At 36.3% G+C, this 67,997-nt stretch overlaps 5 protein-coding genes across 5 annotated transcripts; 2 read left to right on the top strand and 3 right to left on the bottom strand.

The window, feature by feature from the left end:
- Positions 1-1,017: 1,017 nt before the first annotated feature.
- LOC107832048 (GDP-mannose 4,6 dehydratase 1-like) lies at positions 1,018-2,573 on the bottom strand. The gene has a single exon (XM_016659853.2). The coding sequence runs from the start codon at positions 2,303-2,305 to the stop codon at positions 1,202-1,204; it is 1,104 nt and encodes a 367-aa protein (XP_016515339.1). The 5' UTR covers positions 2,306-2,573; the 3' UTR covers positions 1,018-1,201.
- An 18,144-nt stretch (positions 2,574-20,717) lies between these two features.
- Positions 20,718-27,913, top strand: LOC107782249 (uncharacterized). The gene is made up of 4 exons (XM_016603113.2): positions 20,718-21,180; positions 25,379-25,549; positions 25,639-25,763; positions 25,853-27,913. Exons 1-4 carry the CDS (start codon positions 21,124-21,126, stop codon positions 27,675-27,677), a joined length of 2,178 nt encoding a protein of 725 aa, XP_016458599.1. The 5' UTR covers positions 20,718-21,123; the 3' UTR covers positions 27,678-27,913.
- Positions 27,914-32,110: 4,197 nt separating this feature from the next.
- On the bottom strand, positions 32,111-37,298 carry LOC107782248 (peptide methionine sulfoxide reductase A5). The gene is made up of 4 exons (XM_016603111.2): positions 36,851-37,298; positions 35,043-35,155; positions 34,809-34,953; positions 32,111-32,642 (listed from the first exon to the last, which is right to left on the bottom strand). The coding sequence occupies exons 1-4, from the start codon at positions 37,145-37,147 to the stop codon at positions 32,607-32,609; spliced, it is 591 nt and encodes a 196-aa protein (XP_016458597.2). The 5' UTR covers positions 37,148-37,298; the 3' UTR covers positions 32,111-32,606.
- Positions 37,299-39,115: 1,817 nt separating this feature from the next.
- On the top strand, positions 39,116-45,416 carry LOC107782247 (small nuclear ribonucleoprotein SmD3b). The gene is made up of 5 exons (XM_016603110.2): positions 39,116-39,381; positions 44,308-44,360; positions 44,434-44,500; positions 44,575-44,631; positions 45,112-45,416. Exons 1-5 carry the CDS (start codon positions 39,223-39,225, stop codon positions 45,175-45,177), a joined length of 402 nt encoding a protein of 133 aa, XP_016458596.1. The 5' UTR covers positions 39,116-39,222; the 3' UTR covers positions 45,178-45,416.
- Positions 45,417-57,558: 12,142 nt separating this feature from the next.
- LOC107782246 (transcription initiation factor TFIID subunit 14b) lies at positions 57,559-60,773 on the bottom strand. The gene is made up of 6 exons (XM_016603109.2): positions 60,492-60,773; positions 59,722-59,810; positions 59,413-59,634; positions 59,139-59,323; positions 58,930-59,051; positions 57,559-57,981 (listed from the first exon to the last, which is right to left on the bottom strand). Exons 1-6 carry the CDS (start codon positions 60,606-60,608, stop codon positions 57,898-57,900), a joined length of 819 nt encoding a protein of 272 aa, XP_016458595.1. The 5' UTR covers positions 60,609-60,773; the 3' UTR covers positions 57,559-57,897.
- Positions 60,774-67,997: the final 7,224 nt, after the last annotated feature.

The raw sequence follows: 67,997 nt of genomic DNA, 5'->3' as shown, positions 1-67,997 counted from the left end.
TTTCTTTAGAAAACAAAAATGTATTACATACTACCATTTGTACTCGTCTTCTACCAAAATTTTTATGGATTTGACTTGGTATTTTCAAATTCTAACTAAATCAATTCAACTGTATGTGTCACCCTGCAAGGTACGGACTTGACCTTACACACTGTATTTCGTGTAATTTAGTGCGTAGTGAGTAGTGACTGGTAGCTTTAGTAAAGTCAAGAAATTATTGCACAGCAAGGCAGTCGGGAAATTAGTAGCAAGAGGGAGAAGAATACTAATTAAGCTACAAGCCTACAATGGAAATTTCATATTGTTTCGTCTCTTTTTAATTTTATTTCCACTTGATTATGAGAAATAGCTGATGTATATGAACATTCAGTTTAGAAGTACTTGGAAGAGATACTACAACAACATATCCAGTATTATCTCACCGTGAGATCTGAAGAGGGTAGTGTGTACGCAGACCTTACTCCTACCTTGTGAGGATAGAGAGATTGTTTCAAATAGACTCTCGGAAAGCATAAGCACCCCCATTAATGAAAATATAGACAAGAAGGGACAATACCAAAAAGCCATATAAAAGTAGAATAAAAACAACAAGATAGTAGAGTTATCAACAATGAAAGAAAACAACGGTTAATCATAAAAATCTACTGCCAACAAAAAGCGAGACTGTGTGTCAATACTACTGTTATTAACAAATTTAATAAATTAAGCTACAATGGCTCTACAAATTTAATAAAAAAGTACAAGATCTGAAGAATATCCGTGCAAAATTTATTAAATATTTAACAAAAGCGAAAAAATAAAAAACTAGAAAGCTGTCCTCTAAGACTGTATGATAGAACCAAGACAACAACATTTTTAAAACAGGAAGAATATGAGTACCTGGAGTGGCAAAAAGGCGGAGCTGCTCAAGATATTCAAATCTCTCTTACTATATTATAGGATTAAGAAAAAAACCGTAATCAAATAACAAGTAGTGATAAAATGAAAAAATAAAAGTAATTATCTCATCACCCCAAATTGGAATATAATGAACTTTTTCATTTTTACGTAACAATGAATCTAATCTAATAACAACAATATCATAAAATTAAGGCAAAACTCAAACCAAAAATATTTAACGATTCTAATACAATAAAGGACCGACAACCCAAAACTAGTTCTTTGGTAGATGATTTGATTTGATAAAAAGCATAACACGTGATCAAGGTTGCTGTTGAGCATCAATATAGCCAGCATCAACAAGAACTTTCTCTCTTTTAGCCAACTCTACATCTTCATCTACCATCATCTTCACCAATTTCTCAAATCCCACTTTCGGTTTCCAACCCAAAACTTTCTTCGCTTTACTCGCATCTCCCTTCAAATTATCAACTTCTGAAGGCCTAAAATACCTCTTGTCAATCTCTACATGTTCTTTCCAATTCAATCCAACGTACCCAAATGCAACTTCCAAAAACTCCTCCACTGTATGCGATTCTTCAGTCGCCACAACGTAATCATCTGGCTTCTCTTGCTGCAGCATCATCCACATTGCTTCTACGTAGTCTCCAGCAAAACCCCAATCCCTCGACGCTTGTAAATTTCCTAAAAACACCTTGCTTTGCAACCCGATTTTAATTCTCCCTACAGCCCGCGTGATTTTCCTTGTTACGAAATTCTCACCTCGACGTGGCGACTCGTGATTGAATAAAATCCCGTTGCACGCGAATATCCCGTACGCTTCGCGATAATTCACTGTGTACCAATGCGCAGCGCATTTTGAAACAGCGTAAGGGGATCTAGGATGAAACGGAGTGGATTCGGATTGCGGAGGCGGAGTAGATCCGAACATCTCAGACGACCCGGCTTGGTAATATTTCACGTGGGACCTACCAGTGGCGGAGACGTGGGACCGAACGGCTTCTAGAAGGCGGAGGGTGCCGGTAGCTACCACGTCAGCAGTGTAATCAGGGATCTCAAAAGACACGGCAACATGGGATTGAGCAGCTAGGTTGTAAATCTCGTCGGGGAGAATAATGTCGAGCCAACGGCGAAGAGAACTAGCGTCGGAAAGATCAGCGTAGTGGAGCTTCATTCGGGCTTTGTAGGTGTTATGCGGGTCGATGTAAATGTGATTAATGCGTTGGGTATTGAAACTGGAAGATCTACGAATAAGGCCATGAACTTCGTAGTTTTTGTTAATAAGGAATTCAGTGAGGTAAGAACCGTCTTGGCCTGTGATGCCAGTGATCAGTGCAATTTTGCGAGGTGGTGGTTCAATGGCGGTGGTGGATTCGGATCTGGTGCTGCCATTTTCAGCTGCCATTAATTTGCTCTAATTTGGGATCAGGTGTTGTGAGACAAAATGGGGAGATTTGTTTGACTGTAATGAGGCAAATGAAATTCTGAATATCGCACTATATATAACTGCTGTGGTCTTAGAAGTTGTGACCACGATACACGTATTAGAAAAATGAGGAAAGTTTTAAATATAATTTGAGAATTAACTTCTCTCTAGAAAAGATGGTTGAACGAAGACTAGAAAAATATAAGAGTACGTAAAGATGGCGTTGCAGGTTTGAATGAAATTAAGAAGCTTTTTATTTCACGTTAATACCGTCAGAGAATTCACTTACGGGATTATACCGGATATAGAACAATATTTATCTTATGGATCCAATTATATATTCTCTTTTTATGAAAAATGAAGTTATTGCAATGAACCTGCTTCCAATTTTTTTTCTAGCTTGTTATCTAGATCTGGCTCCTTTTCAGGAATTCTCGCCAGAAGAGAAAAAAATGACAGGACTAAAATAGATAAGATTTCTGAGCACCCGCTTACTTATTTGGATAGTTGTTACCTATTCTAGTGTATCGTATTGTTACTTTAAATATAATTGATGTCTAGAACTGGTCAAAAATCTGATTGGGTCTGCGGTCACTATGCGACCGCAGAACCGTTCTGCGGTGCACTATGCGACCGCAGAACCGTTCTGCGGTGCACTATGCGACCGCAGAACCGTTCTGCTGTGCATTATGCGACCGCATAACAGGTCTGCGGGCCGCATAGTGACCGCAGACCCAGTCAGATTTTTGGCCAGTTCTAGACACCAATTATGCGGCCGATATGCGGTCTGATTAATTATGTGATCGGAGACCTTGTTCCAGAGCTTCATTTTTGAGGGTTTTTAAACCCGACCCTATTTCGTTAAAACATATACCATATCTCATTTTGAGCACATTTCTGATATTCTAGAGTGAGAGTTCTAAAAGTGAGGGGGCAACTTTCAACCTATTATTCATCAATTCTTGCTCAACTATTGAGGATTAACAAAGGAAATCTTCACCCTAAAGGTAAGAATATATGTCCTAACTCTCAATTTCGAAAGTTTACAAAATGGGTTAAATAGAGAGACAAATATTGGGTGTGAGGGTTATTATCTTGCATGCATGTGTTATCAAAGAATGTGGGAAGGTTGTGAGCTAAAAATGGTAGAGAATGGGTTGGGGAAATGATGGAATCCTCCATAAAAGGACCTTGAAACCTTAATGCACACCTAGTGTTCGATAAAATGATCAAATTAGCTAGAACCATGATCCTCCTCCTAATTTTTAGTTCAATTTGTTATATTTCTAAAAATAGATTGAAGTTGCTATGAATTCCGAAACATTTTAGAGTTTAAGGAAGCTCCATTGAGGTATGTTGGCTAAACTTTTCTTTAAGAATTGGAACCTCAATGTCCTTATAAGTTTCAAGATATTTATTACAAGTTGAGTATTCCGAATAAGTTTTGTGATAAAGATATATGTTTAATTCGTGTTTCAAATGCTCTCATGATATTGTATTATAAATTGAAGACGTATTCCAAAGTATGGATTGTGTATCTACGTGTTATGATTCCAAGTCATGATTTATGTGAAAAAATTATTTTGCCAAATTATGTAGAGATTGTGATTGGGGTGTTATTTTTCCCTATTATCAACCTAATATATGAAGGGGATAAGCCTTTAAAAAGTCCTCTTTGAATGACCCGAACTGGCCCATTTTTGGACAACCCGAACCCATTTTTGGATTTTCGTTTAAGCAAATAGGTGACAGTCTGCGCAGTCTCGGAAAAACTCTCATATCTCTCTACTCCGATGTTGTATTGACAAACAGTTTAATGTGTTGGAAAATAGACTCATAGATCTTTAATTTTATGGGTGGAACAACCCATAACTCTACGTATATTGGGAGAAAATGTCAGTTACATTGGACCCAAAGTTTCAGTAAAACTTGTGAACGTAACTTGTGATGACTTTCATCGACTTTTGTTCCACCACTCGCTTGACTTCAAAATATAACACACGACTATCATACGACTAAAATAACTCATAACATAACCTCCTTATCATGTTAAACACCCAGGTCTCACTTCAAAAGTACATGCTATAACATTCCCAATTTGTCGATTTTTTGACGAAACATTATGTTTTTCAATTCCTTTAGCTTTTGAATCTTCCAACCATCTTTGTACTTGTTGTTCATGATCTTCAATATTTATAACATCCGAGGTAATATGATTAACTTACTTTGTAAACTTTTCAAATATGATTTCATTTCTGAGCTTACATCAATTGACTTATGACGACTCGTACGTACGAAAACATGGGTTGTAACATCATTTTCCCCTTTGGAACATTCGTCCTCGAATGTTGACTGGTGCACTTATCAGTCTCATAACCTATAGCTCTCATAAATACTTTATTGTTGGCCTTTCCATCTAGGCAACTGTTCTATGAATAAATCCATAGGCCCGGGCATTCCCCCCTTTAGGCCTCTTTCTGACACCACGACTTATGGTCTGAATCCTTCCAACCTCGTAATTATTGCGACCTTCTGTCATGCATCCTGTACGAATTTGTCCTTGTATGTGTGCCTATGCGACTCTTCTGTTCCTTTTCCTCCAGCTTTTAGCCAATCTCTAGGCCTCACTTTGGGAACATATATAGAACTATGACAAGTTGTTCCTCCCGGTGTATATAGGTGTAGTAAAGTTCTTCGCTCGGTAATTTGTCAAACTTACGACTGTTGCGATATCTTGTTTTGTAGCCTTGTAAATATATCCTTATGGCTTTACTACATCTAGGTAGGTCATACTACACTATCACACTTGCTTCAGTTTATTATTGCCGAGATTTTCTACCCAACTCCATGTTACCTCTCGCTTCTTATCCTATATGTATAAATCTAAGTCCTTTAGTTCTTCCTCATTACTATTCATCTTAAAAATAAAGGCTTGATATCATCTCATACTTTGGAAATTTTTATCTGCCTATTGTTGATTCACCTTAATGTGGATCTATAATCTACCATTGATAACTTGAAACCTCTTACGTAATACATTGTCCTTAGGGATCACGTCTCATCAGGAAACATCTGAAGTTATTTTCTTGATCCATCTAGGGACGATACTATACTTTAATAATTGTATTTCATTGCATCCCAACGTGATTCATCTTATGAGGGGTATTCTAATCTCATGCAATTCATGAGATCCCTTCTCTTTGAATCATTAACCAATCAATGGCCTTAACGTTATCCTCTTATATATCACAATTACACCATTATTCTACTACCAGGAAAACATTTTATCTCTTCAAATTACTCATAGTCTTAGACTCCTCTGAGTTCATTCAGGCAATACTGAGTTTTCTTTTTATAACTTATGGAAACCATCAGCTCTCTTGTTTTGATGGGCTTAATTTTGAGGCCTTACATATTCGCGTCACCTTCTTAATAATCTTGTTGCTCTATTATACTTTAGCTTGCGACCTACACATATCTATTTATAGTACTCATAACCCTCCTTTAACTTTCTAGCACCATACATTTCCTTATGTTATTCAGGAACTTCAAGCGGGACATCAAATTGTCTCTAACTCGTCTTTACTCTCTTAACTAGACCTCTCGGTACTTGGAAACTATAGGCTAGAAGATATGTCCCTGACAACACCACTATCATTTGTGGGTACTGAATCATGGCGCTTCTAGCCCGCTATCTGATGTATGGACTATTCACAACCTTCTACATTTGAGCATTTCGTACCTTCTTAACCTTTACCTTACTTATATTTTAATCTCGCATTGTATCTTTTGTCTCTTTCATAACCTCCCTTCCACATATGTAGAATTCACTTCCACTTCTTAAAGCTCTACTATAAACTTGCACCTCTAGTGCATACACAATCCGGTGGGAGCTTCATACTTATTCCTTATGAGACTGGTACTTTTTTTTTCTAACTTTATTGTAGAGCCGTTATAGAATATGGTTGTTGTACTATCTTTCTTGTACCTCTAATGTTAAGAGTGATTTTGCAATGTTCAGACTCCTAATTCACTTACCTGATGTAACTCGTTAGTTTCCTCTTCTCTCCCAGCCTTTAAGTAGGCTTAAGCTATCTTCCGATCTGTTACTCAGGGTATTATTACTTTCTCCTTTGGTGGACGCCATGGAACATCCATAATATAATCTTCTAATAATTCAATCCTTTGTCTGTGAGGTGGACTCAATTCTTTTTGTTTTAACTTTATACCGGCGTCTCCTATAGTTGTAGGAATGTCAACATATATGCTGCATGGATAATACTCTGAAATGTTAAGTGCGGTCATAACATAACTAACTCTGGGTCATTGATTTAATAATTCCTTTCGTGCCTTCTCATTTTTCATTAAAAGTGCGCAATTACTTCTCCTGGTCGTTCTGCCACTTATTGCATGAATACTTGGCTTATCCTAGTGCCAACACCTATTGGAATTTCGTGCAACTCATATGATCTCAAATATTTCTTTTGATTTTTACTTTCCATTCATTAGCCACGATAGGTGTCACTTTCTTATGGAGTGTATACAATATTGTAGTGAGACTGTTGTTACAAGATCATTTCTTCTTTAGGTCACTATGCTTATGTTGAAGCCTTCTTCCTTATTTCCTCAACTAGTCTTTCGTTGTAGCACTTAGGGAAGACCCTCTGACTCTTGTAGAGCTGGGAGCTTTTTACATTGTATACCCGACGAAAATTTTTATGCACTGACTCGCCAATAATTATCCTTAGTTACTTATCTCTGCGCCCTTATGCTCGTAGGGTTACTTCTGCACTCGAATTTTTTTTTATCTCCTCAGTAGCACTCTCTTTTTTATTTCCATAACACTTATACGGTACCTTTTACTGCCCAACTCCTATCAGAATATTCCTCAAGGATTACGATGTCGTATCTACTAGATCGAATTTCCTATGTTGGGTTTCACTTCATTTATCTTGCATGGTCTACTGATTTATCTAAGATCTCTTGTCTAGCCATGACTAGGCTCTTACTGAATTCTTGAATGAACTTCTAACTACTCATCAGTCCATGCTCATATTTACCTTCTGGGTAACCACTCTTGGGTTATGTCTTCTACCTTAACTTAACTTTTGCACTGGCTCCTAATTCATTCGCTCTTATTTATCAATAACATCTGGTGTGGGAACCCTTGCTGCCTATCCCCGATGTCGTGCTTGCATAATGTTCTGGAGTCGTATCATGTCTGTAGGATCTGAATAAATGAAATATCATTCCTTTTGTCATTTACTGCATTCTTCCTTTACTATTCCATAGTTACCTGAATCACTTAACTCCGACTTAATACCATATTACACCATCTTCCCCCCTTTAGGGGAGTATTAACATGTAATGCTATGAAGACTTACTTATAAATATTTTACCTCTTCATCTTCGACGTCTTTTCACGTCTTTATTGACTCTTACTTGCCTTGCAGTAACCCTTATGTATCAAGGATAATTGAATATCTTACACACGACGGTATCAGATACCTAGTGTAACTGGAACACTTAGTCCCTTAAGATTAACTTTGCTCAAAGTTCTTGCTTTAGGGAAGCGTCTTCCTGAGTGACCTTTAAAGGTTATTCTTCTGTTGTCGATTGTATTATTGCTGGAATGCGATATTTGAAATTCTCTTGATGTCAACTATCATCACCTCATTTGATCCCTAATTGATGTTCAGTTTATCTTGTTCACTAGCCCATGCTAATTTCTATTACTCCGGGGGTCTAAATTGTTTTGTTTTGGTAATCACGTTGGACGCACCAACTCATTTCTTGAAATGAGGATATGACTTTTGGCCTATACTCTTTTATTGTCTCAAGACCTGCCACCTCTTGTTTTATTTTCTTCACTTGAGTATAGACTATGTCATCATATCATATTTTGATTTACCGTTATCACCCATTTGTCACATCTTACTCATAATACTTCATTTCTCTCTTCTTATTCTCCTGCTAATACTTCTGTTTATCGCATTATTCTGAAAACTTCAACAAAACATTGTTTCACTTTTAGCTCCCCTGGCTCAATCCACCATTTCGGGTTACTCTAACCCAAGCTGGATCTTGATATCCCATCCTTCTCTTAAACTATATATGTTAGCTCCCATAGGGCATAACTGAGATGGGTGTGGCCAATTGTACATACCTCTATTTCTGTTGAAGGTAACTTAGAATTCTTTTATTTCTCTGCCTGACGTGGAAATTCGGACAGTCTTCATTAACTAGGTACCTCGTACCCTTCTTCACCTTGCTTCTGTTACATGTTGAAACTTATACTTTTACCTTATGATACTCCCATGGCCTACTATTCACGGGGTATGTTAGATATTCCTGTCTTAGGGTAAATGGGAAATTCGCACATATGGTAAGCACAATCTAATAGGGTCTCAAACAGGGCCACGTAGTCAAGAATTCTCTCTCTACTAATGCTTTTACCTGTTGTTGTATTAGACCTTTAGCTAGCTATAATTATTCTAATTGAAAGCATCGCTATATCATTAGCAAACATAAGCTTTGGCTCGAACTCTTATGACTCAGCTCTATAGCACGATTTGGATTTGAATGAAGGGTAACAGACTCCTAAATGCCTTGTAGCCTCCTGCTTATAAGTGTGGTGCACAACACACCCATAAACAAGACTCTACTAGACACGGCTTGTAGACTCCCTAAGATAGAACTGCTCTGATACCAAGTTTGTCACGCCCCAAACCTGAAGGGACGTGGCCGGCACCCGGTACCATACTCGGCCCGAGCGTACCACTCTGTAACTGTGAACTCTAGAGGAATAACCCTCAACCTAGGCCGATGAGGCCATATTCTGAATCATCTGAAAATATCGTCTGTCTCATCTAAGGGGTAAACATATCCAAATGTACAGACTGACGAGGCCGCCGTGAACATCTACTGTTATACAAACTATACAGGACTTGTCTACAAGCCTCCAGAGATAGTTGAATTGTATCATGGTCGGGACAGGTCCTCGACCTACCCATCAAACCTGTATATATAAAACGGACTCCAAGGTCTAGACCTGGTAACTCCGGGGAAGTGGAGCTTACCAACCAAGCTGATATTTGGCTCTGTCTACTGGGAAAGTCAATCCAGCTGTCTATCAGGACCTGCAGGCATGAAATGCAGCGTCCCCAGCAAAGGGACGTCAGTACAAATAATGTACTGAGTATGTAAGGCAACAGAATAACTGAAAGCTAAAACTGAACTGATGATATAATAACTGAATGTAACTGGGAGTCAAAAATAATCTGAAGACATGCTTACCTGCTGATACTGACTCAACTCTCTCCATATAGTATGTAAAATAGTTGTCCGGCCCTATAAGGCTCGGTATGTGTAACTGCCCTGCCGTAGTAGGCTCGCTCATAGGCGCTCGGCCACAGTAGGCTCGGTATATAACTTACCATCTGATCAGAGGTTGCCCAATAGGGGCCTGCCCACCGATTATAGCTCGATGGTGGTAAAAATACTGTAACACTGTATATATATACACTCTATGCTCTATTTATATATATACTCTCTGCTCTCTTAGCTGAAATAAGACAATACTAAACTGAATATGAAGTCCCGATAAGGGAGAATACTGTAACTTCTGAGACTAGGATAATGTGAATAAATTCAGGAATACGAACTTCTCTTTATGCCTCGTTATCAAACTCATGTAGTTACGGGATCATGCCAAAATGAAGAAAGGTTTAGCCTTAACATACCTTATCACAATCTTTCCAATCACCAACTTGAACTCGCCTCTTCTCACCTTAATCTACAATAACGATAATAATACTATCATTAAGTTACGAAAGGTACAACTAACGCACAACGAACGACAAGCTTATTTTGTATTAAAACGGACAACATCTCCCCTATAATCCTTACTTCCTCCAAATTCAAGATAACACCACAACACCAAAAACAACAATAACAACATATGTACATTAGTTTCCAACCTTATGCATACCACACAATACTACAAAATAGCCCAACACACCCCAATCTCTTCATACACAAAACGACCACCGTAGTAGTGTCAACAACCCGAAATTGTTACGATGAACGACCAGCCCAATATCCTGCATTTATGTGGTGTTTCTCCACACCCTTCCTCCTCCAAAACTCTCACAAAACAGTAGTAAACCACGCTGCCCAACAGCACCACAAAACAGTCCATAAAACAGTCCACAAAACAGTCCGCTACAAGTGAATAACTCAAACTCACGGCTTTCGATCACCGTCCCGTGAGTTCTTACAAATATAGAACGACTTACTATGCATATACAACAGAAACAAATGGATGAAAGAGAGCAGTAAACTTACCTTATTTGTTGGATAACTCGGCTCCTATCTTGGTTCTTCAAACTCTAGGCTTTACCTCCAATTAGAACTTCAAAGGGAGAGAAAATCAATTGGGGTTTGGGGGGAATTTTTGGGAGGAGTTTTGCAGAGATTAAGTCTGGTTATTTTTCCCTATTATCAACCTAATATATGAAGGGGATAAGCCTTTAAAAAGTCCTCTTTGACTGACCCGAACTGGCCCATTTTTGGACGACCCGAAGAGGCCCATTTTTGGATTTTCGTTTAAGCAAGTAGGTGACAGTCTGCGCAGTCTCGGAAAAACTCCCATATCTCTCTACTCCGATGTCGTATTGACAAACGGTTTAATTTGTTGGAAAATAGACTCATAGATCTTTAATTTTATGTATGGAACAACCCATAACTCTACGTATATTGGGAGAAAATGTCAGTTACATTGGACCCAAAGTTTCAGTAAAACTTGTGAACGTAACTTGTGATGACTTTCATCGACTTTTGTTCCACCACTCGCTTGACTTCAAAATATAACACACGACTATCATACGACTAAAATAACTCATAACATAACCTCCTTATCATGTTAAAAACCCTGGTCTCACTTCAAAAGTACATGCTATAACATTCCCAATTTGTCGATTTTTCGACGAAACATTATGTTTTTTAACTCCTTTAGCTTTTGAATCTTCCAACCATCTTTGTACTTGTTGTTCATGATCTTTAATATTTATAACATCCGAGGTAATATGATTAACTTACTTTGTAAACTTTTCAAATATGATTTCATTTTTGAGCTTACATCAATTGACTTACGACACTATGTGGGTTGTATATGGGTGTTAGAAAGGTCAACGGATCATGTTGTGTTTTGGGCTCTTGTTCCGCTCAGTCATAAGGATGTATGTATTTTGAAACTTAACAATGATGTAACAAAATGAAACGACTTAGTAATGTATATATGTATGAACTTTCTACTGTCTAACTAATGAGAGCATGCCCATGCTGGATCATAGGTGAGTCGGGTAGATAGTGTCTAACAGGCTTGTTCGACCGGGTCCACTCGGTTGAGCGCTGGTCGTGCTCCTCGATTTTGGGGCGTGACAAACTTGGTATTAGATCTTAAGATTTTAAAGTATCCTAGGATGTCTCGGAGCCGTATCTAGTAGAGTCCTTCTTATCAATGTGTTGTCGACCACATCTATAAGTTGACGGCTACTTGGACATTTAGGAATAATACTCTTCTTTGATATTCTGGATCATGCGATGAAACTGACTGTGAAACTGTTCCTCTTCTAACTCGTGCATTCCTTTAACTTTCAGTACATGGCACCAAAAAAGAGAGCAAGAAATGGCCAAGGAGCCAATATCGCCTTAGGAGTGGCGGTTGACCCTTTACTTGGCGAGGCGGGTGAACACTCGAGGGGTGAGGATAATCCCCCGACTGTTACATTGTCTAATTCCACTACACCTGTTCAGACCATGCCAGTTCCTGCACCTACTGAGAGTGCAGCGGTTCCTCAAACTAATATTCAAGTTCCACCTCCAGCTCCAGCTTTCGATTCTGGTGTTTCTGATGTTGATCTTAGGGGAGTCATACAGATATTGGCACAGATAGTGGTTTCTCAGGCCCAGGGATCGAGTGTTGGGCCTACTTCTTCCAGTCAGCTAGGGGAATCTGCTAGTTCCAGGGTGAATAAGTTTCTTCAGTTAGATCCTCAGTGTTTACAGGTACTAATCCCGAGGAGGACCTCCAAGACTTCGTTGATGAGATGCACAAGACTCTCCGGGTTATGCATGCTACAGAGACGGAGGGAGTGGAGTTGGCCTCTTACCGCCTGAAAAGGGTGGCGTATTTTTGGTTTGAGTTGTGGGAGGAATCCCGTGAGGAGGGAAGCCCTCCGGCAAGGTGGGGTGAGTTCACAGATGCCTTTATGGATCATTTCTTGCCTGCCGAAACTAAGATAGCCTGTGTCGCTAAGTTTGAAAGCCTGAAATAGGGTAGTATGAATATGTGGGAGTATCATATGGAGTTTGTGCGCATGTCTAAGTATGCTATTCGCATGTTGCTCACTATGGAGGCTAGAGTGCGCCTATTTGTACAGGGCCTTAGCCCCTTGGTTATCAATGAGGCCTCTATAACTGCCTTGAATTCCGATATGAACTATGGTAAGATGGTGGCATTTGCTCAAGCCACAGAAACCCATAAATTGAAGAATAGAATGGAGAGTCAGAGTAACAGCAAGGCTCGGTCCGCGGGCAACTTTGGTGGTTCTTTCGGTGGTGGTGGTGGTAGGTTGGCATTCAGGGGAGGGTCATCAGGACCATCTCAATCATTCGCCTAGTCTTCGATGAGTGCACAGTCATCTGGACCCAGTCAGGTCAACAGGGGACCCTACTAGCAGGGTCGGCCTGACAGAAGGTTTCAGCAGCGGAGGCTCCCATGCCCTAAGTGTGGGAGGATGCACTTTGGGTCCTGCTTCATGGACCTACTTGTATGCTATGGGTGTGGTATGAGGGGTCACATTCAGAGGGATTGCCGCTCGTCCCGCCGAAATATGGGCAAAGGTGCGGCGTAGCCAGCTAATTCTGCAGCTACTACATCCACAACATCTCCAGCTCGAGGAGCCCCAGCACCCGCAGGGCGTGGTGCAGCTAGGGGTAGTGCGCAAAATTTGGGAGGGCCCAACAGATTTTATGCTATGCGGAGGCGTCGAGATTCAGAGGCTTCTCCAGAAGTTGTCACATGTATACTGACTGTCCAATCTCATGATGTATATGCTCTTATTGATCCCGGTTCTACTTTGTCCTATGTTACCCCTTATGTTGCTATGGAATTTGGGATAGAACTGGAACAGCTTCCTCAGCCGTTCTCTGTATCTACCCATATTGGCGAGTCTATTGTGGTTGCACGGGTTTATAGGGGTTGTGTTGTCACGGTACATGGTCGGGAAACCATGACCGATCTCATTGAATTAGGGATGGTCGATTTTGATATAATTATGGGAATGGATTGGCTTTATTCATGTTTCGCCAAACTCGATTGCCGAACTAGGACTGTGAGGTTTGAATTTCCAAATGAGCTAGTTGTTGAGTGGAATGAGGATAATGTGATGCCGAAGGGTAGGTTTATTTCTTACCTTAAGTCCACGAAGATGATTAATAAGGGGTGTATCTATCATTTGGTCTGGGTTATAGACATTGATGCTAAGGTGCCTACACTCGAGTTTATACCAGTGTTGAGTGAATTTTCGGAGGTCTTTCCTGATGAACTCCCTGGGATTTCGCCAGATAGGGAGATTGATTTTGGGATTGATGTGATGCCAGGCACACAACCTATATTTATTCAACCCTACAGAATGGGATCGGCAGAATTGAATGAGCTAAAGGAACAATTGAGAGATTTGTTAGAAAAAGGTTTTATCTGGCACAGTGTGTCGCCTTGGGGTGCACCGGTCCTTTTTGTAAGAAAGAAAGATGGGTCACTGAAAATGTGTATTGACTATCGGCAGCTCAACAAGGTCACAATCAAAAATAAGTACCCATTACCAAGAATAGATAATTTGTTTGATCAGTTACAGGGTGCTAGGTACTTCTCCAAAATTTATTTACGGTTAGGGTAACACCAATTGAAGATCAAGGAGCAAGATATTCCGAAAATAACTTTTAGGACCCGGTATGGGCACTTTGAATTTCTGGTAATGTCTTTTGGGCTAACAAATGCCCTGACTGCTTTCATGGATCTTATGAATCGGGTTTTCAAGCCTTTTCTCGATTTCTTTGTAATAGTATTCATTAACGATATTCTTCTGTATTCACGAGGTCGAGAAGACTATGCCGAACATCTCAGAGCAGTTTTGCAGACTCTTTATCGGCACCAATTGTATGCAAAATTTTCAAAATATGAATTTTGGCTCGAATCTGTCACATTCTTGGGCCATGTTGTCTCCAGAGCAGGAATTAAGGTTGATCCTCAAAAGATTACAGTGGTGAAGAATTGGCCTAGACCTACAATACCAACCGAGATTCACAGTTTCTTAGGTTTAGCAGGGTATTACAGAAAGTGTGTGGAGCGATTTTCTACTCTTGCCTCTCCGTTGACTAAATTGACTCAAAAAGTGGTTAAGTTCCAATGGTCCGATACTTGTGAAAGGAGCTTCCAGGAGTTGAAATCGAGATTGACTACGGCACCGGTGTTGACCTTACCAGAAGGTGCAAATGGATTTGTGGTATATTGTGATGCTTCAAGAATTGGGCTTGGGTGTGTATTAATGCAACATGGAAAGGTGATAGCTTATGCTTCTAGGCAACTCAAGAATCATGAAAAGAATTATCCAACACATGACTTAGAACTTACAACGATGGTATTTGCGTTGAGGATTTGGCGTCATTACCTTTATGCGGTCCATATGGATGTATTCACGGACTACGAGAGTCTTCAATATATTTTCAAACAAAGGGAGCTGAATCTGAGGCAGAGAAGATGGTTTGAGTTACTCAAAGATTACAACATCGATATCCTGTATCACCCGAAAAAATCCAATATTGTGGCGGATACTCTTAGCCGAAAATCTATGGGTAGTTTGGCTCACTTGGAGGCATGTCAAAGGCCGTTGGCCAAGGAAGTTCATCGATTGGATAGTTTGAGAGTTCGTCTTGCAGACTCTAATGAAGGAGGGGTAATTGTACAAAACAGGGCTGAATCATCGTTTGTTGTAAAAGTCAAAGAGAAGCAATACAATGATATATTTTTGGTGCAATTGAAGGAGGGGATTCAAAACATAAAACTATGGCTTTTACTCTTGGCATGGATGATGGTACACTAAGGTACCAAGGGCGGCTATGTGTTCCAAATGTAGATAATCTCCGAGAAAGAATCATGACCGAGGCTCACACTTCTAGGTATTCCGTGCACCCAGGGTCTACGAAGATGTATCATGATCTCAAGGAAGTCTATTGGTGGAATGACATGAAAAGGAATGTGGCGGACTTTGTGGCAAAGTGTCTGAATTGTCAGCAAGTAAAGGCCGAACAACAACGGCCTGGTGGGTTGGCACAGAACATAGAAATTCCAATGTGGATGTGGAAAATAATTAATGTGGACTTTGTGGTAGGACTATCGCGCACTCTGCGCAAGTTTGACTCAATTTGGGTGGTTGTGGATCGACTCATGAAATCAGCACACTTTTTGCCAGTTAAGTCTACCGACACAGCGGAACAATATGCTTAGTTGTATATCAAAGAAATAGTCAGGTTGCATGGCACTCCAGTTTCCATTATTTCCGATCGAGGGTCTCAATTCACGATAAATTTTTGGAAGAAGTTTCAGCAAGGTTTGGGTACACAGGTGAATCTTAGTACAACCTTCCATCCATAGACCGACGGGCAAGCAGAGCGGACTATTCAGACGCTTGAGGACATGTTGCGTGCTTGTGTTCTCGACTTCAAGGGTAGTTGAGATGATCATTTGTCACTCATAGAGTTTACTTATAACAACAACTTTCATGCTAGTATTCAAATGGCACCATTTGAGGCATTATATGGCAGGAGATGTAGATCTCCCATTGGGTGGCTCGAGATTGGGGAAGCAGAGTTGATAGGGCCAGACCTCGTGCATCAGGCCATAGAAAAAGTTAATATCATTAAGGAGCGGTTGAAGACTACTTGTCAGAAGTCCTATTCGGATGTTCATCGTAGGGATTTGGAGTTTAAAGAAGATGATTGGGTATTCTTAAAAATTTTCCCCATGAAAGGTGTAATGCGATTTGGTAAGAAAGAAAAATTGAGTCCGAGGTATGTCGGACCGTATAAAGTCATCCAGAGGATTAGTGAGGTGGCGTACAAGCTTGAGCTACCACCTGAGATGTCATTAGTGCACCCGGTATTCCATGCGTCTATGTTGAAGAAGGTAGTTGAAGATCTGTCAGCTATTGTGCCGGTTGAGACCATTGAAGTTAATGAAAAACTATCATATGAAGAAATTCCAGTAGCCATTCTTGATCGGCAAGTCCGAAAGTTGAGAAATAAAGAAACTGTCTCTGTGAAAGTGTTATGACGAAACCAACAGGTTGAAGAGGCTACTTGGAAAGCCGAGGAGGAAATGAAGAAAAAATATCATTATTTGTTTGAATAGCCATGTATTTATTAAGTTGTGTTTTATGAAAATTCTAAGGGTTGCCTTCTACGAATTATGTATCTTTTGTACAGTTGATGTTAAGGGTGTTCTGTTTCTGGTAATATATTGCTCATGGGGCCACCGTAGGGGTTGTTATTATGTTATATTGCGTCATTGGATTATATATATGTTTTGATAATGTGTTTCTCGGGCTCTCTGACAGGTGGATAGACTTAGTTACAATGGAGACTCTGGCGAAATTTTTAAAAATTTAGGGAGTTAGTCAAATTTTGGGCTGATGGTGTGTGGTATGAAAACTGAGTTGCATAAGATCCTAATAGTGAACCTTGACCCTCATTCGAGGACGAATGATCTTAAGTGGGGGAGGATGTAAGTCCCCGTGAAATTTTTCCTAAAAACTCGGATTCTGTGGTTCAGACCATTTGGATTGAACAGTGCGTTGGGGAGTTGAAGGAAAATATTGAGCAAAAGTAGGCATTTCTGCGGCGCGTTCTGTGACCGCAGAACCACTTTGCGGACCGCAGAATGGCCACATAGTGGAGCAGTCTTTTGGGCCATTTTTATGTCAATTTCGCGGCTATTATGCGACCGCATAATCACTTCGCAGGCCGCACTCTTGTCGCACATCCTTCTTTGGAATTTTTCGGAGGGAGGTTCTGCGGTGCACTATGCGATCGCAGAATCGTTCTGCGGTGCACTATGCGACCGCGGAACAGGTCTGCGGACCGCATAGTGACCGCAAACCCAATCAGATTTTTGGCCAGTTCTGGACACCAATTATGCAGCCAATATGCGGTCCGCATATCGATTATGCGATCATAGACCTTGTTCCGGAGCTTCATTTTTTGAGTTTTTAAACCCGACCCTATTTCGCTAAAAATATGTACCATAGCTCATTTTGAGCACATTTTTGATATTTTAGAGTTAGAAAGAGAGTTCCTAGAGTGAGAAGCAACTTTCAACCTATTATCCATCAATTCTTGCTTAACCATTGAGGATTAACAAAGGAAATCTTCACCCTAAAGGTAAGAATCTATGTCCTAGCTCTCATTTTTTAATTTTTACAAAAATGGGTTAAATAGAGAGACAAATGTTGGGTGTGGGGGTTGTTATCTTACATGCATGTGTTATCAAAGAATGTGGGAAGGTTGTGAGCTAAAAATTGTAGAGAATGAGTTGGGGAAATGATGAAATCCTCCATAAAAAGACTTTGAAACCTTAATGCACACCTAGTGTTTGATAAAATGCTCGAATGAGCTAGAACCATGATCCTCCTCCTAATTTTCGGTTCAGTTTGTTATATTTCTAAAAATAGATTGAAGTTGCTATGAATTTCGGAATATTTTAGAGTTTAAGGAAGCTCCATTGAGGTGTGTTGACTAAACTTTTCTTTAAGAATTGGAACCCCAATGTCCTTATAAGTTTCAAGATATTTATTACAAGTTGAGTATTCCGAATAAGTTTTGTGGTAAAGATATATGTTTAATTCGTGTTTCAAATGCTCTCATGATATTGTATTATAAATTGAAGACGTGTTCCAAAGTATGGATTGTGTATCTACGTGTTATGATTCCAAGTCGTGATTTATGTGGAAAAATTATTTTACCAAATTGTGTAGAGATTGTGATTGGGATTACACCTCCACCCGCATATATTGGGGTGAGGCGGCTGGGCCGCTTTGTGTATAATTTTGGTATTGTTATTGCACCACCACCCACACATATATATTGGGGTGAGGTGGCATGGCCGCTTTGTGTAGGTATTGGTGCCATTGATGCACTTCCACCCGCATATATATTGGGGTGAGGCGGCGGGGCCGCTTTGTGTTAAAATAGGTATTGTGTTTACACCTCCACCCGCATACATTGGGGTGAGGCGGTAGGGTCGCTTGAGTAGGATTTTGGTATTATGTTTACACCTCCACCCGCATACATTAGGGTGAGGCGGCGAGGCCGCTTTATGTGGAAATGGTTACAGAGGATCTCATCTTAAATCCTATAAATGTTAATGACTACTCTTGACAAGCTTGCTTTGGTTTAAACGACTATCTTTGCTATTCTATTATTGCCTTGATTCATCATATTCATAATGTACTTTCGAGTTCTTAAATTGATGTTTGGTTTTCATATTAGTACTATTTGACATGTACCAATGCCCCTTTTACCGGGGGCGCTGCATCTTTAATGGATGCAAGTGGTTCCATAGTGGAGGATACTGACCAGTGATAGTAGTGCTCATTCTTTCCTGCTGACTTGGTGAGCCCCATCTCATTCCGGGGTTGTGCATCTTTTGTTGCTTATGTGTTTTGAGGTATAGTAGGGGCCCTGTTGCCGACACCTTCTTTACACTCTTTTGTATCTTTAGAGGATCCGTAGACACTATGTGGGTTGTATATGGGTGTTAGAAAGGTCAACGGATCATGTTGTGTTTTGGGCTCTTGTTCCGCTCAGTCATAAGGATGTATGTATTTTGAAACTTAACAATGATGTAACAAAATGAAACGACTTAGTTATGTATATATGTATGAACTTTTAACTGCCTAACTAATGAGAGCGTGCCTTCTCTGGATCATAGGTGAGTCGGGTAGATAGTGTCTAACATGCTTGCTCGACCGCCACTCGGTTGAGCGTCGGTCGCGCTCCTCAGTTTTGGGGCGTGACATAAAAAGTCTTTTGTCATTCATTTAGCATAAATATTGGTTGAATAATTGAATAAATCTTTTTCTCTAAATATTCTTTTAATTTTAAGGATTGATTAATTACAAGGGTAGTAAAGAAGTTGTAAAGCACGAGGTGACATCTAAATGAATTTAAAAAAAGCAGTATGCTAATTCAAGCAATCTTCCTTTTATTATGATTGTGAATAATGTTCATGTTAGTAAGCATTAAAGGAAATGAAATATTCATAGAATCTCAGAGTCACATGCATCTGCCTTAGTTCTTACATCTCTCATTCCAAATTACATTTTGAAAGAATCGTTGGGTGAATGCATATAATAAAGAAGACGGGGAAGATTATATACAGAGTTGGAAAGAATAGAACATACGTTACACTTTCATTTCCCTACATGATAATCCGTCAGCGAAAAAGATTAAGAGCCAAATTACTACCCCAAAAAATGAATAATTACGGCCTATCGTAAAATTAATACTCCCTACTCATGCTTTGGGAAGATCTAACCTTGCTTGATGGGATACTTAATGGAAACCCATGACCTCAAATTTAATATGTGAATGCATTACTTTGTGGTATATATCTTAGTGAAATTGGGTCGCGTTTCCTCAAAAAGGAAACCTAATTATTTTTTTTTAATTTGTTTATTTTTTTCGAGAATCTATCAGAAATAACCTATCTATCTCTATGAGGTAGGGGTAAGGTCTGTATATACATTACCCTCCCCAGACCCCATTTATGAGATAAAACTAGGTTTGTTGTTGTTGTTGTTGTTGTTGTTGTTGTTGTTGTTGTTGTTGTTGTTGTTGTTGTTGTAATTTGTTTATTTTTTATTTTTCTATTGACTTCAAATACAAATTGGATTCATACAATAAATCATAATTATGAACAGACTTTTACATAACAAAACAATTAAACCTATTATTAGTATATGGGCATCAAATGAATCTATTTGTAATGAGTGATGAAATCTAGTAATATTATACCCTATGATTTATTTCTTAATATTTAAGGAAGCTGGAATATAACTATGGAACAAATGCGTTCAAACTCTAGTAATATTGTACAGTATAATTTATTTTTATTTGTCTAAAACTTGATGAATAGAATTACCTTATACAAGTGATGATTAATCAGACACCACATATAAACATAGGAAGATAGAAATAAAATAAAAAGAAAAAACAAATAATTTACTACGTATGCATTCCTAAAGCTATTTGATATAGCAAACAAAATCCACCTGTGGGTAAAGGAGAGGAAAGAAAGGAGTACATTTCACAATCCAAAGAGAAAAAGGACTAAATCCCAAATAAATGTACGTACTCTTTTCTTTTTGAATATAAAACAGACATGATGATGAGCTGTAAGCGCTAAACCTGAAAAGACGTGTAACGATATCTCCAGACTCCAGCAGCAGCAGCCATATAACAAAACTGCATCCCGTGGCGCCTTTCAACTTCTTTTCTAGGGTTTTCGTATTCTGTAGATTACTCTAATCTCAGCTTCCGACTTTTATTCTTAACATTTTTCACGACGCAGCGATAACTTGCATTAATATTCTGGAGGCGGAAATAATTCGTTTTTATCTAAAAGAAATTTGAGTGTTTTCGAATCTAATAATTAGTTCCATCTGATTTAAAGGGATTTCATGGAATTGAAGAAATCAAACAGGGTTTCGTGGGCTACTGGACCTAATCTTTGTCAGGTATACACCACATTACTCCATACACAGCCTTCTAGTGCATGAATTTTATGTCTATTTTTATTGAGTCAATTTCAGGCTAGTCTCTTTTCTTTTCTTTTTTTGATAAGGTAGCCTTATAGATGCTAACTAGTTTCGCTGCGTTGTGTTAACTGTATTAGTTTATTTTAGTTTGGCTGCCTGATGTAGTGATGTTATATATGAGTGGCAGGATTGTAGAAGAATATTGCAATCAGTTTTAGGTGGGGTTTTTTCTAGACTGTAAATCTGGAAAAGGAGATTAAGGGTTTTGATAGGACTAAAGGGTAAAGAAATTGGATGAGATAAAATTTGAAACTTTAGGGAGGTAGCATGTACCCGATGGAATTAATCCAGGTGTACACAAGCTGGCCCAGATACCACCGTTGTCCAATAAAAATAAAATTTAAGGAAACATAGCTTTGAGGGAGAGAGTCAAAGGCCTTGAGTGATTATTTGAGTTGTGTATTAGTGTCTATAGGTTCCTTGAAGTGGACGTAGACAAAAGAAACTTCTGGTTTTCCTCCAAGAAGTAATGTTTTCAGCTGTTAGGTTCGTAAGGCTTAGTGGCCACTGATTTTTCTTTCGAGCTTTGACTTTGCTGTTTATCTTTATGGTTGAAAGGTATTGAGCTTCATCAGTATTTGCTAAAATTCAAATTTTAAGTGCCATTGCGTTTTTATAATTGGATGGCACCAGAGCATGTAGTTAATAAGGCTTCTTGATGTGTGTCTGTCTATTAGTTATCATATTGGTTTATTGCTGTTAATTTGTCTTTATTGCTTTGCACTAGTAATTTCAAACATACATTAGTATTTGATTGAGCATGCATTTTTCTATACAAGTCAAAATGATTTTATTGATATTCATCCTTTTTTATATGATAGTAGTTGATTGGACATGAATTTTTAATATGTCCATTTAACTTGCTTAGTGTATTAGTTATAGTAGAAGAAATATTGTACTAATGTTCGAAAATAAGTTTAAAAGGAAAAACAACACATCAAAGTATAGATTTGAATAGTCTATTGAATTTGAACTTATGAAATTTGTATAAGAAATGAAATGGTTTCAAGCCTTTAGGACGTTCCAAAATGAAAAGAGTCGTGTAAATTGGGACGGAGGGAGTAATATCTGGTGGCAAGATGAAAGACCAACAATATTCAATTAGAGGGAGAAAGTACTATTCGGTTTCAAGATAAAGGCTGAACTTTTTAATGCTATTGTTAAGGTAGACAGTTGCCCGAAGCTCTTATATTACATATGATCGAACAATGTAAAATACAGGTATCTAACTTGTTAAGAGAAACTTAAATTTATCTAAAAGAAGAATGAAATAAAGAAAGTAATATCTAGTGGCAGGACTAAAAGAAGGACAACATAAGGTTCACATATTCAGAATTAGGAAAGAATGTAAATACTTTTGTTTGTAACGCCACAGCACATGCTTAGTGCTGCTATTCTATAGAATATTCTTTTACGGATAAAGAAAAGAACTTATGAAAGGGAACTTACATGTATTCAAATCAACTTAAAATGAGAGAGAAGTACTATCAAGCGTCAAGATGAATGTCGAACTCGTCCATATTATCATTCAGGTAAACAGTTACTAGAAGCTTTTCATTTATAAACTTGATCATACACGATGCTCGTTGACAAAGGCCTCAGCATATTCGCTGCATGTGTGGATGAACAATAAGAAATGAGATCAACACTGGTAGAGGAGCAGGTTTATTTATGTGAGGTGTCTGTGCTGTTTCGTCCAAGAGTTTCTTTAGAATGGGATATATTATATAAAAAGAAAGATGCAGCTTGACGCAGATCCTTCACAATATTCATTAAAAAATCTCCATTTAGAATCATATCAATTCCCAACCCACAAGGTAGTCCTTTGAATTACATTTTGGCCAAGAACTTTGATAAATTTTGTTCTTGGCCTTATATTTATTGAAGATATCAACAAGATACCTAATGAATGGTAATGCAAGGACGAGGAAGTAACTTGATAAATGTTATTACGCTAACAAATTCCTTGTTTAAGTTCATAAGTTGGTATCAACTGAGAAGATTCTTCAACTGGAACTGTATCTTGCAGAGTTGCTTATAAATTACAGCTGCAAGAACTGTAAACATATCATAAATGAAGGAAATTGATGAAATTGATACTTATCACGATTTCCAAAGCCTAATTCCCTCCGCGTGGATACTGTCTTCTCCATTTAAGTCCCAAAAATTTGGTAATTTACATTTTAAAAAAAGCCTGCTGCTCGGATGCTATGTAATAATCTCAAAAGTTTCAAGTACATTGCCCCAACCTCCTTACTGGTAACTAAAGGATTTCTAAGAAATGTTACTCTTTCTACACTATTCATCACATTTTTTCAGTATGTCATTACCTAAAGGATTTCTAAGAAATGTTTATCCTAAAAGTTATTACAGTGGCATAAGATCTATTTTTAGCCCAAATGTCCATACATGTTTCTAGCTTTTAATTGAACTTTTAACTCCTCCTTACTCATGCTAAATCAGAAAGGAAAACAAATCGGGATGAAGACTCTTAGAAGTTATGCCATTTCCATGACAATTTGGTCATTATACTGACTTTAAAAGTTTTAGTTGCTAATTTGCCATGTTTGGAGAACTTCATGACATTTGATGAAAGGAAGAACCATGTAAGATTTTGCCCATCAAAATGATGATGGCTTTGGTGGAAAGAACAAAATCTTGATGTCAATCTTGTGGAAAAATATTTAAAACTCTATTTTCCCCATATAAGACCATACTACAAGGTAAATATGGAATTTATGACCAGTTTTATACATCTTGATTGAAGTATTTTTTGTAATCAGACTGTTAGTGAATTTTTTTCCTTGCAAAAATTTCTGAAACAATTTTATAGCTATATAGAGCAATATAAGTAGATTAAGTTGGTGTTGAATAATCAGAAAATTATTGACTTATGCTCTATTTACTTGTCAACTGAAAAAATCGGGGAATAAATCTGCAAAATAATCTTCTTAAGCATCATTTTGCTACTTAAATATCCAAAAGAAAAAAGAAAGAAACTTTTTTTCTTCTTAAGACAAGGAAACGGAGCTTATTAGAGGAAAGAAGACAAAAAGGGCAGTAATTCATTTATACTAAATCGTGAAAAGAAAATTAAAGACAGCTACCATATGTAGCCTTATAAATGAATTAGACAAAGTAGTGATCCAAAGATGTTATAAATGAATTGCATTCTTTTGTTTCATTTGTGGTGTAAAGAGGATTTTTAGATGATGTAAGCTCACATTTAGATGTTATAGTATCCTTGTACGAAGAACAAGGACTCACTTTTTCTTTCCTTTTTGAACTAGAGATATGGCTGCAGCACTTCCTTTCGTGCTGATACTTATATATATAAGCTGTTACCATTATTAAAAATAAATGATCCAAAGAACAAAATTAGTGGCAGGTTAGGAGAATCAAGTGCACAAAAAAGTATGTCAAGATTCTACTAGTGGGCCAGTCGTAAATCCGGAGATTCAAGACTCGAGCATGAAAAAGTTTGCTGAGAATCTTGCCATTAAATGTATTTGGACAGAAAAAAGGAAAACTGAACAAAAGCACTTATTCAAGTCACTCATACAACAGAGTGCAATTACCAAAATTCTTAAGTTTCTTGTAATTAAAGGCATTTCATGATCAGATGATGCTTAACCAAAATAATGGTGATGGTGTCTGTGATCCATATCAACGTACACCAAATAGTTCTTTTATGATTATCCCTATTATAATCTGTCAATGTCATGGTGACTATTTTTAAACGAGCCCTGACTGGTAAAAGTACATCCCTTTTCAAGAGTCATGCTTATTGGTCGTTGATTGCACCTTGCTATTTAAGCTTTTGAGGACCATAGCAGAACATCATAGCGGCACCTAAATGTTTGAGTTGTTAATTGACAATCGTTTCCCACTTTTTGAAGGCAAAGCAAACATGAAGAAATGGATTTTTGCCGTTACTGTATTTCTTTTTAACCCCCCCCCTTCCCCCTCTTTTTTCCAAGGAGATATTCTAAGTGTAGTATTTTCTTCATGACATGCAAGATTGACATGCTTTCAGTTTTACTTATCAAGCACGTTGATATGCTTTAGCTTTTTCCTAGTTCTCCTTAGCAAGTGTGCATATTTTACCATTCAATAGGTAAAACATTTCCTACAAGAGGATTGCCCATCAAAAGTCGGTAGGGGATCTCAACATCATCTTCAGTTGAAGCCATCACTTAGACCATCATTTGAAGGAAGACATTGTCTGAAGCAATCAAAAGAGAGGCTTCCTTACATACCTCTGGCTAAATGGAAGTGCCCTCCCAAGGTAATCTAAGTTTTTTATGATAGGAGGTTGCCTTTATTTGTCTGGTTTCTGCAGTGTTGTAATAGCCCATTTAATGCTGTTATTGGTAGTTTACTTTGAATGAGAGTTGGTGTGTGGTTGCTGGTGAAGAAAGTAAAGAAGCAGAGGCTCAGAAGCATAGGGAAAAGAGAGTGCTTGAGGCGGTTTATCCTTCTCGGTCTGCAATTCCTCCCAAGTATGTAGTTTTTGGACTCTCTTAGATTTATAGCTTTTTTATCCCAATTTACTTGATTGTGATCCCTTGTTTCTCCTATTGGCTTATAGTCCTTCCACCTCGTCGGATCTGGACCAATTTTATGATGATAACCAAACTCAAGTGATTCCAATAATTCCCATCGAAGAAGCAGCAGCTGTAGAAGTTTCGTCCCATTCAACACCATCCCAAAACATCAGCAGCAAATTGCTAGACCCATGCCTACCTAACAGTTCATCATCATCTATCAGTATAGATACTACTCAAAAGCTACCTGCTAGTGGAAAATCGTTTCCCCAGGCTTTGTCAACCTCCAAAGATCTCAGGATACCTCCGAGTAACTCTCCTTTTTGTGTTAGACTGCCTGTTAACGGTCAATCTGCTCCATATCTTTCAAGATGTCAAAATCTGAACAGAACTGAGCAACGTCAAGTTTCTCCTAAGCCACCTGCTAATCACAACCCTGTCACCCAGTTTCCATCCACATGTGAAAATCCCAAGATTCCTCAGCACCATGCTGAAGTTTTGGCAAAGTCCCTTGCTAACCACAACCCTGCTACCCAGTGTCATTCAGCATTTGAAAACCTGAACGCAGCTCAGTGCAAAAATCAAATTTCTCCAAAGCCACCTGCTAATGGCATCTGTGTGCCCCAATATCAATCAAATACTGAAAATCTGAGTGTCCCTCCGCGCAAAACTCAACCTTGTTCAAATCCACCTGCTAATGAAAAATCTATCCTTGAGAAGATTCCACATGGTTTTAAGGGTGATTTGATGGTTGCTGTAGCCGCAGCTGTAGCTGCACTTGCAAAAAGTCAAGAGCAGGGTAGTCTGATTGATACTGACTTCTTGATTAAGCTTCTTAGCAACCCAGAACAGATACAGAAACTGATGAACAAACACGGCGTGGCTACCAATCCTGAAACTGGTGCTGCATCTGGCTCAAAACCTATTGTTCCTTCTAGTAGCACCCCAAGGTCAACAGCTGATTCTCTGGATAAGCAGATAGCTGGTAATGAAAATCGCAAATCTGTTGCTGATTCAACCGTCTTTTCTCGGTCACTGGAGGTAAGAAATGCTAATGAACAAAGAGGAACTGCTGTCATGTTTAGGCCAGTGGATCTACTGGTTCCCTTGCCTAGGACAAAACCTGATAAGGTAATTAACAAGCCCATTAATGAATACCAAGCTCCCCATGCAGGATCTGGACCAAAGCCAATGGCAAAATCTGTGCCCTTGGCGGTCTCTAAACCTGAAACATCCATGAAAAGTAAATTGGTTAATGAACAAAGGACCTCTGCTCATGTAGGAACTGCAGACATTAGAGGGAGTAAACCATTAGTTCACCCAACTTCAGACCTAAATTTGGAAAAGATTAAGAAACTGATTAATGAATATGGAGCACCTGATAATATAGGAGGGAAGCCCTTCGTCAATTCTGAGTTAGTTCCTTCACTGGTTTCCTCGAGGGCAAAATGTCCTATTGCTATGCAGCCTGAGCTGCAAATAAAGTCGTATTCATCAAATACTGGCCACACATCCTCTTTCTCCTCAATGAGTAGTCCTGCCCCTCTACACAAGGATATCAATTACTACAAATCTCTGATCAAGCAGCATGGAGAAAATCGTGAATATGTGGATCAAGAAATCTTACAAAATATCAATCCTTATGGCAATACGCAAGGACCAGAATCGTTTAACAACCTAAAACAAAACCAGGCCTGCCTGAATTTTCAGAAGCATTGCGTTTTCTTCAACACACCAAAGGGATGCCTAAATGGCACCACTTGTCCCTTCCTACACGATATGTCCAAACAATGGAGGTCTGGGGGGATGTTGGAAGCTCCGGCTCCAAAGAGAATGAAGCTAGGTGGGGAACTTACTGGTAGGACATGATTCAGTGAGAAAGGCAGTTGCACAGTTTAAGCATACGGATCCCGTGTTCCTTTTTTCTTTGGGGAAATTTTGAAAAGCGGCCCTTTTAGACTTAGATTAGACATTTAGAGTGAGTTGGTTTTTATATGAGAAAAATTTTGATTTGAAACTTCCAAGTTGGATGAAGCGCTTTTCTTGCCTCAAGAATTTTTTTCTTCTAACAAGTTTAATGAAGCCTTTTTTTGTTTTAAGAAAAAGTTTCAAAGATTGATGAAACTGGTTTTTGACGCAAGCTTCTGGAGGAAGCCCTAGGTTCATAATTCTGGGTATTGAAAGCTCCCAATTTCAAAGAATACTGCATGCATAGATGAGACTCCGCCTTCCCACTTGATAAAAGTGGCATGCAGAATATACCGACTTAAGAGCACCCTTAATCCTAATTCGCATGTTGATTTACACATTATGTTAGTGGCAATTAACTAAAAAGATTATAAAGCATTTGATAGAGGAAATTTGGTTTAAGATTAAAATTTTAAGAATCAAATAAATTTGAAATTCTTTAAAAGTGGTGAAAATCATATAGAATAATACCAGCAATGTGATCTGATAACCATTTTAGAACTTTATAAGATGAATAGAGTATTACATCACTCGGGGGAAAAAAGAGAGTATTACATCAATGGGGATAAAAGCTGCCAATATAAATTAAGAGAAAGAAATGCTGTGTGGACCACCACGCAATCTTGTCTGTTTGTCGTCTTAAAATAGTACAGAGTTGAGATCCGAGGGAACTTACAATTCGAAACTCGTCTAGATGCTAATTCTTTTCGTTCGTAAAACCTGAGTCAAGAGAGAGAGAGAGAGAGGCGTCGTTCTTATCAACAACTTATACAAATTCACTTGAAAGTCGAAACTTGACATAATCGTTCTTGCAGATAGACAAGTGAACCACCGATAAGATTCACCACAAATATTATCATTCAATTCATATACTCAAACACACTGATAATTGGGAACATAAACAGCGGGGAAATGTGCCGAACTTATTGAATGAATGGGCAGAACTCTTAAGACAGAGAGCTTCGCTATAGCAATACTTTTGACTGGGTGGAGTTCTTCCACTGGTACCTCGCTGCAAGTATACTAATCTTACTTCTTGTAGCCAAGAATGTCCAAATCAGAAGCGCTTTGATTTATCAAAAAGAGGGGGTGATGTTTCTTTAGCCCCTGTTGTCAAGCATCCAGTAGTTTTCTCAACTTTGTGTTAGTTTATGCTTTTCACCATAGTTGGGAGCTGATATTTACTAGCATACGTCCTTCCCAGCAACAGAGAGGATTTCCAAATTGTCAAATAATTAGACGATGTAAGGAGATGGATCAATTGACATAAAAATCAAGAAGACAAATCTTTACATGCGATGAGGCATATACAAATACAACAGCCAGACAATGAGCCCACATAGGGTGAAGGGTACAATCTAGCAGTTAATGAACTAGGACTGCCTATTATTGCGATGCCTATTTTTGCCTTGTCAATGTAAAGTTATCTGATACATGTGCTAGTGTAAAATAACAAGTAATTGATGGAATAATCAATGTGTGTGGTAGCCAATTCGGACAACAGTAACGTTATCAAGAAAAATAATAACAATAAGGTTGAGAGAACTATTTCAATTTTCAAGGATGCAATAGGGGCCTCCTCTGGAAGACTGGAATTGTAGCATTTGCCTCCTTGAAGATAATCTTGTACGTTGTGTCATTTTGAGGCCTTTTAGGTTGTATATGACCAGTCTGTTAATGCTAGTCGCGCTTAGGGATGGCAAGCAGTGTGGTGTAAGTTTGTCTTACCCGCAAAATTTCAAGCCGCCTGCCCGCCTCACATAGCATTTTCATCAGCATTCACCCACCTCGTCCGCCCCGCATTACACCCGTCCCGCCCCACTAATTTTCCTTTTCAAAAAAAAAATGTCTTAGGTTTTGTGTTAACAGGCTAGTTCTATTTACAATCTCATATAACTGAAAGAACTAAATTTTTGAAATGATCACAAGCCACTAAGCTAATATCCAGGGATTTTAAATGTAATCCACACGTATACACACTATATGTAACCTCTCCAAATGAACACAAACATATACTTATATATAGTCCAAAGTGGACATCTGATTTTCAAGAGTGAAACATTGCATATTAAAGTAATGCCAAAAACGTTATCAAAGCTAAGAAATCTTTCCAGTAAGAGACGTTACTAACTTTAAAGGCAATCAAGCCAAAAACGTTATAAACAACAACTTTCTTATAGCCATAATGATAGCCATTCAAGGTCAGTAAAATTATTATATTCAAAGCTATTCAAATTTTCAGTTATAGATATTAAAATATATCCAATTGATTGGTATAATAAAAACATATTGAAAAAATATTAAAGAATGATCCTAGACATTAATTTAAATATTTCTTTTTGAGATATCAAATTATTTTTCTAACACTATATACTAATTAAAGGTACCTTCTAAGAGGCGACCGTGCTGAATTTAAGCAAAGGTATTATAATAGTCCCTTGAGTTTCCCTGTGTTCCTTGCGGTTATTTAGTTTTCACGATTGGTTTAACTATGGTTCAGACTTTCTAGTTATCACGACTGGTTTAACTATGATTCAGACTTTCTAGTTTTCACGATTGGTTTAACTATAATTCAGACCTTAATTTCTAGCAGGCACTCAGCCTTATTTATCTTAAAGCATATCCAAATCAAGAAACGGTTCTGTAACTTATCAGGATTTCATAATTCTCTATTTGCTTCATCTGTATTATTTGAGAAACTGATTTATAATTTGGTAAAATTTGTTATTTGTCCTGACATATTATTGAAGTCATTTAATGCAATCAATAACAATTGCAATATTTGTTTTTTGGTTTACTCTTGCAAGGAGAATGAAGTCGTTAGCAAAAATCAGACGGGGTATATCAGGACCACATTTATAAATTTTAATAAAGTCTCCAGAACCCTTTGTCCACTTCCATTACGATATTCCTCGATAGAGCTTTTATACAAATTACGAAAATGCGGGAAAATAAGAAGCGGAAGAAATATAATTTTTCATTGTTCATTGAGTAGAAAGAAAACGATATTTGATTTTTTCCAAATAAAAAAAGAAAAATAAAAAATATATCCGTCCACGAAAGCTTCCTATGTTGTGATCAAGTAGTAAAATATGGTTTACAAATTGCCTAGAATCTTATATTTCGAGTGTTTCATGGGGTGAAATTTCGTGTAAGAGAGTTAAACTACTTAATTTTTTGTGTAAATACTTAAATTCTTCAATTTTTAAAAATAAATTTAAATATTTAAAAACTACATAAAAAGTCACTATAATTAGTAATTCATAATCTTTAACATTAAAAAGAATTTGGTTAAAGAAAAAAAAATAACTCTGCAAATAATAAAAGCTCTAATTTATATTATAGCTCTATCGGGATTATGAATGAAAATGGATAAAGGATCATGGACATCCATTAAACTTTCTAAAAGTCCTGCCGTAAATTATCGCATCTCATTTTCGCCGATGCCAAAAGAATTACTCTGCAACATTAATTGTTATAATGAAGTGAATAATATCCCAGGCCAATGAATAAGTTTTACCAAATTAAAGGTCGGTTTCTCAAATAACGTGATCATGAAAATAATTAAAAAATATATAATCTGTATAGGTTACACATTCATTTTTTTGTAGGTAGATATACTGTAAGATAACTCTGAATGTTTGCAAGAATTGTCCAAATTATAGTCAACCAAGCGTGAAACTAATAGCTAGGAACGCAAGGTAACTCCAAATGTTTAAATTCAGTAAGGAGAAGGAGGACGACGACATTTCTGACTTCTCCTTATGCTTCACCGCCGGTGATCCTCTTCAGATCAGTAAAACATTTATAGAGGAAGTAGCTGCTCGGCTTTTGAGGTTCTTTTTACAAAGATACACTTCTCAGTGGAATAAACTGGTTACTGCAGGAACACGTATTTGCTTTTGACTTTTGCTTTTTTTTGAATAATACCTTTTACTACTTCTCTTTTATACAGTAAATTTTAACTATTCACTCCATTTCAAAAAAATAAAAATAAAGTGATTAATTTTGACAGAGTGAGTTTCACTTTTACTTGGACTCACTCATTTGAGTATAAAAAAAGAAGCTTTTACTCCCTGCAGTAGGGTAGAAACATTGTTAAACTCTCGCCCTTAAGGTAGTCTCTTGTGCTACTTCCATATACTCTAACTTCCGCACGATTATTTTCACTTGTCCGCAGTTTAATATCGATAACAAGAACATTCAACGTCTGTTCTGTTAATTCTTAAACCCTCTGAAAGCTGGTCAAACTTTTCAATTTTTTTTTTTTTTGAATAAGCTCAATGTGGTGCCTCGTTGTAAAAACTAGTTTATGCATTTGCAACTGCTAAAACTTGATAAGATGGTTCTGAAGCATATATAGGATTCAATAATAGAAAAATGCGTACAACAACCTGATTTTAAGGTCCAACAATCCCATCATGGCAACAATGTGCAGTCTAGTTCAACCAACATATCCTCAACATTCTGATTATACAAACAAATTTGATTAATCTCCGTCAAAACGATCTCTGCTTGCTATTCGCTATCCGTATTCCATAATGTAGGAGAATCTGCATGAGAGGGTATCTGTGATCTACAAGACATTTCCTCGGCAAAGGAAACAATACTCCCTCTTTCTTACATAACAAAGGTCTGCAGGATCTCATATATCTTTGAGATGTATATCTATATTTCTCTGAGAATGGGCCAACCTTTCTTAATAATATCATTGATCTTTGCATCAATTTGCTTTTGGATCCTTGATGGACAGAGCTCTGCTGCATAGCCATTTAGTTTTGCAGCAAGTGTTGACCTCTCAAGCTCCTCCTCCGGCAAGTTTCCCATCAACTATAGTAGGAATGGATTCCGCTTAAGCTCAAATTTCTGAAAAAATGGACAGTGAGTGGATTTGTCAATCAAGTGCGTCAAGAGATCATAGCAGTGGTATTCAGATTAACAAGACGAATGTTTTCACAAACATGGAAAAAGAGATGGAAGCACGTGCGCATCTCCCAAAATCTGATTTGGAGGGGGGGATGTTTAGCAAAGGGGTACAGAACAGGGAAACTACTTATTTTTTGTTCTTCTTTAGTCTTACAGGGACTCTTTCCGAGCGTCACATTTCCCAGTTTCTTACAACAAAATTCCCCTCATTAAAGACAAATATGTTTTCCCATCTGCAGTGCTTTACCTAAAAGTGAAATCACAGAAAATAAATATTTTTTAGAATCTATGCACACTTATAAAGCAAGTTGGAGTCCAAATTCCTTGGGCAGTAGGAGGTTAGGGCCAACAGAGAAAAGTAACCTAAGAGCAGCGGAAGAGGCCAACTGGTGTATGTCCCTCTGAATTTTATTTGACCCAATTTTTTGTTATAAATCAAATAATTTTACTACGATTAAGATGGTGTTAAATATAAAAAATGAATCCCCTAAAGTCTAGTCAACTATCGATGGGACCTGGTATTTCTTATTTACACATTTTCTGAAGCTTGGATGTCCTTGGACCAAAAATCCTTCCAACAACTTTTCACCATATCTTTATGCCAATATGTAATAATCAAATGTTCTCAAATCTGAAAGGGGCTTATCCCTTCTCAATCCCGCTGACAAGAAGTACAAGGCAATGACCCAAAGCAGCACATAGTAAGTCTCTTTAGTAGTAGGGGAATTTTCCTCCAATACCAGATATAATATCATGTCAACCTGCATTTCCTCCATATAAAGCTTGCCGACGATAAGGGCTAATAACATTCTGCTTGTCATGAATTCTATGAAGTCATCCAATATAGTTTCAATGCTTTTGCAAATCTAGTAGCATTAGGATCCTGTGCAGACGTTTTTCTTCCCTGCTTACCTTTTGTAATTCTTCCTAAAGGAAAGGAGACTATGCATTCATTTTACAATCCTTATGTACTCCAGAAATAACCGATTGAAGTCTTCTCCTTAGCATCTGAACTGACGAGAGAGAGATTGCTCGACGGCATCTCCTCAATCATCATCACTAATCTTCTATCACTTGATCTAAGTCCACACGCTGCCCTATGGAGCCAACAGAAGCCCATCCAACCCACTTATTACCTCATATACTATGAGAAACTGGTTCTGCCCAGTTTTGTTAAAGGCGCGCTTAAGCTGGAAACATGTAGAGCGCTTCGCCTCGCTTTGCGGGCACTTCAGTGTCGCATCAAGACTCTAAGGCATGCTTTTCCTAGTCAATGAGTGTAATCATGAAAATGCGACACTGAACAATTGATATTTCACTTTATCGTAATTGTTTTTCAATTTTTTTGTCCGTATATTTGTTATTCATGCTTATAATTATTGGTTTTGGACTGCATATACATATTTTTACTTTTTCTCCAATTGCGCCTTCTTTCATTAAAGCCCACGCTTTATTTGCGCTTTGCGCTTAAAGCCCCAACGGGCCATAGAGTTTTTTTGCGCTTTTCGTCTTTGATAACACTGGACTTCTGTCACGCTGTTGATGTGCGTGATCATCTTGTCTTAAAGCTTAAGTTGTTAGAGAGCACACTTTTAATTACTTTTTTTGTGAAGTAATAAATTAAAACAACAGAGGTAAGGTATAGTTAATTACTACTTATTATATTACGTCTCAACACTCTCCCTCACGTGTGAGTTTGATTCTTTTTCACGAGTCAAATACGTCGAAATGTTGTTCTTTCTTTAAATTTTCGGGCGGGTGAGATTTGAACCGAAGACCTCTTGGCTGCTCTAATAACATGTTGAATTGTGTGACTATCTTATGTTAAAGTTTTAGCTGTTAGAGAAAATGCACTTTTATTACTTAATTGTTTTACATCTCAACACACCCCCATCATCGTGGTTTCTTTGATATAAACCACATATGGTTTTCATTTTCTTTATCGTGCCCTCAACTAATATCAACTCTGTAAATTTTGACTATGTAAGAATCAATACGACAGGAAATGTCAGTACTGCACCCCTTATGACAATCATCAAGCTATGCACTTATGCTTCAATAATCTAGTATCAGCTATTCAGCATAATGTAGTTATGGATACTAGACCTGATGTTCAGGCTCAGCAGGATGAAAAGCTTCGAGCTGTTGAATTTGAGTGGTTACAATGCTGCTCTTTGACTTTGATTGTTCTCTTTCCTTGCTAACAGCAGCCAATCTGGACTCCTCAGTGCCGCTTGTGAAAATAATAGACCTACACTAGGCAAATTCATAACTTTGCTATTCATATGCTTGTAATCAGTCTGAAGTAAAGGGAACCCAGGTTGAAGTCAAGGATCCTACCTGTACTGGTTACCCACATCAGGACCTTGCCCAAAGACTTGCCTAGAATCGTGATTAGACCAGAAGACCTCCAATAGTTGTCTAAAACCAATTACTTCGGGATCATATTCGACCTACAGGATACAAACTATTAAACAAGTTGAAATCATTGAGATAAATGAAATATTTGGTTATTTTAAATGTAAATTTCCAGGTAAGCAAAATTCAAATGCAACTCAACCTATCAGCCGTTTATTTGAAACAAATCCGGAACAAACCACAGAACATTTTCAGATAGGCTTGATAAAGGACATAAAACTCATTCAGAACCTAAAACAGGCAAGAATACCATGTCAACACAATGAAAGGCATAAAATATCAACTATTATCTACAAAATCCAAAGAAGTGGGTTCCAAAAATTACAGATAACAGCAAAACATAAAACATTTATATATCAAATCTGAAATGCACAAAAGGATCATTCATATCTTCTATAACAATAACATGGACGGAAACAGGGGAATTTCAAATAAAGAACTTTGACAAAAAATTTACTCTATACCTTCGTATTCGGTCAGTTTGGTATGCTAGATGTCTGTAAGATATGCTAGCATGTTTCCATATATAGGTCCCTCCTATTTTTCACCACCCCATGCTGAGCAAATTAGCTTCGAGATATAAAATACTAGAAAACACTAGCTCCAACATAACCCTCGCATACTGATACCAAACGGGGACACAAAAGGGTTGCAAGTTGCAACTACAAATTACAATAGCGTGCGAATTCGTTATTGTAAAATATGACAATTAAGTAGAGACCACTGAAGTACACAAGAAGAAGAATAGACGCGAAAGACTATGCTCCATTAGCATATGGGAAAAGGAACAGAGCCAAATAGTTCCTTATTTCCACCACCGCCTATGGATGACAGAGAAGAAAAATATTCTAAAAGTTACACCCATCGCAGTCTGAAAGATGAAATAATATATTGCTTCTAGAAATACCACTAACCACTGCTGCAAGTGAAACATTTGGTTACTAGCTCTATGGTGACCAATACCTTATTTTTACTAAACAATTAATGCAAGTCCGTGAAACACCTATACATAAAAGAAGGGATAGCGACGTGATATCCATGAGAAAATAGTTCGAACAGGACCAAATGTATTCGGAAATTAGTTGCATAAAGCTGGTGTTAACTCAGCCAGACAATAAAGATGAGTAAGAAAGGTATTAGCTGACTCATCTAACACATTATTTGCATTGCATAAACCATGATCGGAGGTAATCTTCACTGATTTAAGTAAATCCCACAAGGACTTTCCCCCACCTCAGCTAATGTCACTCCTAATGTTTTATAAAAAGTGTAACCCAAGCTGTCCCCATTTTAGTCCTTCATGTACGCCTTTGCAATTTGATTTTGATCAAGTTGCTCCTTTCTTTGGCATAATTTGTTGTATAACCACAAAAAGTGTGTATTCCCTACAACCTAATTGTTTCTTCACTGTTAACTAGGCATTAATAATCATATACATAATCACTTACAGCTCCACTTTCCTATATCCTATTTTTTATAAACCTGAATGCTCCCGTAGTACTTTCTTCTGCAGGAAATTAACTATTCATGTACATTATGAAGATACAAGGAACTCGTTTGGTATACACAGATCCTAATTTTAACTATCTAATTTTACTTTTTACAATGTAATCAACATATCAAAAAAAAAATCCATCAGATCGCAGAAGAAGCTATAAAAATTGTGGTGATTACATTAGATTGGAGTAATTTCTTATACAAGTGATTAAGGCATAAATATGAACAAATACCTGAACACATTCAGCGTTATCGCCCAAACTTCTGTACTCGGGATTGGGTTTAGAACCACCAGCATAACCGACGGAGGTTCTAACGACGCCGTTGAGGCAGCCAAATGCAGCTTCCGACCTCCAGAAGCTTCCAAGAGCGAAAACTGCTGTTTGCAATGGCTGATTAGAAGGATCCTTTGGAACCTCAGGGATCCGATCTGGGAATCTGATGCTCACAACTGGATTCAATGCCAATAGAATGATTGTTATACAAAGAAGTGGGGATAAAAAGGAGGAATTGCTCTTATCGACTTTCATTTGAACACAGACAGGGGAAAGCCGGGACGGTTACGCCCACTTTCCGGTTAAATCTTTCCGAGGCGGTGTAGTTTTCACTCGCTCATCCCTGGAATTGCCAGCTCGCCTGTCTCGTTTGCTTTTCGGTAATTTCCTAATTCCCAATTCTCTCTTTTTTTTAGGAGACAAATTATCGCTCTTTAAATTATTTTTATAAAATGTTTCCTACTTACGGCATTTAGGACAGTAAAGTTATTATGTACATTTTCAAAGTTTTCTTGGAGTATCATTTTGACAACTTGGCGCCAAAATTTTCTTCTTTGAGTAAAAATATTAGTTGGAAAAATATCTTAAATTTTTTCTATTTAAATTTAGCATATAATGTGGTGGTGAACTCTTTTGCAAGTTAGAGTAGTTATAGTGAACCTTGATTATAATTGGGAGTAAGTTAGGTTACGACTTGATGTTAGAGAAGGTTGGTTGGAACTTGATTATGACTTTGAGAACATTGGTTTGCAAATTATTTGCTTAGAATGAATTGGCAACAACTTGCTCTAGTAAGTTGATTTACAACATAATTACATTTTTGTGGTTTGCAAAAACTTAGATCAGTAGGCTTATAAGTTGGTGTAATCCAAATTCACCATACCAAATTGATCAAGGTGTCAACTTGGTGTTGGTGAATAATAATCCCTATAGATAGCTATTTACTATTAGTCTTTTTGTCATTGAATGGAAATAAGATAGATGGTACATGTTAGTGAAAAATAAAGATAGTTCTCGACAAGCATAATGAGTTTAGAGAGTGTTGAACATAAATTTAGAAACTTGATAGAAATTGTGAGGTATTCTCTTGAGTTATTTTCTGGATAAATGTGAGTTATATTTCAATTTTTGTATTGTCAACATTTTCGCTTATGTTATAGTAAAATTAATTCGTATTCCCTGTGGATAAAAGCATATATAAGTGAATAATGCAATTTCTGGTGTCCATTTAAATATTTCATAATTATTACCATCATATTTTATGTTTTGTTTATACTAAATGCACCTATTTGGTTTTTTTACGATTCAATAAAATCATGTTTTTACGAATATTTGATCTTGACCTTGTTTTTCGATGAAAAAAGGGGATTATGATACCCTAGGAGCGTGTCAGACTCTTTATGAAGTTTCGTGCACTCCTTATATCATAAATAAAAAATTTCATATGGTATCCCGGTAGACGCGCAGACCGAGTGAGTTTCCACCGATTCTGATCTAAATGTGCCAAAGATTGGGCATCGGTCTTCTCGTTCCATGAGTAAAAGGTCCGGAATGGCCTATTTTCATGTCTAAATCGGGAGTTTACGGGCTCCGTAGGATATCCATCTATAGGTTCACTAAAGTTACGTGAAGAATGGAATGCCTTCCAACAACATGAGGGAAAGCGGCAAGAATAAGTTTCTATTTAGCCTTTCAATTTTCAAACTTTTTTGCATGAATGTGAATCAAATTTTTTGTTAACAAATGAAAACCAATAATTTAAAGCATAGAGTTCTGAAAAAGAGCTTTCTATCGTATTTCATTAAAAAAAATTACGAAGTATTTTCTGTTTCATATCTTGATTGTTCTCTCTTACATTTTAAAAAGTTAAAAATTTGGAATCACATGTATTTCCCATATTAAGGCTCACATTTTCAATTTTTTTTAATTCATTTAATGTCAAGTCACAAATTTTTTATAACAATATAATGGAAAAAGAAAAAAAGACATATTGAAGTGTAGACATCAATATACATAATTGGGAAGTTTGAGAGACTCAATTGTAAAATATCATCAAATTTCCAGATGAGAGCTCCCCAAGAAAAAAGGAAAAAAAAAAGAATTAAAAAAGAAAAAGAGCCTACATGTAACACGGGTAAACAAGAACCGTCGGATCAAATTTGATCCATTGGTCGAGCACCGGCGATAATTTGCCCTAAGTTCTCGAATAGCGGGACTCATATTGTTTTAATTTTGTTTAGCACAGTGTCACATTGGGAGAAGCTGCACATCCGCTAGCCAGCAGCAACATTAGGTTTTGGCAGAGGTAAGGAAAGAGGGAGAAATCAGCCATGAGTCGAAGCTTGGGCATACCGGTAAAGCTTCTACACGAAGCGACGGGGCATATAGTGACGGTAGAGATGAAGAGTGGAGAGGTGTACAGAGGAAGTATGGTGGAGTGCGAGGACAACTGGAATTGCCAACTCGAGAGCATCACTTACACTGCTAAAGTATGCTTACAACTTTTTTTGTTGTTGTGATTTTCCTGATTTTGTCAAAGCGTTATTATCTGTGCTTTCTTTGCTGTTTCTTAAACCCTAAACCCTAGATATTTTCTCTTGACTGCTTGTGATATTGGATCTTACTCTCGTTTTTACTTGTCTTCCCGATATTCTATTGCACAGTGCAGTAATTTCCAAACAAGCTAATTATCTGTGCGATAATTAGGGTGACAGTAGCGGTGATTTGTTTAACTTTCACAGTGGAAAAGTGGTACACAGAATGACATGTTCTTATTTCTATGTATGTTTTAGCCACTTACCACTTGTTTCCTACTTTACCAGTTGAGTGTCGCTTGCCCTGTTAAGATAGTAGAAGTTATACTTATTCACATTGCCCGAAGTAGGAAGTTCTCGATCATATGAGTAGCTTGATTTCTTTGAGGTTGTTCTTGGGGTCTTACTATTTTGGTTAGGCATTTCTAGTCTGCGATTAAATTTCTCTAATTTCAGGGGTTTAGTACGAATATCTTGTTAATTGCTCTGAGATATATCATATTTTGACTTTTAATTTCGAATTTATGGCCTTTATGATCATATCCAATCTTTTCCTTTAAGCAGTAAATAACAAGCCCATTTTTATCCTGTCTAGTAAGCAAGCCTACTTTTATCACAGAAGAACACTTATGTTTAGCTTGAGAATTGTACCTTTTGGGCTGCATTATTAGAAGTCATTGCTTCACCGCTTAAAGCAATGAAGCGATGCAAAACAAGGGGTTATCGCTTCATGGACGTTGCTATACGCTTCAGGTGTGCGTTCCACACAATGGTGCGCAAAGTGATATCAACGAGAAGTGGTCAATGCCTTGAATCTCAACTTTGAGGATTTGGTTTAACATCAACATTTTTTTTGATAACCGTGGTGTCTGAGCCAGCTTGCGTGCATCTCGACTAATTCCACGAGATACCTGCTACCTCCCACCAGCAATAGGTACCAGGTAACTCTATCCATCAAATCTTGGACAGATGGGAAGAAATAACCTAGTGTTTTTTGTCTTCGCTGAGGTTTGAACCTGAGACCTCATGGTTCTCCACCCACTTTATTGACCACTAGGCTACGCCCTTGGGTGCGTAACATCAACATTATTGAAATTAGTTTTTTTAGTTGAAATTTGGTTACACGGTATTTTCTTATCTTTCGTAAATTGTGCGTTTCACTTATTTCGTTTTGCTTCAAGCACCATGGACCTTGCCGCTTTTTTACGCTTTTCGCTCTTAAAACCAATGCTTTTGAGTTACTTTTATCACATCTCAGCCTTGAAAAGCATACATGTTAGGCTTAGAGATATCGTTTCTAATTAGGAGAAAATGCATCAGTTATAGGGATGTAAAGACTGATTAGCCTCCTTATTTGTTATAAAAATTACCCAATAGCTAAGTTGCTCGGATTCGGGTGCGGGCATCCGATAAGGGCACGGATCCGAGTGTCAGATTCGGCAAAATCTAAATTTTAAGACTCGGGGGTGCGGATTCAGGTATGTATACGGGTGTGGGGATTCGGCTAAAAAAAATTCAAAATTATAAAAAATAGAGCTATAAAGAGAAAAAGAAAGCCATTCAAGGCCTTCCACTAATTCTCCAACTATATTGCTGCTATTGTGTACTAGAAGTCCGAACTCAGAACACGACCCTTGAATTCTTGGTTTTTCTAGAACACAAAGTAGAAAACATGAGACAAAAATACTACAATATTGAAGGTATGCCATTTCTCATGTCTTAAATCTATTTTATTTTTAATTTTGAGAAATCAAAATCTCAATTTCCCCCAAATTTTTCGATAGACTCAGGTCAAAGTGTCCTAAGTTTGTTGACCGAATCCGGGACGTATCCCGCACCCGCTCCCGTTCCGTGTCGAGACGGGTGCGGCACCAAAATCGAAGAGTCGCAACATAGCCCAATAGCACAGAGGAAGCAAGTAGCACAAGATCTTATACTCCTTTAGATTGATCAAACTAGCCAGAAAGTAACCTAAAGCATATTCAAAGGAAATATATTGAGACTTGTAGTCATGATTTCTAAGAGACTCGAGCATATAACTCATATGAGCATCTATGGACATGCTTTCTAAATCTCAGTTTCATATCAAGTATCAATGTCAAGAACAACATACATAAGACTTATTTTGATCTAGAAAAAGTAGTCTGATGCAAATTGAGACAAGTTTATGCAAATTGATCAAACAAGACAGGAATCTCTATAAAAATTGACATTCAAAAGAAGTTTTAATCAGAAATTATTAGTTGTTAGGTAGTAGAAATCAGTGTTTTAAAAGGCGTGGGCGTAAGCCGGGGCGTTTTACATATGCTTCAGCGGGGCGTAAGCCCCATAGGTATTTAATTTTTAATATTTTATAAATAATATAATGACAGTTAATATTTATAAACAGGTAAAATTGCATAAAAATTGAAGAAAACTTTATATATATATATATATGCTCCATCCCCACAAAAAATTAATCAAAACAATCTATTATACGTTACTTACAAGCACAAGTAATTTGAGTCTAAAAGAATAAAGTTTTCTATATAGAGGAACAAAAAGGATGATTAACCTGCAATTTGAACTTTGAATTTGCTGCTATGAAGAAAAATGTAGTTCTCTTTGTATTTGTAAAAAAAATTAAATATTCGTTGCTTTTGGAAGATATTAGTAGACTAGCGGACAAGATAAAAAATTGGGAAAACCATGAATTAGAGCTTAAATCAATAAAAAAGGTCTTTACTTTTAAATTTAATACTTTTGAATTCCTTTTTAAACCTTTTGAGTAATTACCAAACTGACTTTTGAGAATTTGGCTGCTGGAAACCCCAGCGGTTGTTCGGCTGCGTACTCCTATGAAGGACTAATTCAGCAAATTTTGTTTTAATTTGAAAAAGTCGCTAGGGCTTATTCCTTACTAAAAAAACGCGCCCCGAATGCCCGGGCGTATGCCCCTTGAGACTTTTGCTCCACTCCATCGCCCCAGGGCGTTTTTGGTACGCCTGCCTTTTAAAACAGAGGTAGAAATATCGGTTCGGTAGATGAGATTAAGTTTTAAAGATAAGTTTTCCCATGGATATTTCATGTCATAAACGATTTAGAGAAAGTCAGAAATGTATTAGTTATTACCCTTATCGTTGGTATATTGGGTATTTTTTATGTGGTTGTGCTGTTATGAACTTGGCCCCTATGTTCTTTCTAGTGTGATTTATTTTGTCTAAAGCCTTTCTCTTACCCTTTGTAGTAAGAAATACTGTTACTGGCATTTTAAAGCTACCAGGATAGGAAAAAAGTTACCGGTTTTGCAGAAGTCGCACTTGAATATAATTTTGAATGCCAACAGCTTGCAGTTAGCCATATTGTTAAGTGCAGTCTGTAGAATGTAGATAGCATAAAGAAAGGGAAGTTTTTAAAGTTTCAGTTACCAAGAGTTTCCTCCTTTTCCTTTTCTTCGGCAGGAAAGGGGACTGCAGAAAGCCTCATTCCATGAACAAAATGGGGGAACTTTGTTGACAATTCTTGCAGGGGTGGGGGGTGGGTGGGGTATATTTGTGATTCCTCAAGACAAAGCCCATGTGCAAAAAAGCCAATGGGTGTTGTCCTTGCTTCTCCTAATTATGAGAACAAAGGCTTTACTGTTCATTAACGAGATAGTGGGAATAACATATATCCTATCTAGCTTGTTTCTGTACCTCTCTCTGTTTCCCATCGTTAGGAGAAGGGCCTGAGGACATCGTTCAATAGATCCGAGTTACTGACATACATAAAAGTCATATCTTCAACTAGAGAAATTGGCACAATTAGGTATCTCAAAAATTGATAATGGAAGAATCTGATTTTCCCTGCCATGAAACCCATTTTGAGGCCCCACTCACAGGTAGAATGACCAACCAGTTTTATAAACCTTTCTCTCTGTCTTTCCTTTCAATGGAAAATGAAGTACTTCATGGAATTTCTTCCAATTGAAAATGAATTATCTTTTTGGTTTTTTCTCTTGACTGACAGTGAGTCTCAAGTCCCAACATCTTTACTGGGCCTTCCAAAAAATCATCATAGCTCTAGAAAAACTAAGTTTGGTAGACTAGTGTCTGATTTTTTTTGCAAACTAGGTTTTTTTCAATCACCTTTTTTTTTTATTAAGTAGGTGGTTCTCAATCGCTTTCATGGGTTATTTCGATCTTTTCATTGTCTTCAGAAATCTGCTTCATGTTAATGCTGGTGCTAGTTCCAGATCATAGAGAAATGACTTTCCATTTCTAGTGTTGGACTACATTCCCCCCCCAAAAAGTAAGTAATGAGAAGTTGAAAAACTAGAGATTTGGAAAAGGACCTCAACTGTCTAAAGAATGGAGGAAGGAAATGTTTCCAATTGAGCAAGCTGTTATCTTCCAAGTTTTGGGCTTTCTTATGCTATATCAAAATGCCAATAGTAGAAGGACCAGTAGAGATTTAGAGTTTATAGCATTTTGCCAGTCTTATATTTTTAATGAACTCACATATTTTCTTAGACTATATGCCTGCTTTTGGTGTCTCACCATTTTTTCTTTTGCTTGGGGAGGTATATGCAGTATCGCCAATACATTATGTAAAGAAGGAAAAAATCGAGTAGGATCTACTGCTGCACCTATCCTTGTTTTTTTTAAAAACGTCTTTTCTTTAGTAAAAGAAAAAAGAAACACATTGTTCCTGAAAAGAATATGCATCAAGAGACAAATTTATATATGGAAATGAAATAAAGCACACGAAACTATCTTAAATTTTACACCAACTGAAATTTTATGTAATACTAACAATGAAACATCTAAGCATATTTTGGTGACTCTACTGATGAAATAAGTGAGAAATTGGATTAGTTAGAATCTAAGGCTCTTTTTACATTGGTAATATTGATCACTGCAGGATGGAAGGGTGTCACAACTAGAGCACGTTTTTATTAGAGGCAGCAAAGTCAGGTACATGGTTAACTCTTTTGTGTATACTGTGCTATTGTTGGTAAGATCATTACTGAACTTTAATTTCCACCAGATTCATGATAATTCCTGATATGCTTAAGAATGCTCCCATGTTCAAGCGGCTAGAAGCAAGAATCAAGGTTTTTTCCTTCCTTGTCCTTAATTATTGCTGTTCTCTCAAGACCTTTGCTTATGTTTATTTTCATATTTGAAGGGCAAAGGTACATCACTTGGTGTTGGTCGGGGACGTGCTATTGCTATGCGAGCTAAAGTGAGTGCTGCTTATGTTTTACTGCTTTTACTTGCACTTTTGTGTTTGAAATCAACTTCTAAATTCACCTCATGCTGATACTTATAGACCTAAGGTTTATTGCAGTTAACTTGCAAAATGTTGATAAACTCCATTTTTGGTTTAGAGAATGGGAGGGGAGGGGTAGCTGAAGTTTAAGAAAGGTGTCGGGCTGAGTGGCTGATCGTTTACCTATCCTGTATCTCTCCATTTATGAATTTTTTGCTACTTATAGGGGACGTTAATTTTAACTGTAGTGCCTAGAGCTTCCCTGTGAGTTGAAAACTAGGATTCTTTCCAAGGAGCATAAATATTTAGCTCTCTTGTTTCAGGGTAAAAGGGGGGGGGGGTGTTAATTGGGAAGTGTAAACGGTATATAAGGAATTAATCGTAATTAAGCGAACAAGTTTTGCAATTTTTCTAGCGGAGAAATACTCCTGATTATAAACATCTTGCTTGCAGGCTCAAGCTGCTGGTGGTCGCGGAGCAGCACCTGGTCGAGGTGTTGTGCCACCTGTAAGAAGATAATCGTGTGTTGTGGGATTTTGTTTCTTCTGTTTTTGCGATCGTAAATTCAGCGTAAGAATGTTCAAGTAGTTTCTTAAGGTTGGTCGTTAGTCTAGTTGTCTGAGTCACATTCGGTCTACTTTGTAACTTGCTTTTTACATTACTTTGGAAGGCTGGAATACGAGTGCTATTCAGATTGCCGCTATGTGCTTGTACTTCACCTGTGTTTAAGTAATATGGATTACTCCAGTTCTTTACCACCACTCTGTGTGCCCCAAGTATGTCATTAGGCCTGTCTTTAGTGCTGGATGTGGGCTTTCTTGAGCTCATAAAAGAAACAGTTTATTTTGGAAGACAAGTTTTCTTCCAGTTCTTTTTGTGACGCGCCAGAGGATCTCTTTTCAACCGAACTACACCTTTTGGCTTTGATGGACCTAATAGAATCAGAATGTTGAAAATGCCTTTTTTCCCCCTTTTTCCTTCTAACCTTCTACTGATAAAAAAACTGCTTTTTCTTTTTCTTTTCTAGGATGAGGTATTTGTGTTACTAGTGATCATTACATCTGGAATTCGAGTTCTGGATCAGGAGTTTCTGCTCTTTGTTTACAGTGGCAAGGAGGCTTAACAATTTACTTTGTTATTTGGTCATGTATCCTAGATTATAGAGCAGCATGCTATCTAGTTGGAGGAGAATAAGTGAGTGACCTAGGTATGTTTGTACTTTTTGAAAGGGGTTTACAAGTACTAAAACCATAAGTAGTGAGAAGTTTATAATTGAACGGACAAAACAGCTAGTTATACGCCAAAACTCACGAAGCACATTTCACAATTTCAAATGTTTATAAATTTGGTTTTACCAGTTTGATTAGGAAAATAGAATTCGACATTTCTAAAGTACTGTGTAGACTTAGTTTTGATAATTTGAAATATACTTTGAGCAGTAAAAGAAGACGTGATTTGAAGACTAATATAATATATTAGTAAGGTTGAAGGAGGTTATTCTAGAATTGTCAACTTATTATGATATAGCTGCTGTGCCATTGTTCATGTATGGTCATATTTCTTTATATAAGGGTGTCTTAGGATCAATGATATTGGGAGCAGGGGCGGATTTAGGGGCGGTAGCCGGGAGGTGTTTACCCAAATCTCCTTCGCTGGAAAATTATACTGCATATATAAGGCAAAATTTATTTTTTACTTTTATATATTATGTTTTAAATCCCCTTGGCATAGCTTAGTGATCGAGAGGATTAAAAACCTTTGTAAGGTCATTGGTTCAATACCCACTAGCTATAATTTTTATTAGCTTTTTTCTTTTTGAACTACCTTAGTGAAAATCCTGTCTCCGCCACTGATTGGGAGATCAGTCTTTAAATCCAGTATAGTAAAAACACGCTGAGCAATTTTCTTTTTTACCACGTAAGCTTTGGTGGTAGAGTTATGTATATGTGTTGGTGGGAGACCAAGTACTCGGTGCAATAATAGATACTACTTTCATTAAAAATGTCATATTATCTCCTAATTTTATTTCCCTGAACTCCCCGTTTCATTAGCTTAATGATGGAATAAAGGGAACAAATGTTACTAAAGTTTTGAGGATGCGGGCGGAGCAGGGAGTTTGATTAGGCCCAATGGGATGAGGAAAAAATCTGGACAGGTCTTTGTAAATTGGCTGCCAATTGGATGAGGAAAAGAGATTACATAATTTGAACAAGAGTAGACAGTCGTGAACCAGTGATTCTGAGGCTCAATCTGTTCTTTTTTTCCTCTTTAAAGAATATGTAAACTGGGATAGAGACTAGTAACGAATGTATAGTCAAGCTTGAACAGTCTCAGCCATAAACAAAATCCTATGGACCATTAATGCATGTCTGAGAATACTTTGAACACCTCTTTTGGAGTCTTTTCTTCTCCAGTCTAAAAACAAACTGGAAAAAAGGGTCCATGAACTTATGCTTTATCTTGCAAAAAAATCAGACTTTTCTATGGTTGTTAAGCCATGACTTGTGAATTGTGATTCATTGTTAAATGAATCATTGATGTCCCCATATTAAATGCTAACCAACTATGTCGATTGAAAATTGACTACTATTATTAGTACGATGGTACTGAATCTGTCCTGCGTTTTTGCATTCATGTGTGCATTTTTTTTACTTTTTTCATGGAAATATCAATTTCCAATTGCTCGAAAAGTCTCCTCACAGGGCATAAAAATGCTTACCAATCTTGAAATATACTCAAGATTGCATCAGATGAATGCCCCAGTAGAACATGAATGCGTGTTTAGGTAGGTACATATTGGGACACCGACTCTAAATGGTGTCTCAAGTATTGTTTTGACAAAGTCACCATTGCTATGAGAAAAAAATGTCCTTTTTAGATTGTGGACTAAAATCAATCAATTTTAGCTCTTTGATCAGTACCACTGCTATTTTCCTCATCTGGTGGCGGTGCCTTTACAAACTACAATGCACTTCTTTTCATAAATTCCATAATTCCAAATCATAAACCTAGACAAAATGCAGCCTCCAAATTTTATTTTTAAAAAGGGAAGAAATGAAAAAGAAAAACATAGCATATATTTCCGTCCAGGATAGGACGAGGAAAAAACAACAAATGTTGTTTCTTCAGAAAAATAATACATAACAGAAAGTTTGTGTTCCCAAAAAACCAAAAGTTTTCAAGGCTAGATCCAAAAATACACATCCTTTTTCAAAAATAAATTTAAAAAACCTATAAATACTTCCTCTGGTTTATATGTCTTTTATGATTTTTGCACACTCATTAAGAAAAATATTTAATAGCCTTAATCATAAAAATATTGATCTAAATTACCATTTATCTCTTCTTAAATATTTAATTTACTTAATACTCCTAATTGGAATAGCAAGGATAGATATATAATAAAGTAATACTCCTACTAATATTTAGGATCTGAAGAATAAAAAACAGAACTGTTTTGCATCCAAACACCACCCGAAGGAAAATTATTCTCTCTTTGGACTAATTGTTGGAAGGAGTAGAGAGAAAAAAGATATAATTGAAGTGTAAAAGCATATAAACCTTAATTAAAGTAATAAAACTCCAAGTTTTGAATCATATTGTTATTATATGTTTTCATTTTGGATGGGAATGGTGAAGGCTAAATAAGAGTGCAACCTGAGCAAAAAGCTGCTAACAATCCTTCTATAATTTATTCTTAATAATCGATAGTGCAAAACACATGACGGATTCCATTTCAGATCATTACAACAGAAAAACCGATTAGACAAAAATCTACCTAAGAATCTAAGGAACTAAAAGAATTAATTGAGTCATTGGAATATTTTTTTAAAGTCTAATCTTACTTTTGATGATAAAAGATGATGTGAGAGATGATTGCCTCTTTCGTTAATAACACTGTGCACATGTGTACCATTGTTCCCTTTTCTATCTCACTTTGTCTTCGACAGAGTCATGCATCCCATAAAAGAAAGAAACTCAGCATTTGGACAAAATCATACTACTAATTTTTTGTTTTACAATTTTAAGTATTCAATTGATTGATAAGTTATAGTAGGAATATGCTCATAGTGGTCCTACATGCATGTGCTCAAAAGTATGTGTCTTCAACATTGGCTCGACATCTTGTTAATTTATCACATTATCAGTTTAAAAGCTATCTTGATTACATCATTGAAACTAATTAATCTTATTCTTCATAATGATTAAAATGGATTAAGACCTTCCCATTTCGAACAACAAGTAATAATAAGCTGAAGGAATAAGATGGGTAGTTAAAGAAATAGGGGTTAGCTCAAATGGTTAGCGTCCTCTATCGACACCCCAGTGGGTTCGAGTCACTCAAAGAGCTTTAGCTCCAATAAAGGGGATCAAAGGGGGAAAAAATAAGGAAAAAAAAACTATAAGTAACCTAAGTAAAAGTCTAATACAGTTAAAAGTTATTTGCTTGAGAGAAGAAATTCATAAAACATGACACATATTCACCAATATTTTTGAAAGTATGATTTGATTAGAAGCATATATAAAACTAAAGAGTTTAACTTTTGTACTAACGCAATGTAAAATCTTTTTCACACTATCATATCAAATAAGATAAATGATTTCCTATAGTATATTAATATGCATCGATAATATAAATTTTTTTACAATGTAAGCGAATATAATTAAGTTAAAATGTGTAAACGTAAAACATGTCGGTAGCGGTCAAGCAAGGTATAGTCAAGTGTATTTGTTACTCAGCCGTTAGAAGTATGTGCGAGGCTAAAATTTCAAAGTTCGAGCCGGGATTACACATACATCTTAGCTTCATTAGTCAGACAATACACGTCTGATGATTAATATTAAGGAGTTTAAATTTAATATATTAACGGGTGAAAAATATTTACATAATCAAGTTATCTAGTTAAAAACTATACCTACAAGCTCATTAATTACATGACTTTGAAAAGTTGACATATCTAGAATATTTTTGAGAGCACGCGGTCAAAGTAAGTATGCTTTGACCTATATATTAACACAGTGAGCTCTTATCACATTATAGTCTGATGGAATTAGGTGAGTTAGTATTGATATGATCGCATCCTTATCACATTATAATCACGGAGCTATCATCGAGTTATATTCTTGGGATCGGGAAAATTTGAAGGAAAAAAAATTGCAAAGTCTAAACAAACAAAGGCCTCTAAATTTATGGTAACTCTTTGGAACAATAGAATTAAGAGTTTTCCACGGGTGCAGAATCCACACCACCGATGAAAATACCAATAGTACATGAAAACAATATACAAATCAACCCAAATTACTCCACAAGAGTTAGATGTGGGCTAGCTATTTTAATTTACTTTTGTCAGTTAAAACTAAAGAGAAGCTCTTACTATTTACTTAATATCCTAATTAATGATCCTAGCTGGTCAAACCCAACTTGGTCTTCATCTGAACATGGAAATAAGAGAGCAGAAATCATCTTCATCACAAGGAATAGTAATGCCCATCTCATGGCTAAATCCAAACTCTTCTTCAGCTCTTTGAAGTAAGCTTTGAAATTCTGGATATGTCAACCAAGAAATAGGAATTATATATCTGCTCCTATTTTCTCCCACATATACAACAAAATGGCCTTTTGGAACATCGTGGGGGAAACCATTCTCGTTCTTTCCGAAGCTAGAACACCTCTTGATCATTTGTTTTAAAGCTGCTGTTTGAGTGCTTGTTTTCTTTAGACCCATTTTGAATACAAAGAGAGATCAGTTTGAGAATGTTTTGTGATGTGAGGGAAATATGGGAAGGAAAGAGGGAGTATTTATGGAGGGAGACTTGAAAAACAAAGGCATGTGGAGTGTGTAGGGACATAGGGACTAAATAGGGAATGGATGGTTTATGGGGTAAGCTTTTGTACGAGGACATGAGGGCCTCTTTTTCTCATTGCTCTTGTACCCTACTTAGTACTTACAAGTCATCTCTATTCAAAATTTTAATACCGAATAAGGAATATCATTTAATTTGAATTTCATAAGTTAAATCTTTACATTTTTACCGATGAATCCATGTTTAATATATGAGTTTTGGGTTTAGTTGAACTTATACCTTTTTAACTAGATCCGCTAATGTTTATGATTAATTTTTTGTGGGCAACTCAACGTTTTTACTGAGAGGATTAAAAGAAGACAACAAAGTGGTCCAAATGAGGCTTAAACACTTGACATCATAATAATTTTGAACCTCCTTAGCTAGCCAATATTGCTCTTAAGACATCCCTAGCTGGTGCCAAAGTGATTCATGCCAAAGTGATTCATACAAGCACGCATATTTTTGTTATCTACTGTGTTCGAAATAGAAAACCGGAATAAATAGATACTTCGAGTCCATAAAATTTATCGTGCGTCCTTAAGAAATTTAATCTGCTCACACTATTTGAGATATTAAATTATTTTCTCCGAAATAGAACGAAATTTACCTTTGTTGGAATAATGGTACTTCAAATTCCAACAAATGTCAGGCGCCAAGGCAAGAATAAATCACACTGTACAAACTCTGTTTTGTATTTGAGAAATACGTAAAAGAGTTTGAAAAAAATACTAATATGAAAGAGAGGCCAAGTCTATGTATTTATGGCCAACGAAAAAAAGGTGAGATGAAAAGATGTAATTCGAAGAAGGTGCCAATGTGATTTCTTTTCGGGAAAAAATCAAGTGACTTTATAAAAAAAATTCACAAAATAAAAATAAAATAAAAAGACTTGTTGGTCCAAAAATTAACTAATCAATTATATGATCAAACCCAAATTCGAGCCTAGCGACAACAACATCGCAAAGGCTTGCCTTCTTCCCAAGCCTTTCAAGGTAGTATAGAAATGCCTTTCAATATAGACCTCAAAACCCAACACTTTGTTAGCTGAAATACAGTTTACTAATCAAGAACTTTTACTCAGTCGAAGAATAACGTAGTCTTAAGCAAATAAATATCACAATGCATGTATGTCTAATACTGTATTAATGCGGTTCAATGGATGATCATATAATCAATCGTAGGTTGTTAGGCTGTTAATAGTCAAGTTCTGCTTAAAATGGCCACTTTTATACAAGTGTAAAGAAAACAATAGAGTAAGATTAGGAAAAGAAAAATGTCGGAAGGGAAAGTGCCACTTTAAGTGATTCAAGTTCGTTGGACCTAACGATGCAGGTTTGATTACTTTTTAAGTGGAACCCTCTGACTTCAATTTCCCACCCCGTTTATGCTCGTAATTAGTATATTACAAATTTCTACAAAATAATCATGTTATAACTTGCCATTTCATTTTCTGTCAAATATAATGTATAGTATAAAGATTGTTAAACACGCTACAATGATTTGTCACTAATTAAGAATCTGCGCTTTCGTATGGGCTTTGTGGAATGTTTTCCTTAAAAAAATATTATTTCATACTTGGTCACCTTAAATTGCTGAAAACATTGTCCTTAGAAAATATTTCTAATCAAAAGGAGAAAAATAATTTTCATTGTTTAAGGTCAGAATTTATTTTCTTTTATAAACGTTTAAATATAACGCTTAGATATTATTATTAATCTTTAATAATAAAAAGCACCGGCCTCCATCTTGTAAGGAACATATACAGGAAATCACCTAAAATCATTTTCTAACATAAAACTTTTTTCACGAAAAATATTTTACTACATACAACGTCCACCCTATATACTCAAGACGTTACCAAATTAATTAATCCATATTTATTTCTAATTGTCTATTATGCTTTATATAACGGTGTGATATTTTTTTTTCCTTACAAAAAAATAGTGTCATATGTTTCTTACGTTTTTTTTTTCTTTTTAAAGAAAATTAAATGATCTTATCGCTTATCACAATAAGAAAATGAAAAAAATAGTTCTATTAAATATTAATCTAATCAATTTAGAGAACTACAATACATAATTGTAACAAAATACATTACTCAGATAGCATCATATTCGTATGGACCTAGTAAAAACTAAAGGCATAATACATAGTCTGTCCTCTGAGCTTGTAGTCAAATATCTTTTACATATTTCAGTTTTATGATTTTCTTTATTACATATCAAACTTTTTACACACCAAATGTTTCACCGAAGAGGTGTGTATTATTAGATACATTTGATAAAATAAAAATAAAAATTGGCGTGTGAAGAGTTTTTCGTGAAACTGAAGTATGTAAAAGAAATTTGACTACAAACTCATAGGTAAACTAGGTATGAAGCCTATAATAATCAATGAACAAAGGATAGCATATGGGTTGACATTGCAGATGGTGTTGGATTAAAGACAAGTCAACACCACAGACTACGGCACTAATAAATATGCATTATTATGATTATGATTTTCAACATTTAAAATCATTTGTACACAAGCATAGAGACCCCTGTTTTTGCCAATTTGATTCATGTCTCAACTTACAAAAACGATGGATGGACAATTTCATAGCAAGTATTGGACCACCACGTTAGCTAGTCACAAATCATCCTACAGCCAAAGGACATCAATCATCAATATTAAAAATATAGTAAAATGACAGCACTATTTCATTAATGTCAAAGGTTCCAATACGGGTTGAGGAGTTTTATTTTAATACACATCTAAATTTATTTCCAAGAACCCATAATATAAGAAAATATATCACTTTATTCTCGTACTATTTTTTAATTAAAGAATAATTACAATACTGGCTGTATATTTGCTTTTGTTTATTCTTGTTAGGAAAATGAAAGTAGTTTTCTTATACTACAGCTCCATTCTTGATAAACTCTACAAAAAATATCAGATTTTTCTATGTTACTTCATTATTCATGCTAGCTATAACCACTGCAGCTTCTTTGTAACTGAATTTCCTTTTTAAGGAGAGCAAAATAGTTATCACGATTTTATTTTCTGCAAATATAATTTTTCTAGAACAGAATCAATGACATCGGATCTAACTTCACTCTTCCCTCTTAATCTACTCTTTTAAAAAAATTCTCATAATGATTCCCTATTACTTTTATATATTTACATGCAATATTCATTTTTTTTCCCTTTTCTTTTATCAATTGATCTCTTATTCTGAGAGGATGGGAATGTTCACGTTGGGACAGAAACTATCACCTAGGATTGAGCATTCAACTAGGCTGTACTAAAGGAAAAGCACTGAGAGTGAAATGACTTTTCAAACTAATGTACTGCAGTTTTCAACCTTTACTTTTTCTTATAGTAGTAGCAATTTTCAACTTTGATATAGATTTGACCCTAAACGTTTTCCAACTTGGAGTTCTCTTACATGGTTATCAATATAATATTGTCTAAGAGTTTAAGTTATTCGCGAGAAACTTATTTATTTGATCATATTAGCTCTGTAATATGCTTACTTAACTTACAGTTTGTTTGGATGGTTGTTTCCTATTGTGTTATATCGTATCGTATTGTCACTTTAAATATAATTTTTGGTTTAATTGTTACTTAAATTTTATTGTATCGTATTGTTAAATTCGTCGTTACGTAACGATAAAAAGTGCATTATTGTAACGAGTTATGTGGTGTGGTCGCGTCATTACCTTATCTTTTTATTTCATCGGGCCCTTTTTCTATTATTAAATAATTATATTTTATCCTTTATTCTACCTTTTTGTATAATAATTCTATCATGTATCATAGTTTTTCTTTGTACTATCGCAAGTTTATTTTTTATATTGCTGGCGATAAATAATACAATCTATCCAAACGTTGTATTCATCAAACAATATAATACAATACGATACATTATGAAATAACGTGTAACAACCATCCAGTCTGACTCTTTTCTTGAACCAATGAGAAATTCTTTTTCATTAGAGGCGGTAAATCTGAGCATTAACCCCAATTCTTAAAGTTATTGATGATCAAAAGGAGATTTTTACTAAACGTTCTGGATACCATGTTATATATATCTGATGTGAAATTTATATAACTCACCAACTATTTGATAACGTTATCTTTAATTTGTCTTCCATAAATCTAGTTCCCACCAAACTATACTAGCTAGGCTCATCTTGTGGAGGTGAAAGATTGCAACCCTCTAGTGAAGAAGTAATTGATGGACAAAATGGTATGTGACACACTCATCCAATTAACTCACTTCGTACACCTAAGGAGTTTCACTATAGTCTTATCCACTCTGGTCCCTCTAGTCATAGTGTAGGAACCATATAGCTGAGATGTGTTTAATTTAAATTTGAATTTGTCTATTCTACATGACGTGTATCATGTGAATTGATGCAGAGTCTTAGTCCTATGTTGGAGCAATAAATAAAATAAAATTGCATATATGGAATTGGGGGAAATAAGGATTTCTAAACAAGCCAAGGATCCCTTAGCGTCTCCTTATTTGACATAAAAACCTATCCTAATGAAAGTTTCATGAATCGCCTTATCATTTAGACTTTTCATTCTCATTACAAAGAAAACCCAGTTTTCTAGTTCATTCAATCTTTTTATTTTGTTACATAATAATGGTGTCCGGACCAATTTCAGCTATTTCACCCGTACATGTTATGTCTTACGGTCAGAGATCCGAGTAGCTCTGCGTACAAGACTTATACAAATGATAAGAAGTCATGCATGTAATAATTTTTTGTGTCTCTACTAAGATTTGAACTCTAAATTTCACCCAAATCATTAACCGCTAAACCACACCCTAATGCTATATATGCTGATCATTCAGTACTTTGAAGGCATCGTCTGTTGTTTTGCAGTAAGGTGAAAATGAAATGTCTCAACATCATAAAACCTAGCATGTGACCCTGTTGAAGCTCATTATCAACATCATAAGCAAATAAATTCAGAAGCTGACGTACTGTTAATGCCTACCCAATTGATTTAAAGGAGAAACATGCCAAAGCAGACATGCATTCTGAAATAAAAAAGAGCACAATCTATTATTCAGTCTTCCGTTCTGGTGACAAGATTATATTCATGATTTCAGCCTTTCACATGTACTGAGGCCCAGCAGCTGCCTTTGTCTCTGTTAATTTTCCAATATCCTTTGTTAAGAAATTAGTTGGAGACAGAAGTAACAGAAGATTTGAGTTGCGGTTTGATAATACCTAAAAATAAATAGGCATTGATGCATAAACATCTTTCATAGCATAAGTAGAAAACAAATGAAGATTCAGGTCAAGAGTATGTAAAAACCCAATCACTAATGATACTCTGTGTTTTAGGACCCCATATGATTTTAAAATATATCACTAGAGTTTAAAACTTAGTTTATTTATACACCCGACTATCTTTTTAGTGTTTTGTCAATGTAAAATATATTTATGGAGTGGGTTCTGCCACGAATGAAGAAGAATGGATAACATAACACGCGCGGGGAACTGAAGGTAAGGACCATCAAACTTATTAACACAGCAAATAGCATTTTCAATGTGCAGATAGTGACAACGCAGGACTTGAATAAGCATGTGAAGCCATGTTACTCTTGCTTTCAAGACCTCTTGTAAAGATGAAACAAGACGGAGGCTGCTAATACATCTGAATTCAACTTCTGTGGCAATAACCCTGATTTCTCCTTCCTTGTACTGATTCGGAAAATGTGAACTTTTTTCTACTGAATTACAGTATAAAGAAACCACACGAAATACTCATTTATGTCACATTTTGTGTACTCCAAGGCAAATGAAATATATATATGTATACAAATGAAATCTCAATTGATTTGAGAAAAATGCACACTAGCACTTAAACTGTACAAGGAGCTTGGGCTTTAAAACCAATCTTCGCAGTCAATTTACTAATTTTGTTCGCACTCTAAGCACCCATCTAACAAGAAAAGGTATAAATATGAAAACGTGTATGCTATTTGGATTGTAAAAATTAATGGAGGAACTTGGATTTTTAATTCCCAGAAACATCACTCGTTCTTCCATTAAGACCCTTGATAACCAACCATTTTGGTCGTTATGGCAATGGCTGGACTCTATTATTATAAATTTAAACTATAAGAACCTCGTATCCAAGCTCTAGTTATGAAAGAAGGAACCACGCGAGCCCACAAGATTTCAGCTATAATAATGAAAAAGATTTCTACATGTACTCACCGACACCAATAATATGATGTTCCAAAATGACTGTCACGCTCTAACTATTGCCTTAAGTTAGGAATAGCAATAAAGTAAGGTTATGGATAATAGTAGGGCTGCTTCTCTTACAGCTAATTATATATTCATAGTCCATATATTCAACTGAAAAGTTTGTTGACACTACTACTATTGTTAATTAGTTTACCTTCTTGTATATGACAAATAAATTATAGTAACACTAGAAACAAAAAGCTTCTAAGGGTCACACTCTAGGCTAAGTACCACGACTAAGTACAAAAAGGTCTCCTAGTTCATTCACTATCAGATAACAGAGAGGAGAAACTCAGCAGCTAAACAAGTGTTATACCGTTGATTCTAAAGTATTTTGAATGGCTGCTTCTATGTCATTTTTTACTTTCAATACCAACCAGAAAATATCTATGCATAACACCACTAGTTAAAAAGAGAACATTATCACATTCAGGCTTCTCTTTGCAAAAAGTTGACGGTGCAATGTTAAATGAAAGCGTGTTATAGAAAAATAGAGTCAAAAGGACTTAGCCAAGCGCATAGTATCACATATAGAGCCAAAAGAAACAGCTAATGCACATCACATGCTAGAGCGTGCGCCCAGCAAGCCCACGCAGATGTGCAGGCATACTTAGCCAGAGGACCACAAACGACAAGGGCATAGCTAATGAAAAATGAACTGTTAAAATCGAGCCCCGTCACATAACTACCAATGTGAAGAGTATACCTTTGCATAAAACCTGTCACTGAGGGAGCAAATTGCACCGTTCAAGTCTCGTGTACATATCCGAAAAAAGCAACCCAGTAAAACTTTAGTCAGGAATTTTTCTTCCATTTCTTTTGACAAAAGAGTGTAACCATAAAGCCTGATAACATTCTTCTTTACAGTGGGAACCAGACTAAAACAACTATCCTAGATGTTACAGAAAATATCATTAGACATTATCCAGGACATAGCACACCTGTCCTACGCAGCATGAGGAGATAGAAATGAAAGGAGGGAGGGGGTTGGGGTTTAGTAGAAGGGTCAGATGGAGATTTTAACAAAGATACGTGGGTGGAGAAAAGAAGATAACTCCCACTACTGAGCTTGTCAACATGTACAAATAGACATCACATGTTCTTTATGTGACAGACAAATCATGTATCTCTAATCAGAATCCAGTTTGAATGTCTGGGGTAGCTCATCCATCACACTCAACTGCCTCCTCAGCTTAACAATGTGAGCTTGCACCTGACAAATCCAACTTGCAATCAATTAGCTGATAGAAAACTAACAATGCTACAAATGCTGAAATAGCTCAAAATCGGAGTTTAGAGGAGACAAAATTAGAAGATAGACAAAGAAACAATCAAGGTAAGAAGGTTGTTAATGCCAGCTGTAAACTTGTTGACAAAATATCTAATTTCATTCAAAATGAAGCCTTTGAATGTACTTATTTGCATATTGAGGCACTTATAAAATACTTATTGCTTGAAATGTTGTGAGTTCGTCTATTAGGAATTTTAATCACTGGCACCGTGTAGCTAAAGCTCTGAACCATTATAGTTATCATGGTGAAACTGGGTTATTTTATAAAGTAGTCATCTGCTTCTCTGATAAACAAAAGGCACTTGGTCTCGTGAGAACCAAAGGCATTCATATGTTTGAAGCTCCCCTTAAAACCCTGATGAAGCAGATATTGACAGTCTAACGGAGAATAAGGCACTCTCAGGTCTAGACAAGGCAGTTTATCCATGTCAAAGGAAAGCTGAATATGCGTTCCTAGCACTGAAAGATACAAGTTAAAGAACTGATGACAGTGTAGAGAAATTAAAGCATAACGACAAATGTTGACACATAAGTCTCATTCACCCAATCTGTGTTGGAGAATACACTTCTGCTCTCCCTGTCATCCAAAAATTAAAAGGTAAATTACAAACTTTATACAGAGATGAAAGTGAACACTCAAGCTGAATTAAAGAATTCCTGTCACCAATAAGTCTATCAGCTTAAATAACTATATGTTGCTTCTCAGCTTCAGATACAAGAAATTCCACGTCCAGCTTTATCTCAAGGGAGGTAGAACAGCCACACATGATTTCTACTATCTAAGAGCATGATATTTTTTGAACAAAGTTTAGATGTACTGAACATGTGTGTGTGTGTGAGAGAGAGAGAGAGAGAGAGAGTTAAGCTCACCGTCTGACGAGCTGCTGTGAGTTTCAAGAGCTCATCAGCCTCAGAGAAATTGATGAACCACTGACTAAGAGGATGGTTTTTCGTATCACCTCTCTTCAACACGTGCAAATCCTCAATTGGTGCTAAGAAACATAAAGTAGAAATTTACAAACTGAATGGACCAAGTTGCTCCAGAGCAGAGCCAAACAATCTCAGAAAAGAATGTTTACCTGGAGGAAACTTAAATGTTGCCGGAAGCCGTGGCACGATTACTGCAGGATGGTTCTGGATTCGTGAAAAGAAATCCTCAGGAGGATCAGGGAATACGACCTCATTGTAGGTTTCCACAACAACAGGTTTCTTTGTTGACTGGGGACCAGACTCATTCTCTGCATATAACTTCAAATGATGATACCTGGGAAAAGAAGAGCAGTGAAAGTATATCCACACTGCCAGCAAACTTTAAAACAAAAATGAAGCTCATGCACCAAGTGAAGAACTTACAAATCCAACTTCTTTTCGCCAACATCATCGTGGAAGTGAAGGGATATTGCAATTTCAAATTCACCCCAACCACATTCTGACAACTCAAAGGGTGGTGATTCTACCACTCTCACGGGATTATTAAAACTTGGATGCAATTGAAAAACAACTTTCTTGATTACCCCACTAAGATCCTCATTTGTTGCTCCACGAACATATACTGACCACCTATGCGACTGAGTTCTAATTGAAAAAACCCATATATTATGATTGTCTCAATAAGCATAATACTCTGAGCAAATAAATGCACTAAAAAGAATGTCCACTTACTCAGTGGCTTTCCTGCCGAGCCAAAACGCAATTGTTCCATAGACTATAGGGACATAAATTTCAACATCTTTCAGTCTCTTGCTTGAAGTCTGTATAACACCAGGAATTAATTGAACTATATCTCAAGCTACTAAAGAAGACAGGAAAGTAAAACACAGGTCAATTCGAAGGTCTCAAATATTTGTAGAAATAGACATAGATATCAAGGAAAAGCACCATATAACACTGCAAACTGATCAAACAGATTAATTCAACAATTTCATAAATATAAGCAACAAGAGAAATATCATAGCTTTGAGTTGAAATACGAATATAACAATTACCGGTAAATTATAAAAAACAAAGCCTATAACCCCTAATTTTTGTTTGCAGATAAAAAGTAAAACAAGTAGTACGATACTGCCATTTGCAGCAATGCTAAAGATAATAACCTAACATGAGGCATTATACGACCAAAGAATGTGGTGCAGCGGATGGGTCTGCTCTTCACTTGACCGGAGGTCTCGGGAGCCCGGTATGGAAAAATCCTTGGTAGGGAGCGCTTCCCTCTGAATGGGGCCCTACGCGGCGCGAATCCGGATATAATAGGGCTCCAGAGGGCACTGGACATCGGGTGGGAAACCAAAAAAAAGAAGCGCAAGGCATTATTGAGACAACATTCGTACAAAATTAGGAGTAGGAAACATAGGATAAACCACAAAAAAAAAAAAAAAAAAAGACAAGATACAGATAAGGGCTAGTCATAAATTTAGCAGGTAAAGGAAACGTGCCTTCTTTTCAAAATCTTCAGTAAGGTTAGCAATTTTAGTGAGTTGTGGCTTCGGATCAGACTCATTTCCACCTAAGTCAGAGTCATTCTGTGTCATGGCAGGCGAGTTGAGAGGCATTTTGCATTCAAGACAACCTAGTTAATGAAATTAAGGTTGTTCTGAGTACTAATTGGAGACCGAAAGGCAGAAGATTTGAGAAAAATTGGGGGTTAGGGTTTTGAAATTGAAAAGAGAAAGGAGAAGGGAAATTCGGATTTCAAGCGCTACTAAAATCTGGTGAGTGGTGGGGAAATGCAATCGCATGGGTAAAATAGTGTGTCCAATTAAGTTTGGACATAAGAAAATTTTCTTTTTAAAAAAAAAATTTCAAAACAATGTTTGGTTGTGAAAATTTTAAAACTTCAACTTGATAATGTATTTTCGAATTTGAAAAATTGATGAGAACCAGTTTTTCACTTGAAAAATTGGAAAGTTGATATTTTTAAGTTTTACAAATTTATCCTATATTTTTGAAATTTATAAAAGGATCACAATCAGTTATTAAACCTAGGTAACACTGATAACTACCCACCATCTGATTGAGTGGACTTGAACTATATTTTAATATCAACGGTTGAAATTTATAATTTATACTCTTACATGAAGGAGCCACTACAATTTTTATTAGAGATTGTTCGTACAGTTAAACAATTAGCATGTTTGATTGTTTGTTTTAAGTAGGATAATCAAGTCAGGGTAATTTTGATATTTTTTATAAATTGTGAGATATAAATTATGTTTCATGGTTTTGAAAAAAGTACATCCAAATATATTACAAAAATTATAACCAAACACAACTTCAACTTCAGATCAAATTTTAATGAAATTCCAAATTTGAAAAAAGAAAATTTGGAATTTATGTTCAAACGCCTACTAATTGTTGCATGGAACAAACAATGTTTTAATTCTGGTTTCGCGTCCGTCCAAACTAACCCGCCAAAATACCTATGGATGTTTCCATTTTTATAAACGATAAAAAGTAATGCTACTAAGTTTTAGTGACTTTATGTAATTTCTAATTGTTTAACTTTATTTTCAAAATCGAATTTCGAAGTACTGTACTTGTTTTATTGCACAAAATGAGTAGTTTTTTATATAAAAAAAAAATTTATTCTTGAAATAATTGACATATCGAAACAAGATATCAGAAATTTTGACGAAAGTCGTAGAAGGATCATGAGTCAAGATTTCAAATCAAAATTTACTCATGATTAGGATCCCATGAGGAAGTGTGTGTTGGTTGATTGTGATTGGGAAAAAAAAAGGAAGAAGAGAAAAGGAAGTTTGTGCTTATTTGCTTGGATAGTATTTCAAAATTATGAACTCAAAAGAAGAGGTTCAATGACATTAAACTGATTCTCAGAAATGATCTGTCTTTCAAAAGAGTTCAAAATTCTTTTTCACAATTTAAACCATTTCAACTAAAACAACTAAGTCTAACAACAAGTCCTAAAAGGTATTGGTTTAAAACTGAAAACAGATAGTTGAAAAAGTATGTGGAGGCAACTGAACTATGAAGATATAAAAGAAAAAGAAAGGGGAAGAAGACCTTTAATTTCATCCCTCTTTTTGCACTTAATGATATTTTAATTTACACTTAATACCAAACAAGCTAAGAATTTCTCATCTGATATTTATAACGATTAATGATATTTTGATCAATCAATCATATACACCATTTCAAAGATTTTATTAAAAAGTAATTTACACTATCTTAATATGTAGGTTTCCTTTAATTTTTCTAATAGAAAGATCTCAAAACACTAAAAAATCTCACAAAGTTCATATTTTATTTTAAACTTTGACAAAAATCAAAATATTCAATCCCAAACCCAGCACTTATATACAGGTCCCCTTCCCTAAAAAAATAAATATAGTAGTAATTAAGAAATAGATAGAAAGTTAGTCACTAAACAAATTCTACAACATAACTAATTTGTCACGACCCAAAATTCTCACATTCGGGGCCGTGATGACGCCTAACATTTCATGTGCTAGGCAAGCCAACGTTAGAATAATATTAGCTATTTTAAAATAATTTTTAAATTAATTAATAACAAGAAACAAATGCGGAAGTAAAGTCTGAAATGTAGTGAATAATCCATAATAATAGTGATGTCTAAATACCATTCCAGAATTGGTGTCACAAGTGCACGAGCTACTAGAATAATACAAATAAAGGTCTGAATGAAAATAAAGCTGTCTGAAAGAAATACACAGCTATTATAAAGTGGAAGAGGACTTCAGAACAACGAACGACATGCAACTATACCTCAAGTCTCCTGCGAATAGCTGAATCCGAGCAAATCTACTATACGCCGCTGGAACCAACTCAGGTATCTGCACAAGAAGTGCAGAGTGTAGTATGAGTACAACCGACCCCATGTACCCAGTAAGTGCCGAGCCTAACCTCGACGAAGTAGTGACGAGGCTAAGGCAGGCTACTTACATTAACATGTACGCAATAACAATAATAACAACAATAATAGAAATAAATCAGGTATCTTTTTTCAACAGTTGAAGCCAACTCGGCAGTCATAACCAATTATTATTTGAATCAGTTTTTGTTGCGGCGTGCAACCCGATCCCACAATATATTCATATTCAATTCTGTTGTGGCGTGCAACCCGCTCCTCCAATATATTCATTTCAATCAATTCTGTTGCGGCGTGCAACCCGCTCCTCCAATATATTCACTTTCATTTCCGTTGCAGCGTGCAACCCGCTCCTCTAATATATTCATTTACCAATTCTTATAACAGAAATTACTCCAATAAATGCAACAATTACTATGAAATTATAAGACAACAAGCATACAATAATTATGATTTATTAGAAATAAGTGATGACAAGTAATAATTAATTATGGAAATTAAGGATATAATAGGCATTTTAATAATTAGTATGCCAAACGTCAAGTGACAATTAAGTCACATAAGCATGTAGCAATTATAACATAGATTCAAGGCATGCTATTGAGCAAAGAACACGAGAGAAACAATTAATATAATAATTAATTCATGATTTAAAATAATTTATGACTTTTCAAGTAATTATGCAAACAACTAATTTGACGACGTATAGACACTCGTCACCTTGCCTATACGTCGTTCACATGCATTTCACATAACAAATAATTTAAGGGTTCTATTTCCTCAAGTCAAGGTTAACCACAACACTTACCTCGTTTTGCAAACAAATTTCAAGATTCCAATACACATTTGCCTTGCGAATTGGTGTCCGAAAGTTTCGAATCGTAGGAACTAATTCTATATGAAATTATAAATTTTTCGGATTAAAATCCGAAATTTATTTTAAAAATTAACAGTGGGACCCACGTATCGAATCCCGAAAAAACTCATAAAATCCGAACACCCATTCCGATACGAGTTCAACCATACATAAATTATCACAATCTGATATCGGATTGCCTTTCAAATCCTCAATTAAAGTTTTGTTTGAAGATTTCTACCATTTTCAATCCAATTTTTACCCATTTGAACTCAACAATCTTCCCATAGCCTTATTGGTACAAGCATGTATAACTAATACTCTCAGATACAAGAATCACACTCACAATCGCCCATCCTTACCCAAACTCGAAATTGAAGAATAGGGGTTAGAACCTTACCTCTTAGGTGAAGATCTTATGATAATTCCTTGTTGAATTTCAAAGTTTGAACAAGATTTTTGATGAACAAAATACTTGAACTTCTTTCTCTCTCTAAAACACTCTCACTTCTCTCTAAAATCATCAGATAATTACCCCAAAATAAGCCTCAAAACCTATTTATCAAAATGGGGTCGGGTTATGAAAATAGGAAAATTAACCCTCCGAAATCAGGTCTGCGTTCGCATAATGGACTGCAGAATGGGTGTGCGGGTCGCAAAATGCACCGCAGAATTGGTGCCCAGAAATGGGCTTCTCTGGACAGGTCTACGACCAGTTTTACGGTCGCATAACTACTTCTGCGATCGCATAATGGTTCTGCGATCGCAGATTTGGCCGCAGACTTGCATTCTACCAGCCTTTGGTAATTTGGTCATAACTTATTGTAGGAGTATCTAAATGATGAACAGTTTGAAGCGTTAGAAACTAGACTCGAAGATCTTTTATTTTATAGGTAGATCATCACATAATTCCTTATATATAGGTAGATATACTCGTTCAAAGTTTGGTCTTGTGCGTACCCATTTGAAACTTTAGTTTATTATGAAATTTTCCTTGATTTAGACTTAGACCTCTCCTTAGACATCACATCGCTTATAATATGCTTCGTACTCTTGTTATCATATCTAATTAGTATCCATAATTTTAATAGTTCTCAAATGAGAAGTAGAGTCCGCCCCCAAACACATAACATATCTTATCTCTTCTTTCATCAATTTTAATTTCCCGAATTTTTACTAACTTCCAAAATTTTCAAAAGTTTCGCCAGAGTTTCCTTTGTAACTGGGCCTATCCACCTGCTAGAGAATCTCAGAAACCAATCCTAATAACACATACATAATCCAATCAACGTAACACAACATGAAAACAATATTGACAGGGGCATCATACGTAATATATTACTAGAAAAGGAATGCCATTAACATCAACTATTCAGATGATACGTAAATCATAGCATGTAAGCTCTAAACATCTTAATAGAACACATAAATGAACGTTTAAACTAAAGATAGACATTTTTGGGTCATCACATTAAACGAAGATGATATGAAAGTAGTGTAATCATAACGAATTAAACAACAGAGAGAAGAAGCTAAAGTACTACTCCAATAAAAACCAGTATAATTGAGATGCAGGAGTCAATTTCTGGAGTTGTAGTTGTTATGGAAGAACCGAATAATATGCAACACGCATCAAGTGAAGAACCATAACAAGCAAAGAAATAATGGCTAAAGCGAGAAAGATTGATCTATTTACAAGTTTTTCTTCATGAGACATTACAAGCCAATAAGCAATGGCTGCACCTAGATGATATGAGCTTTGTGTTAGTAGATCTTTTTGGCCGGAAAAGGGATCTTTTTCTGCCTGCAGGGCCTATTTAAAAGGAGTTTAAGATTAGTTAGGATTTAAACCATTTCAACTAAAACAACTAAGTCTAACAACAAGTCCTAAAAGGTATTGGTTTAAAACTGAAAACAGATAGTTAAAAAAGTATGTGGTGGCAACTGAATTATGAAGATATAGAATAAAAAGGAAGGGGAAGATGACCTTTAATTTCATCTCGCTTTTTGCACTTAATGATATTTTAATTTACACTTAATGCCAAACAAGCTAAGAATTTCTCATCTAATATTTATAACGATTAATGATATTTTAATCAATCAATCATATACACCATTTCAAAGATTTTATTAAAAAGTAATTTACACTATCTTAATATGTAGGTTTCCTTTAATTTTTCTAATAGAAAGATCTCAAAAAACTAAAAAATCTCCCAAAGTTCATATTTCATTTTAAACTTTGACAAAAATCAAAATATTCAATAAGAGGCAGCTACGACAGGAACGCAGGTACATCTTCAAATCCCGCAACCATCGAGCACAGCAACAACAACAGCCAACATCTACACGCAATGTGCAGAAGTGTAGTATCAGTACAACCGATCCCATATACTGAGTAATTAACAAACCTAACCTTAGGTTGAAAGTAGTGATGAGCTTCTACCAAGGTCGGGTCCACCACCAAATACCAACAACAGTTCATAACAACGTAAAGCAAATAATACAAGAAGTAACTCCGAGATAAGATGCTCAGCAAAATCATAATTTTCGAAAATAGTTTTGCCTTTTCAAGTACATCAGTGAAACCCAAATCGTTTACCGAAGTTGCCAAAAATATGAATAAGTTTGAAAATAATAATTTTTTCCAAAAATCCTTTCAATAATAATAAATAAGATGTTTCATTTTCTTTCCAGATAACCAGTGTAAAACAAATGCATCACTATGCCCATCTGTCAACATGTGTGAGAAATCATGAATGATGTAATACCGTACAACATGAGAAAAATACATCTCGATGCCTGTATGTCATGTTTGCATGTCAATGCAATGTATCTTAGAGATTGTACTCATGTACTCACACTCTCAGAGTACTCAATCTCACTGTCTCGCATTCTCTCTCACTATGCTCAGCACACTCAATCACTCAGCGCTATACAATACCTGCTGCGGCATGTAGCCCGATCCCTGTTTATAGTCGACTACGCTCACTGGGGGTGTGTACAGACTCATGGGAGGCTCTTACAACCTAAGCGCTATATTGCTGCGACGTGCAGCCCGACCCAACACTGCTGCGGTGTGCAGCCCGATCCATATATTACTGCGGCGAGCAACCCGATCCATATATTACTGCGGCGTGCAGCCTGATCCAATATCATGGCCCGAAGGCTTGTTGCGGCGTGCAACCCGATCCAACATTTACTGTGGTGCGCAACCCGATCCATCATATCTCAAAATCAGGCCCTCGCCCTCACTCAGTCATCAATCTCTCCAGTCTCTCTCTCTCATGGGCTTACAATGTCATAAAAATATAAAATAGCCCAAAAAATGATGATATGATGTATCGATAAATAACAACAGAGACTGAGATATGATATGTAATGACATGAATGTGACTGAGTATAAATTTTTAATTTAAAATAATTAATTCACAATAATACGACCTCTGTGGGTCCCAATAATACTGGCACATAGTCTCAACATAATTTTTAATATAATTTTCAGCTTAATTTCTTCAACACATAAAACTACATAGAAAATGCCAAGATTAATTGACTACAAAATTTCACGAAAACAATTACGTCACAGTTTTTATAGTGCACGGCCACACGCCCGTCACCTAGCATGTGCGTCACCTCCCAAATTTTTCCACATAATACATATATTCAGGGTTTATACCCTCATCTCCAAGATTAGAAGAGTTACTTACCTCGAACAAGCCAAATCCAATATCGAGCAAGCTAAGCAATGCTCCAGAAATTTCCATTATGCGCGTATCAACTTCCAAACGGCTCGAATCTAGTCACAATTAATTTTATTCAGCTCACAAAATTATAGGAATTAATTCCATATCAAAATACTAATATTTTTCAAAAAACCAAAATTACGCCCCAAAAATCATCCGTGGGGCCCATATCTCGGAATCCGATGAAACTCATAAAATCCGACAACCCATCCAATTACGAGTTCAACCATACTAATTTCACTCAAATCCGACTTCGAATCGGTGTTCAAATCTCGAAAATTTATTTTATGAAGTTTCTACAATCTTCCCAAAATTTTCACCTCAAAATACTAATGAGATGATGAAATCATTGATATATTCATGTATATTAACCAAATTCGAGTTAGAATCACTTACCCCGATAAATATCTTGAAAAAACCACGAAAAATCGCCACAAACGAGCTCCCTAGGTCCAAAATGTGAAATAATACCCTAAACCCCATTTATATAGTG

The sequence above is a fragment of the Nicotiana tabacum genome, chromosome 17 (genome assembly GCF_000715075.1).
Source record: "Nicotiana tabacum cultivar K326 chromosome 17, ASM71507v2, whole genome shotgun sequence".
Classification (NCBI taxonomy): domain Eukaryota; kingdom Viridiplantae; phylum Streptophyta; class Magnoliopsida; order Solanales; family Solanaceae; genus Nicotiana; species Nicotiana tabacum.
Note: the sequence above shows the minus strand (reverse complement) of the source record. Positions and strands in the feature narration are given on the sequence as shown.

Excerpts from the sequence above, each read along its gene's own strand:
- LOC107832048 (XM_016659853.2), bottom strand. The coding sequence starts at position 2,305 with ATGGCAGCTGAAAATGGCAGCACCAGATCCGAATCCACCACCGCCATT.
- LOC107782249 (XM_016603113.2), top strand. The coding sequence starts at position 21,124 with ATGGAATTGAAGAAATCAAACAGGGTTTCGTGGGCTACTGGACCTAAT. Across the intron at positions 21,181-25,378 it reads CTGGACCTAATCTTTGTCAG|GTAAAACATTTCCTACAAGA; the intron begins GTATACACCACA and ends ACCATTCAATAG. Across the intron at positions 25,764-25,852 it reads CGGTCTGCAATTCCTCCCAA|TCCTTCCACCTCGTCGGATC; the intron begins GTATGTAGTTTT and ends ATTGGCTTATAG.
- LOC107782248 (XM_016603111.2), bottom strand. The coding sequence starts at position 37,147 with ATGAAAGTCGATAAGAGCAATTCCTCCTTTTTATCCCCACTTCTTTGT. Across the intron at positions 34,954-35,042 it reads GATGTGGGTAACCAGTACAG|GTCTATTATTTTCACAAGCG; the intron begins GTAGGATCCTTG and ends TGCCTAGTGTAG. Across the intron at positions 32,643-34,808 it reads CTGCTGAGCCTGAACATCAG|AAATTTGAGCTTAAGCGGAA; the intron begins GTCTAGTATCCA and ends CCATTTTTTCAG.
- LOC107782247 (XM_016603110.2), top strand. The coding sequence starts at position 39,223 with ATGAGTCGAAGCTTGGGCATACCGGTAAAGCTTCTACACGAAGCGACG. Across the intron at positions 39,382-44,307 it reads GCATCACTTACACTGCTAAA|GATGGAAGGGTGTCACAACT; the intron begins GTATGCTTACAA and ends TGATCACTGCAG. Across the intron at positions 44,501-44,574 it reads GGCTAGAAGCAAGAATCAAG|GGCAAAGGTACATCACTTGG; the intron begins GTTTTTTCCTTC and ends TCATATTTGAAG.
- LOC107782246 (XM_016603109.2), bottom strand. The coding sequence starts at position 60,608 with ATGCCTCTCAACTCGCCTGCCATGACACAGAATGACTCTGACTTAGGT. Across the intron at positions 59,635-59,721 it reads CTCGGCAGGAAAGCCACTGA|AACTCAGTCGCATAGGTGGT; the intron begins GTAAGTGGACAT and ends TTTTTCAATTAG. Across the intron at positions 59,052-59,138 it reads AACATTTAAGTTTCCTCCAG|CACCAATTGAGGATTTGCAC; the intron begins GTAAACATTCTT and ends TATGTTTCTTAG.